The 72,089-nt window shown below is 42.2% G+C and overlaps 3 protein-coding genes across 3 annotated transcripts; 1 reads left to right on the forward strand and 2 right to left on the reverse strand.

Annotated features, from left to right (window-relative positions):
- The first annotated feature begins 4,072 nt into the window (after positions 1–4,072).
- LOC311052826 (rho-related GTP-binding protein RhoA-D) lies at positions 4,073–25,174 on the forward strand. Its single transcript, XM_084068040.1, has 5 exons — positions 4,073–4,212; positions 17,642–17,797; positions 21,520–21,640; positions 24,029–24,159; positions 24,586–25,174. Exons 2-5 carry the CDS (start codon positions 17,642–17,644, stop codon positions 24,757–24,759), a joined length of 582 nt encoding a protein of 193 aa, XP_083924166.1. The 5' UTR covers positions 4,073–4,212; the 3' UTR covers positions 24,760–25,174.
- Positions 25,175–27,113: 1,939 nt separating this feature from the next.
- LOC311052904 (putative helicase mov-10-B.2) lies at positions 27,114–42,859 on the reverse strand (the record flags this gene model as incomplete). Its single annotated transcript, XM_084068203.1, has 23 exons — positions 27,114–28,134; positions 28,372–28,484; positions 28,750–28,838; positions 28,943–29,068; positions 29,157–29,228; positions 29,445–29,636; positions 30,108–30,225; positions 30,451–30,556; positions 31,749–31,847; positions 32,369–32,466; positions 32,906–33,003; positions 34,232–34,428; positions 34,847–34,959; positions 35,358–35,534; positions 36,120–36,280; positions 36,896–37,058; positions 37,803–37,931; positions 38,627–38,879; positions 39,596–39,734; positions 39,952–40,048; positions 40,630–41,165; positions 42,308–42,422; positions 42,723–42,859. The coding sequence occupies 23 exons, from the start codon at positions 42,857–42,859 to the stop codon at positions 28,073–28,075; spliced, it is 3,390 nt and encodes a 1,129-aa protein (XP_083924329.1). The 3' UTR covers positions 27,114–28,072.
- A 1,857-nt stretch (positions 42,860–44,716) lies between these two features.
- On the reverse strand, positions 44,717–57,732 carry LOC311052905 (putative helicase mov-10-B.1). The gene is made up of 23 exons (XM_084068204.1): positions 57,508–57,732; positions 57,276–57,402; positions 55,853–56,040; positions 55,419–55,530; positions 55,150–55,291; positions 54,727–54,979; positions 54,517–54,630; positions 53,110–53,290; positions 52,592–52,734; positions 51,853–52,032; positions 51,046–51,158; positions 50,703–50,899; positions 50,414–50,511; positions 49,172–49,269; positions 48,986–49,084; positions 48,693–48,795; positions 48,028–48,145; positions 47,402–47,593; positions 47,172–47,243; positions 46,894–47,019; positions 46,712–46,800; positions 45,888–46,000; positions 44,717–45,716 (listed from the first exon to the last, which is right to left on the reverse strand). The coding sequence occupies exons 1-23, from the start codon at positions 57,651–57,653 to the stop codon at positions 45,655–45,657; spliced, it is 3,066 nt and encodes a 1,021-aa protein (XP_083924330.1). The 5' UTR covers positions 57,654–57,732; the 3' UTR covers positions 44,717–45,654.
- Positions 57,733–72,089: the final 14,357 nt, after the last annotated feature.

Below are 72,089 nucleotides of genomic sequence, written 5' to 3' on the forward strand. Positions count from 1 at the left end.
CGAAATTCCATATTTTTGGGGCGGTGTAGCCGCCCCCTATAAGTGAGTTTTGGACACCGACCAAAAAATGTGTGTACCCCCTAACCCTTCCATTGTTAATGCAAATCGATACTTTTTTCATATGAGCCAATCACATTACAGCTAGTGTCATCACCACTAACTGTAATGTGATTGGCTGACTTTGCAAATTCAGGACTGTGATTGGCTAGCGAAACACATGACACATGTGCAGCCCTATGAATAGCAGTATGGACTTTAAAAAAAGTCATTTATCCTTTTTTTAAAGTGAGTCATGTTGTGATGACCACACACCGCCCACTTCACACTGGGTGTGATTTTTTTTTTACTTAAGAAGTAATGAAGAAATCTAATACTCAAGAAAAGTACAGATCCTCAGAATATGTACAATAAGTACAGTACTCAAGTAAATTTACTCCGTTACTGTCCACCTCTGGTAGGTGGAGATCTCTGATCGTCTGGCTATGCAAGATTACTGAATCTGACCGAATCTAATTCTGTCTTATTCAACCTTACTTTTGCGTAACTATTTGCTACTGCACCCGTGTATAAAACTGCAATCCAATTTTTTGTATTAATGACACATTATATTAACTAATTCAGTATGTTAACTAAGGTATAATGAACAGTGAGCCAGGAAAATAATTGAAATAAACCCTGACATTATGACCCAATGTAAAGCCAATCTTGAACCACACTGATGAGTACTGTAAAGTGATACTAGTCTGACAAAAGTAGCCTACTGTATATCCACATTAATGCAATATTTGTCATTTCAGCAGTTATACAGTATATTTCCAAAATGTTTATGTAACCATGTTTTGACAATGGATGATGAATTACATTGTTGGAATGTTAATCTGGGGGGAAAAAAACACTGCACAATTTTGTGTGTGTTAAGGCCCATGGGTCAGGGTGGATTTCCTGTGTTAAATGGCAGTATAGAGTGTCAGGATAGATTTGTGTGGTACACACACCCCCATGTCTGAGTACTGTATGTGAGCTATGGCAGATGGTAAATACAGTAGCACATATATAAATAGCGTGAGAGAGAGAGACATACAGAAACAGAGAGCAGGGTCAACAGTAAAAATCCATGAGACATGTGTCCTCTGTGAATTGCTGTACTTGAGAACACATATCTCTCCCTAGCATACAGAAATAGCATCCGTACTCTACGGGTCTTTGCTTCCTTTTATCTGAAACTATGTGGGTATTACCATGGAAACGGCAGAGAACTGCCCAAAGTACTGTCAAGGAGCCAGTACACAAAAAAAAATCATACTATTCAAATTTGATGTGGCAGCACTGTGGTTATACTAGGCTACTTAAAGCTAAGCCTTGTTGTGACCAACCTTTTTCCCCTGAGAAGCATGACTTTAGATATGCTGCTGTCAAGACATTTTCAACAAGACTTTATTCTAGGGGATTGCTAAAAAAAATAGCAAAAAAAAAAGTTTTGTGCCAGAAGATTTTAGTTAAAAATGTTCGCTTTAAAATATAGATGTATTCAAAGATATGCACACGTTTTCACGATTTTCCAAAAATAGCAGATCTACAAGCTCATAGCACTATGAGCGTGTATATCTACTATTTTTTAATAGCCAAAGCTAACTGGTTAAAATTATTGTGGCGCTATGTTAACTAATTTAGCTGGGGACCCCCTGGTACCCCCCCCCCCCCCCCCCCCCCCCAAGTGCCACTGGTGGTCCCCGGACCACTGGTTGAGAACCACTGCTCTACACCAATAATCGATCTACAAGCTCATACCGCGTCACGCTGCAATGCGTTGTGAGCTTATAGATCTGCTATTTCTGCTGCATGTTCGCCTGCCCCAGAATAGGGAAGCTCTAAGGTTCATTTGGTTAACCTTAATGCGTTGTGAGCTTATAGATCTGCTATTTCTGCTGCATGTTCGCCTGCCCCAGAATAGGGAAGCTCAAACTCTGAGGTTCATTTGGTTGACCTTAAAGCTGCTATGCACTTGCTATTGCTCTGGTGGGTGAACTGATGACCTTGTTGAGAGATTGGAATTTTAAAAAGCACAAATCCTGGCTGTGTGATTTCCTGTGTTACATTATGAGTGTAGGAGTAAAAGTCCCCTTACTTACACAAGGAGGAATAATAATAAGCCTTAAGCACCCAACCTCTGAACTTACATAACTATGAATAACATACAAAACACTGCATATCATAAGCAGTCTCTGATACTTGGGAATAGTGGTGGAATAAAGGTGGTGATAAGTGATATTGTTTGTTAAAATAAGTGTTAGATAGCTATTTATATATTTTACTTCAGTAAAGGTATCAATACTGCAATGTAGACACTGTTACAACTGGTATCAAAATGTACTTAAAGTACCAAAAGTGGAAAGTACTAATTATGCAGAATGGCCCATTTCACAAGTTTTCAAATGTATAAATTGGATACATATCTTATTATCTTTTGAAAATAGCAGATCTACAAGCTCACAATGCTATTTTAAAATGGCTGAAATGTATATAGGGTTGAAGTGGTTAATGTGTATGTTTTGTAATAATAATCAAAATCTACAAAGTAACTATAGTAACTAAAGTTTTCAAATAATTGTAATGTACTTAGTTACTTTACACCACTGTCCAATAGTAATTATTGTTATTGTTGAGTGTTCAATAATAGGGGTTACCTGTCTCTGTCTTAATAAACAGAAAATACAATCATGGTGTTTTTTCATAACAGGGATGTCCCGTCTCAGGTCGGAATTGTATCCAATCTGGAGAGAAAAATTGTACAGGATGCAGGAGAAACAAGTGAGATGATAGATTATCTTGGTTACCGTTCACTTGTAACTTAATTGGGTTGATTGCAGCCCACAAATGAGTTAAAGTTCCTTCTCATAAATGCAGGACATGTCATGGATAATTATGTCCTATATATATTCTCCATCCTACATTTATAAGTAGCATTCTCATACTGTCCAGTAGGCCAGTGGTTCTCAACCTTTTCAGGCCGTGACCCCCCAAAATAATCATATTTGAACAGAACTGGGGACCCCCAACCCTGCACATGGAATGTAGGAGTTGAGGCATTACATTTTGTTTGACTTGGTTCCACAGAAAAATATTGTGAAAATAGCAGATCTACAAGCTCACAACGTCTTGTAGATTGGCTATTTACCTCTTTCTTATAATCATGCGGGGACCCCCTGGGGTCCCAACCCACAGGTTGAGAACCAATGCAATAGCCCTATGCCTGCATGGGAAAACTTTGACCACACACGCACGCACGCACGCACGCACGCACGCAAGCACGCACGCACGCACGCACACACACACACACACACACACACACACACACACACACACACACACACACACACACACACACACACACACACACACACACACACCAGTGAGCCCCCTCCCCTCCTTATATAATGATGTCATTATTTTCTAACCGCCGTAAAGGGGCGGGGACCTCAGTCCTTTGTAACGGTTGAAAAACGTCCCCGCAGCCAATAGCGTGCGGCCGCTCCGACGTTGTATGGGAGGTTCTTTTTTCTGTAGTGTAGGAGGAACGGAACAGAACCAGCGTTGCCAGGTTTTGCGAGAGAAACAAGCAACCAGGTCTATGAAAACGAGCCCAAAAGGCTACATGGGCCCTTTAAACCCTTATGCGTCGGACATTTCAAAATAGCCAATCTAAAAGATCGGTTATTTTCAGCTTGTAGATTGGCTATTTAAAAATACAATTAAAATGTAAACGTTTTCAACAACTGGTATGGGGGCCCCTCCCAGTCCCTGGCACAAAAATTCAGATGGGGGTCCGTGGACAAATTAAAATACATCATTTGGGGGTCCTTGACATGGAAATGTTTGAGAGCCACTGGTTTAAACAACATTAGGAAAACAAACCCAAATAAGCAACTACACTTTCGAAACAAGCCCCAAAAAAAAACGCAACTACCAATATTTACAAGCAACTTGTACAATATTTACAAGCAACAAGCAAAAACAAGCCCAAAGTCGCTTATAATAGGCGGACATGGCAACACTGAACAGAACGCCGCTGACACACACACTAGACTGAGTCCCCAAGCAAAGCCAATACATCCTGATCACTGATCAGAGCTGCAATAAGGGAAGGGCGACAGATCAGGACTGGAGAAAAGACGGGAGTTCTTTTGGATTTTGTGAAAGCACAGGCTGGGAGAGGTGAGAAAAGTTCATTAATCGTATATTCGCTGTTGATTTTGTTTGTTTTTTAAATCGTTATTCGTAATGTAAAAGCGAACCTTGATCGACTTCAGAAGTGAGTTTTGTTTCTCGCTCTGAAGGAAAAGTAGGTGGTGTCAGTTTGAAGGCGATTCTTTTCTGAAGACGAAGAAGAAGGCATGTCGCTTTAGCCTGGAATATTATTACCAACACGCTCGGCGAGTTGAGACTTGCTACTTTGTAACAAGTCTGCTCATTAGTAACAATGTTACATTGTGTTCTGGCTAAGTAACACGTCTGCTCATTATGAACAATGCTTGCATTGTGTTCTGACTACATTGTGTCTGTCGAAAATAAGTGTTGAAAAATCGGTGGACACACCTGTTTCCTTCCTCCAACCTCGGCGTGTTGGTTCGTTGCACAAATCTTTTCGGGTCATGTTTTATTTTTTATACTTTTATTGAATCAAAACAGGTTAAGACAATACCTCATTTGAACAATAGTTCATTTTTTCTCAATCTTTTCACATGTTTTATGTTCCTATTAACAGACATTTCGACATTTTTTCCCCCGGGGTCATGGTTTAGTGCAGGGGTCTTCAACGTTTTCAGGCCAAGGACCCCCTAGCTGAGAGAGAGATGAAGCAGGGACCCCCTCTATATTGTATAAAATTGTGTCAGATTTAACTTTTTTTGTGTACTTGGTCTGCTCTTTTTTCCCTCTACACCAACACCTCTTTGCCAAAAAAATAGCCGATCTATACAAGCTCACAACGCCTCGCAGCGCGAGGCGTTGTGAGCTTGTAGATCTGCTATTTTTTGGTAAAGTTCTCCTTAGAAAAAGGATGCTAGGGTTCAAGTGGTTAAGGTACAAAACAAAAATCATATCACGCAAAGATTTGGCGGACCCCCTGTAGTAACTCTGAGGGCCCCCTAGGGGTCCCGGACCCCCTGTTGAAGACCCCTGGTTTAGTGCTTAACAAATCTAATCTACAAACTCAAACGGTTGGTGGGTTTTTACAGCAAATAACTGTGATTGTATGGTGTCATGGTTTGGACTTAACACCAACGGGGACAACGTCGTCACCATCAGCCCTACCTTGTTGTTGTGAAAAGTTTCTCCTCATTCTTGCTTCGAGAGAGAGAGGAAACCTGTTTGGCCAGAGAGAGAGAGAATCGATCGGTATTCGAAGCATTTTTTCGGGGAAACCAAAGACTTAGGAATGCGAAGAAAAGAATCACGCAAACCAATTACCACTTGATGATATACGACACTTTCCCTGTCTTTTTAAATGACCCTTTTTTGTAATATAAAACCTTTTATTCTTTGCTCGCTTGTTGCTAAACTGCTGCTTTAAACATTATTGTTTCTGTCCCGAGGACATTCCTTTCTCCGAGAAGCAGTGTTGCCATATCTTGTGAGGAAATAAGCAACCAGGTCTAGGAAAACAAGCCCAAAAGAAGAAACTTACAGTAGGCCACATGAGCACTTACACCTATTATGCATCGGATACTTTAAAATAGTCGACCACGCGTTGTGAGCTTGTAGATCTGCTATTTAAAAAATGTAATGAGCAACTATGCTTAAGAAACCAGCCCAAAAAAACGCAACCCGCAACTACCAATATTTACAAGCAACTTTACAGAAAAACAAGCCCAAAGTCGCTTACAATAAGCCGACATGGCAACACTGCCGAGGAGTCACCACACCCTTTTGAATCCGCTGTAGCAACAAGACCATCATGTTCCATAAACTAACTCCTTTCCTTGCCACATGCTGCTCTCGCACAAATAAAAGACAACTAATTGGAAGAAAACCTTCGGACTTGTGGAATAAAACACGGGCTATTCCCCATTTCAGTTACTACGTCGTAATACACTGGTTATTATTAATACAATACATGGTGGTAGCAGCCTCTCTTGTCTACTGGCGAGGAGGAATGCACACAAAGATTCTCCCACATCATCCTCTTTGTGTGTGTGTGTGTGTGTGTGTGTGTGTGTGTGTGTGTGTGTGTGTGGACTATGTATGATGTCATTGTGGAGGAACAGCTGACTGCTGACCAAGCAATTCACACAGGTAGTGGACTTGGACTGGGCATGGTCATTATCTCGCATGACAACACAGTCCACGCACGCACACACACACACACACACACACACACACACACACACACACACACACACACACAGTGCACCAAAAGGAAAGGTGGAAAAAGTCCTTGATTTAAGTAGAGTTGTTCCGATACCAGTGTCGGAGAAGCTGCCGATACCACCTAAAATGCTGGTATCGATATCAGCGAGTATGCCAATCCGATACAAGCAAGTTACTATTAATGGAATTATTATTTATTCCTAGATCAGTGGTTCTCAAACCTTTTTAATTTCAAGGACCCCCATAACTCTCAGAGTTACAGACCTGTAAGGGTCCATTTGGAACCCTGTGAACGAACCTAAACCACTGTTCTCCTTGAAGTCACTTTAGATTAGAACTAAGATGACTGAGTTGCTCAGTAGGTCAGTGTGAAAGGCCCCATACTGTAGATATAGTCATTGTGGACCAGTATGCTCCAGGATAGCCAGAGGGCATTTCACCATGCTCCTGCTGCCCCCTATGCCTCTTCGAAACCGTCTCGGCCCGTTTTTGTCACTGACTGACCTGCTATGGATGCTGTGCTTTTGTTTCTGTGCTGCTGCTGGGACTATACAGTAACGTGTCCTCAGCAGTTGTTTGGAAGGTAAGACCACCCCCGGCAGCTGGATAATCTTTGGAGGGAATCTTCTCCCTTTTGGATGTTGCTGGGGATGTGTATTCAGCATTGCCATGGTTTTCAAGACCACCTTCCCTCACTAGTGGTCTATAGGTGATCAATGTCATGGTCACATTGCAACTAATGAGACTGCAATCTCACGAGTCAAAGCTGTGTGAGAAATGCCTGGCTTGTGTTAGTGTTGTTGTTTTTGATGACAAACATAAATTGTATTGCTAATGGAGTGCAGCACATAGATACTGTAGGCATACTGGCTTTTAAAATGGCTTTTTAAAACACAAGCGTCTTTGTGCTACAGGGAGGGATGGGCGGTTTTCCTTTTTGAGTATCTTAATGGCATGTCAGGCTCACTCAAAGACACTGCATCATTCAGAAAGCTTAGCCTTTGTCCAAGCTCCTATTAGTAGGAACTTCCTACACTTCCCTTGTTTCTGATAGATGGACTGCTCAAATGAGAATGTTGTCATGAATCCATCTAGCTTGGTTGTTATATTTGTGTGTGTGTTTTTTTTTTAGCTAGGGCTGGGCCATATGGACAAAATCAAATATCTCTCATTGACCATATACCTCTATCGACATTTTGGCCATAATAATATAATCACAAAATAAATAATTGAGTAAAGTCTAGATAGCAACTAAGTGGATAAAGGCTAATAGAACAGTCATGCAGTTCAGAAAATTACACCCCTTTTCTGTAATGCAGCCTTTAAGCACTTTAACCCTTGGTTCCCTATGTTGGCATGTTATTATTGGCGAAAATCTTTAAACACAAAATAATTGAGTGTGTTCAAAAATAGCATATCTAACAGCTTCAAAAGTTTGAAAATATAAAATAGGGCACCAGGAAAAGAAAACACTTAGGAGTTACTGCCATATCACGATAGTTCCAGACGATATCTAGTCTTCATAGCACACTATCGACACTGTATCGATTTATTGCCCAGATTGTAAGTTGTTATTTGTGCTGGTGTGTGTCAGCAGGAAAGGAGGAGTGTGGCATCCTAAGGATACAGAACATTAGCTCCCTGATGGTGACATCACACTGCAACACACAGAGAGAGAGAGAGAGAGGGAGAGGATGGGATTAGACAGAGACAGACGGAGAACAGTACTAGCCTGGAGGAGAGGAGGCAGAACAGAAGGAGAGAGGGAGGGTGACAATGAAGGGAACACAGAGGAAGGATGATGGAGGTGGGGGTACAATCAGGTCAGCTTTTTCAGCGACCTAGCGAGGGGAGTGTGGGGGTGATGCGTGTTTTAGGAGTCTTTGTAGAAGACTTGGGAAGAGAAATGCAGTCATAATTTCTTCCCCAAACCCTGATTAGCTAACTCCGCAAGTTCCTCCTATGACTACTTCATCCACTTATGTAGGCCTATTTCTTCATATTCTTCTGAATATTAATCAGACTTTCAGTTATGTCCTCTCCACATCTGCTGCAATTCTTCTCTTTCATTATTTTTCTACCTCTGTCCCTCCATCTCTTCCTCTCTTACATCCTGCTTCGCTCCATCTCTGTCTGTCTGTTTGAACTGCAGTGAAAGCTTGGGGGTGGATGAATGGATAAATCTCTGTGATATTTTTTCTCTCTCTGCTCTGAGCCAAGCTGAGCTCTGTGATAAATTGGGCCGGGGGAGTCTCAATGGCTCTGTCCTATTTCAAACGTCTGCTCGGGTCCGTGGCTCAGCCTGCTGCACCCATTTCATCTCCCTCCCTACACCTCTAGCATGCATCCTCCTACTACCAGCCAGCCCCAGGCTAACTGTAGAGCGTAGGCCAGAACATCTAAGCCCAACCTGCTAAACATGTTTGAAAAACCCAGAGTAATTAAAAACATATTAAGTAATAGTTTCGTTTTTGGGAGCCCACATATGTCTGCAGACTGAAAAATGGCTATTATCTAATGTAAACTGTGTGCAGCAGTATTTCTTAACAGTAGCTTTGACCCCAAATAAATGGTCCGGGTGAAAGCTCTAGTTTAAAGAGTAGGGGTTCTCGTGGGCCTGTTTTCTACATGGTTGCGAGTCAATGGGGAGAATATATTGGGTCATACATTTCTAATCTATGCAGCAAAAGTGAAGATATCTTGCCTGTAAATCATGGCAAAGCACCTAAACACACAAAAACAGATATTCTGGTAATACATGGAGAAAATTGCCCTGATTTGCTACTTTGCAAACAAAGCAGTAAAGTGCTAAAAGTGGGATTTTTCTATTTTGAGACCTGTCACCATGAATGACGGTGAATGGAATCGCTACTTTGTTTTTTTTTTGTGCTCATGGAGCATAGAAGCAACAGGTAGAAATGATTTGACTATGTTTGACTTGTATCACGCCCAACACGAGCACAACCCAAAGTTCCACCAGAGTCCAACATTGCTTTGGCAGCCTTTTCTCAGTCTGTCCCTTTTTTTTAAGCCTGAATGATGTTTGCAATAAAATATGAGAAAAAGAAACTTGGAGAGCGAGAGAGCTTGCTGGTTTACTGCACTGGTATCTATGATCGGGTCAGGTCGACCAGAGTTTAGCACTCACCTCAGGCTGCGTATAATATGCAAATGAGTTGAGATATATAAAACCCTGTGTGGTGTGAAATCAAGCGTAGTCTAGTTTTATTATAAACTTGTATTCACCCGCATACACACTGCACACTCATTTGCATGCAAATCTTTATGGTGTGTGTGGGCTGATTTAAGGCCTTCATGTATAATCTGACCACAACACTCTACTAAACCCTGTATACTACTTAGTTTACCAGGTGGGTACCCTCCTCCCCCCCCCCCCCCCCCCTCTGCCCCAAATCTCCGATCTACAAGCTCGCATCACAACGTGTTGTGAGCTTGAAGATCGGCTATTTTCGCTTTAGGAACGGTAGGGTTCATGCGGTTAACAAGCCTGTGAGTGGAAAATGTGAACGGAAGCAAGAGGACCTGGGAGAGAGAAGTGGAGATAAAGGCTGATTGGGACCAGGGGTGTTGTGTATTTAGGGGATAAGGGTGTTGGAACTTAAGTGGGTGAGACATTCCACACCGCTTACGTCCTTCCATGGTTCACCACACACACACACACACGCACACACACACAGTTAATGTTGCATGTGAACTTACAGTGACCTTTTGTTGGTCATCATCATCATTGTCTTTGCCAGGCAGACAATGAGGGCGAATACTTCTGTTTTTGTCCGTGTTTGTGTTTGTGAGCCTGTGTCTACACAGCTAATCTCAGACACCGCTGGACCGATCGGCGTCAAACTTTGCAATGCACAATCCCAGTAGACACTGACTGACCTCACATCTGCTATTTTCAAAATCTTTGCATGACACCATTGTATGGTGACGTATAACATCAGGTTTAAGTGGTTTATCAGACTGATTTAGTCAATTACAAAAAGTCAGATTTGTGTGTGTGTGTGTGTGTGTCAAGAAAATACACTTTGAGATTATTCAGTTAATTGAAAAAGTATACTGTGTTAGCATCATGGCCCATCATCGCTGCTTGTTAGTGACAAATAAGACCGTATTGATTCTTGAAATGAATCAATAGAATAATCGCTAATAAACTAATCTGTATTTGCAGTCCTCCTCACTTTCACTTAATTACTGTACATGCAACAGGATATCTGTGCTGCTAATAGTCAATTAGTTTTCCTCTTCGACAAATTTGTCAGAGAGAGGTGGGTGGGTCGGGGGGGCGGGGTAAGTAGATTATTGGTTCTTTCCTCACCACAATCACAACAGTGTATATGTACTGTAATCCCTTCTGCTAACCAGCAGACATGCCTCAAATGCCTCGAGTGAAGTAATGTAATTTATAACTTCATATGGTTGGTCAGCTGAAAAACCTCTTGAACCCTCTAGTGTCCTTATTCTGGGGTTAACAACTTGGATCGGCTATTTCCGGTGAAGACATTTAGTGTAAATCGAAAAGAGGAGGGAGCCTACGAGTATAGAACGCTGCCGCTGGGGGACTCCGGTCCACTAAGTATAGGTTTAAGTGATTGATGTCAGCTGAGTAAGCACTGTGTGGTTTTCCTGTTGGTTTGACGTTGTTGCAATCTTCCTGGTGTTTGACATTTATTTACATTTAGCACTCTGTCTACTAGACCTAAATAATGCAAGGTAATGATATCTCATCTGATGTTCTGAAGCACTATCAATTAGGGCTTTTGCTCTGTTAGACCTTTTTTTTGACTGTGAAATGCACTTTCTTACAGTACTAATTTTTGCATGACCTAGTAGGTCCCAAGACCAGTGTAAGCGAAAGCGATCGTACAATAAAAGCGTAATTTCCTGTGCTTAACATAAATCAAACGGGTCCTCAAACACATGATTTGCATGGAGACTTTGTGGTCACTGATGCATTTGAATAGAAAGTGGGTTGAGACTTTGAGAAACGGGTAGAGCGCCTTCTTTTCTTCACTAGTCTTCCTGAAACTCAATAAAGCTTTTGTGTGTTAATGTAACCACCTCTCCCTTGGTGTCCAGTGAACAAGAATGGCCCCCTGGCTAATGTGTTACTACTCCAGCACGGAGGGGAGACGCCAGACCTGCCTGGGAGAAAAGAGCACTAGTTTCTGAGAGAGGAATGAGAACTTTGCCCTTTTTGCAACCTCACTCGGGGACTAACATTATGCAAGCCAGGCCGATTTATCCCAAGACACACACACACACACACACACACACACACACACACACACACACACACACACACACACACACACACACACACACACACACACACACACACACACACACACACACACACACACACACACACACACACACACACACACACACACACACACACACATATTCTGGCGTAGTCACATGGGAAGGTCAGAGAGTGTGTGGATAAGGGAGAGAGAATCTGATGGCTCACCATTCAGCCTGCAGTCTCTCTCCATTGCTTTGTGAATGTGATGTGAGTCATAACCCTTGGGTTTGACACAGCTCAGTTGTCATGCGAATGCGATGCAGCTGGTTCGTTTACAGCGTTTCTGTCTCATACATTGTTGGAGATGTGAGCAATTTCATACCAAGCCAGCACATGTTTTTCAATCGTCGTCATATCCATTTAGTCTCTTATCTATGGTATATTGTACGTCTGTGACAGTGTCTCTTATCTATGGTATATTGTAAGTCTGTGACAGTGCATAGATAACCATTCTTTGAGGCTGATGCACCACCATGGCAAAAGAAACTCGAGGCATAGGGATAATTAATTATTGCTTGAAAATGTCACTACGTTTTTGGTATACAATTGATTTGAAAGTAACCCAATATTAAAACGTGTCTGGCTGTGAGGTTAATTGCATTGGGGAGTGGTATAGGGATTTTCAACTTTTTCATTTGATCACTTAATGAGGTTAATGTAATATTTGTTACATATATGTTTCATACGAATTTGCTCAACATTTGAGCAAAAATCTTGAGACAGGCCTGAGCACAATCCATGGCATTGTATTACTGGTAGCACTGGCCTTGGTTTCATCAAGTGTTGTGCTTTCGGTTACGCTGGTTTCTGCTCAACGTTAACGTTCACGCATCAGTGTTACTATCCTTTAGCAAACACTTGTTGGAATGAGGAGGTGAAATCTTAGACCCGTCCCTGGCCAGAAGTGTCTGACTCTGACTTCAGGGAAAGGGCATGGGGGAGGAATGGAGAAAATGTAAGACTGGTCTGATTGGACTTCCTCCTTGTGCTAGTAAAGTTTGAATTGACTGCAGGGGCAGAAACCAAAGGAGGAAGACGTAAAAGACGGAAGGAAAAATTAAATATTTAGAGATGGGGGATCCGCGGCCAAATACATATCATTTTTGGGGTCTTTGACATGAAAAAGTTGGAGAACCACTGATTATAGCAACATAAGTGTTTCCGAAAACTGTTAGGATTTAGAAGACATTTGTAGAATCGGCCTCAGGTCTTAATGGGTTAATATCCTGTAACGGAACACACACACTGGCCAGAATGGGCTCTCATCACTCCTACAAAGTACATCTATTCCTGCAGTTTTATTAGGCGGCACTCTGAGCAGCCATCAGCAACCAACCGCATTACAGTATCGTGTCAGGAGAAATAAAACACAAGCTCCATTTTGTGAAGCCATCTCTAACTGCGAATGGAAAGGGTTGTATTGTAGCTAGCAGTCACGTACGTGTGTGTGTGTGTGTGTGTGTGTGTGTGTGTGTGTGTGTGTGTGTGTGTGTGTGTGTGTGTGTGTGTGTGTGTGTGTGTGTGTGTGTGTGTGTGTGTGTGTGTGTGTGTGTGTGTGTGTGTGTGTGTGTGTGTGTGTGTGTGTGTGTGTGTGTGTGTGTGTGTGTGTGTGTGTCCTAAGGCAGTGACAGTATGATGTATGGAGTTAAGCAGCAGCCTGCTATCACAGAGAACAGGTGGCTTTCTCCAGAGACAACCCAACAACACTGGCCTGATTTGTGTGTGTGTGTGTGTGTGTGTGTGTGTGTGTGTGTGTGTGTGACTGAAGAACTCCAGCTAAAGAAATATGTGGTAGGATAAGGAATAACACAGTTGGTAAGTGTTATTACAGTGCACCAAGGCAAATGCCTATGGCTAATACAAGCTGTGTGAGCAGCATTTGTCCCACAGGATAAGATACAATATGAAACATTCATTTAGCTCTTGCACATAACGCATAATTCTCTTTGTAAACCTCAGTACTATGTATTGTATTCTGTGTAGTGTTAGTATGGAGTGGGTAGGAAAAATATACAAAACGTACATCCGTTGTATCTGGCAGTGTTCCTTATTATCCTACAGAGTAGAACCAGACACGCTGTGCAGAATGTACTAACCCTTCCAGGAGGTGTATTTTTCTTTCCTAATGCAGTTGTACCAAAACCACACCCACATGTAATGACCTTTGCTCCAAACCTCCCGGAATCGATTTCCTTTTCTTAACGTTTTACTCGGTTAAAATGTCTCTATTGAGCTGTTTTCTGTAAGTTCAAATGAAGTGGGGGGGAAAAAAAAGGAAATGCATTATTAAATAGTTATAATAACAATTATTATTAATGGCTCATATTCTTATCAAAGCCTGAGAGAGTTGTTAACATAGGCTACTACCTATATTTACCTAACACGGGCTGCACTGCAATGTTAATAGGTGGACATTTGGCAAAAATTGATAATAAATGTAGATGGGGCTATGCAGTGAAGAGATTTTGTGTAGAGGGACAAAAAGAGTGGGCCAAGGATGGTTAAGTAAATCGTAGCAGAAGGAAAAGGGTTTGAAAGTTGGGAGTAGTACCAATACTTTGACAGTCCTCCTACCACTGTTCTACTACAAAAGTGTTTGCATTGAAGCATTATAAATTCCACATTTTTCTTAGTGTTGTATAGCACTAAAACATTGCATTCTCTTGTGATTGATGTTAGATACCTTAACGAGAAACTCCGTCTTGGCACAATTCAGGGGGAAAAAGCCGTTTAGCTGAGTAATGCTTTAAAGACTTCCAAATTGGTCCAATTTCATGATCAATCTCCTTCATAAAGAAAACAAATAACACATTAATAAGCACATTGTAATAGCTGCCTTATTTTTCCATGTTCATCAGTCTGCACAGTAATCATGGGAAAATACAAACACAGTATTCACGAAGGAAATGAATGCCTGTAATACTAAAAATAATCTCAACAGGTACTACATTTCATTTATTATATTTATGTTTTTTATAATTTGCACTTTTCATACTGTCATTTGAACTGAAAGAAAACCACTTATTAGAGCAGCCAAGCTGCATTGCACGAAACGCATGACCTCAACAACAAACGTCATACCTAATGGGCGTGGTTTTTGGCACAACTGCATTAGCCCATTAAAACCGGGAACGCATCTGTGTGACCACTTTAACCATTATTTTATACTTTGGCTATTAAAAAAAAGCAGATATACAAGCTCATAGCACAGCTATGTGTGTGTGTGTGTGTGTGTGTGTGTGTGTGTGTGTGTGTGTGTGTGTGTGTGTGTGTGTGTGTGTGTGTGTGTGTGTGTGTGTGTGTGTGTGTGTGTGTGTGTGTGTGTGTGTGTGTGTGTGTGTGTGTGTGTGTGTGTGTGTGTGTGTGTGTGTGTGGATTTATAGCAACATTATAGTTTGGATTTAGAAGACATTTGTAGAATCCCCAGAAGCAAAGATTTGAGTTACAATTGTTCGCTTAAAAAAAATATATATGCAAAGATTTGCATATTTATCATGATTTGAAATTATCATGATTTAAAAAACAATTGCAGATCTACAAGCACTCGGTGGCGCGCTATGAGCTTGTATAGCTGCTATTTCTTAATGGCCAAAGTATAAGATAATTGTTAAAGTGGTTAAAATCTAAAATGACAGACGTTTTCCTGGTCTTAATGGATTTGGAAAGGAAGACACGCTTGCAGGAGATGTCATCCTGTCTGTAAAGAAATTCATTTGTTTCAGTTTCAGTGGACAAATTCATTTGTTTCAGTTTCAGTGGACAAATTCATTTGTTTCAGAGGACAAGCTTATGCTTAGTGTCAAAGGGACTCCGTGCCATTTCGGAGCACTTTCCAACTCACCAAGAAACCATTCACTGCTGCTAAGTGTGTGGAGCCTGTAAAAACTGCTATATTTCTCTGTTCCTAATCAGGGAAGGTTTGGACACTTTGGTCAACAAATGGCAGGGAACTGAAAATTCATTTTAAGTTGAAATTGGTCTCCTTTAAATTACTGACATATTTAATAATTTTATACTTTCAAATGAAAAAAATAAAAGCTTGTAGATCATCTATTTCTGCTATCTTTGGAGAATGTTTGAAAATGGATGAACGTTTTTCCACATGGAAACGATTATGACGATTTATGCAAAAATAATTGCGACTATCTCAAATAATTGCGATTTAGACGATTTATGTAATAATTGTGACAGGCCTAGCTGTGGAGGCTGAGCCTGCTGGCAGCCAGCCAAGCAGTTGTCTCATCACCTACTGCCTCCTCTCCATTATTGTCAGCTTGCGGTAGATGGCTATTGATCTGTGTGTGCGCGTGTGTGTGTGTGTGTGTGTGTGTGTGTGTGTGTGTGTGTGTCTTTTCACTTGCAAGCCAGGTTGCACTCAGACACACCTTTAAGGGATGCGAGTAAAAAGAGTCGGGGAAAGAATTGTGTGCAATACAGGCCTGTCACCAACCAAACCTGTAGGTGCTATAAATTATTAGGCCAAGGTGATGCAGCAGCAGCAGCACTTTTTTTTTTTTTTTAAGAGGTGCTGCTGCGTGCTGGTGTATGAGAGACCACGCGTGGGCTAGCTGTATGTAGAGCATTGCATCCTGTGCCTGTGTGGGGTTGCAGTGTTCCCAGGACTGTGGCGCGCCGCCTGCTATCCCCCCCAACCCCCCCCTCTTTTTCTTTCTTTCTTTTTTCTTCTTCTTTCCAGGCCAACACTGACTGAACCCTCTGCCTTGCCATGCTCTGTTTTCCACCTAGGCCCACAGGACAGGACACACACAGCCCATAGGAAAGGGAAGAGGAAGAGGGTGCGGCTCTCCGACAGACTTGGATCACCTCTTCTCTCCTTCCTTTCTCCCCTCTTTTAATGCCAGTCTCACTCGGTCTCGGTTTCGCTCTGACTCCCTTGTTGCCCCCTCCCCTCCCCCCCGTTCATGGATTTGCCATGCTACAACCGTGCTTTTCCGAGAATTGACTCGGAGCGCTTGTGTGGGAGTTTGTTCCTATTTTGCCCATTCTGCATTCTCTTTTTTTTAGAGATAAGACTCTGAAAAGACTATTCAAGGCCAACAATTGGAGTTGCTATGCACTACCATGAACGGATCAAATAAAGAATGAATGAATGACTAGGGCCGTGGTTCAGGAGGTAGAGCGGCCACTTACGGGAAATGGCAATGGAAGGTTCCCAGTTGCCAGTTCGTTCTCCTTGGCTTAATGTCAAAATGTCCCTCAGTAAAAGGCACTGACCCTCTGACTCCTCCGGGTGATAACGTTGGGTTTCCTCCACCGTCGGTGTGGGACTTTGTGTGAATTGGTGAATGTAACGCACAGTGCTTTGGAATAAAGGCGCTATTTACTCTGCTGCTGCCCCCACGCTCTGGAACAGCCAATCCCTTCCCATTAGAAGTGCTCAGAATATTGTTTTTTTATTGTTTTTTTATAACTTTATTTATAGGATTTTCACGTATAAAGACATACAACCTCACATATAACCCACCCTCCCCGGTTCCCTCACAAAAAAACGAAACAAAAATTATAGGAGGGGGGGGGGGGGGGAGGATCTTTTCTAGAAACCACAGTGAACAGGAACAAAATAAGACATTGAGACATGATAGGAAAAACTTATTTCAGCTAAAATACAGTATCACTTCCTGTAGTTGTAGAAAAAGAAAGGGTACATTCAATAAAAGGGGACCGGGCCATTATACATTTTGACTATTGGGGTTTTTAAATCTCTCCTCAAGACTCATTTCTTGTTTCATATGTTTTTATTTTTTGCATGTCCTGTCAGTGTGACTATGTTGTTGCACAGGCCTGTTCTGTTGATGCCTTCTATGTACAACACTTTGGTCAATTTCGATTGTTGTAAATGTGCTATATGAATAAGGTTTTTATTTGATACACCATTTTTATCATTTGAATAAAAGACACCTTGTTAAAGTGTTCTATTCTGCTTGGCAGATGGCAGCCATCAGGAAGAAGTTGGTGATCGTCGGTGACGGAGCATGTGGAAAGACCTGCCTGCTCATCGTCTTCAGCAAGGACCAGTTCCCTGAGGTCTACGTCCCCACTGTGTTCGAGAACTACATCGCTGACATTGAGGTGGACAGCAAGCAGGTACGGTTTTGAAGGACACACACACAGTCAGCGACACGTGTGATCTGCACTCGCGGGATTTTAAACACATGAACCGTAGCGTCCTTATTCTGGGGCAAAGAGATTTGGTGCAGGAATAAAAGTAGCATACCTATTGTAGAGCCCTGGGGGACCCCTGACAACTATGTGTTGTTTGTTTCCCCTACCATTGTATTGGAGAGGGCGCCCCGCCCTCCCAACAGGAGCCCCCACCCTGCAAATTAATGCAGTTTTACTTAATTATATTATATAGCACCAAATCTCAATAGAATTTCTCTATAGAGCACGTCTAGACCATATTCTTTGATTAAAGGTAGGGTAAGTGATATTTTTTGGTTAAAAGTATTTTGTTAAAAGGTTAAAACACTGTAGTCTGATAGTAATCATTGCTATAGAGTGTTTGTTCAGTAACAGGAGTCTCCCCGTCTCTCCAGCTCTTTAATAAACAGAAAATACATTTTCCGGTAGGTGTCAAAATCTTAGCCAATCAGGAGAAAGTACCCATTTTTAAGCTTAATTTGTATAGTGTTCCAGTTCCAATTTTGTCTGCTCATTTCTTAGTGTCATCACTTCCAATTTCACTTGTTTAATCTGTATCCTGATTGAGTTCTCTGCCCTGGTTGGATAAAATTGGAAATTAAACTGAAACGAAAATGCATTTTCTGTTTAATAAAGAGGTGCAGAGACGAGGAGACTCCTGTTACTGAACAAACACTCTATAGCAATGAGTACTATCACAATATAGAGCTATTTAACACTTATTTTAACCAAAGAAAATCACTTACCCTACCTTTAATTATATTATATAGCACCAAATCTCAATAGAATTTCTCTATAGAGCACGTCTAGACCATATTCTTTGATTAAAGCAACAAAGTAGCGTATGTTTATTCATGTTGTTTATATAATTTACTGTATGTGCACCTGTTTCAAGTAGGAGTCTCAATTGGGTTGGTCGTAAAATGTTTCTGTCCTCTTCTCTACTCTCTGGTTCACAAGAGAGCTATTTTCTAGAATATTTGTGAAAATCTTTGGGAGAAAAAATAAAAAGTGAAGATTTTTAAATCAAATCTTTGCTTCTGGGGGGTTCCTGGAACAAAATAATTTTGAGATGGGGTCTCAAAAACATTTTTTTTTAGCATATCATTTTGGCGGTCCTTGACTATGACATGAAAAGTTTTGAGCACCACTGATAAAGCAACATAGGTTTTTCAGAAAACTGTTAGGATTTAGAAGACATTTTGTAGAATCGGCCTCAGATCTTAATGGGTTAAACAGGGGAGGATGGTTTGGATGCTGAGAGGCTCCAGTGAGACACATGCACTCGCCTAAAGTCTTTTGGCTCGTGTGGAAAGTAATCGCTTCAGTACTCGCGTGTTCTGACCATGTCAACCTTCAGAGTAGAGAGGGGACAGGAAGTCTTTTTTAGTTCAAACAATGACAGAAGAGAGGACGAAATGGATGGCGGTGGTTGAGGGAGATGAGTGGGCGGGCAGGACAGACAGGAAGTCCTTATGTCTATTGAGGCTGGCAAGGAAGTGTAGACCCAACAGTCAACAACAGGAAATGGAACGTCACAGACTTCCTGCGCAGGCCTGGCTGGCACTCCCTACCCACCTTTGTACAATACATTATGACTAATGCCCCGTTTCCTGTCCCTATTTCCTGTGCTGTGAAACCTTGGATCAGCTCACTTCCTCAAATCTGAGTTTAGTTGTTTTTTTTGCAATATGGTGCAAGGCTCTACCACCGCTTTAACCACTTAAACCCTATAGTTGACCGGTGTCCGCCGCAGGGGTCTATAATACGCTACCCCCCAACCACCACCTATGTTCCCTCTACTCTGAAAGTGACAATGCAAGCTCACAACGCGACTCAAGTCCAGAATTGGGTTAATGTGGTTAATTTGTATACAGTCTGCACATGCAAGATACGGTTATATTAACCGCCGTGCCACACTTCTGAGCATTCAATTTCACCAATGTGGAATAGACTTGAATGTGAAGGTACATATATATATGCTTCAGTGCTGGCAGTCGTGGACATTGAGCAGATAAGCAGAGGGTTGCAGATGGGTTTGATGCTTCCTGAAGAGATCCTATTTGGATGAGCTGAGAAGCACAGTAAGCACAAGTAAATTATGGCTGAATTGGCTGACTCCTGGGAGACACCCAGTGGTGACCGAATGCCAGGACAGAGTTGGGAGAGTGGCACCAGGCTACCCATAGAAGTGGATTTGCCTTGCCATGCCGTGGCTACCCTCATCTTCCTAGACAGGAAATGTGGCACAGCTCAATCTGCTGCAACACATTCCCATGGGAAACGCCCCCTTCTCCCCCCCCCAGGCTTGGCTTTGCTGAGTGAAGTTCGGATTTAGATGATAGTCCAACTGAACAACGAATATGTCACTTTTTTTCCATTTTAAACCTAATAAAAAGGTGACACTAGGCAGTAGGTATGCACTCAGGGGCTACTCACTGGGGAACTTTAATTCACTGACATTATGTAAGTTTAATCAGGAAGTTCTACCTTAAACCGGATCGACCCTTAAGTAGTGCGCAACTACAGCGCAAGTAAACCCTCAAACATCATTCACAGTCAATAATGTCAAGCATTTATATGACTTACTCAACCCCTGTCACCCAGCCCCACCTACCAGCATCTGTTTTTATGTACCATTGGGGGATTATCCTGACCAAAGTCTTTGCACACCCATGCAGCAGCGAGCCATAAAAGCCGATCTAGTCTGCCAAAACCGAAACCGATTGCCATTTTTTGTCTTGACTGAAATGCTTACCACTTTTTGAAGTGGTATGGGTTAGATTACTGCCTTTGTGTGTGTGTGTGTGTGTGTGTGGGGAGGGCAACACTGTGCCATGCAGCAGCCAAGAGACAGCATTCAGTTGGCAGACTTTTACCGTCAGCCCTGAGCAGCTTACAGGCCACATGATGAAAAAAAGTGACATATCTAGGCTACTGTACATCAAGACATTCCTGCAGAGCACATTCCCAGACTTTAATGTGTGCTGCAGTCTCTTGCAGTGCAGGTTTTGTTTTGGCAAACTATCTGTTCCATCCAGATCAGGTCAGATGGAGTCCTCTCAGGAGCTGCTGACTGTTTGATTAACAACTGGAGGAGAGCCTGGGGAGCCACGTCCTGCTCAGGGGAATTAGTTTTAACCCATTAAGACCTGAGGCAGATTCTAGAAGTGTCTTCTGAATCCTAACGTTTTTTTGAAAAACCTATGTTGCTGTATCGGTGGTTCTCAAACCTTTTCATGTCAAGGATCCCCAAAATTGTATTTGGCTGCCGACCCCACCCCAAAAATATTTTGTTCCAGGGACTCCCAGACGCAAAGATTTGAGTTAAAAATGTTCGCTTAAAAAAATAGCAGATCTACAAGCTCGCAGCACGGCACGAAGTGACGCACTGTGAACTTGTACTGTATATCTGCTATTTTTGAATAGCCAACACTAAAATCTAAAATGACACAGATGCTTTCCCCGTCTTAATGGGTTAAATGACAAGGCATGAAATTGAAGTTAATTTCCCCAATATATTATCTAGCCTTTCTCTTTTAATTCTAAATTAGCGAGGCTCCCTGACTGTCTCCCCAATTTATCTAAGACTCAATCATTTCGACTCCGGTTGACCCTCCCTTCTCTGTTTTAAGTTAAATGTGTTGTCCTTTTTATCTTCTCAGGTGGAGCTGGCACTTTGGGACACAGCAGGTCAGGAGGACTATGACAGACTGAGGCCTCTCTCCTATCCCGACACAGACGTGATCCTCATGTGTTTCTCCATAGACAGCCCTGATAGTTTAGGTAAGGCTGGACATAATTCGGCATCTAACAATGTTGTGGAATAAAATAAGACGTAAAGGTTATCGTAATAAAATAAGACTTAAAGGTTATCGTAATAAAATGATCGCAAGAAGATTATAACAGACAGAAAAAGGATAAGGATTTGATGTACTAACTGATTAAGTGTGTGGCCCGTAGAGGTGCTTTAAAAAATTGTTCTGACTTGGCCAGCCTGACCACCTCTTGGCAAGGTGTTTATTTAAAAGCCTTTTGAGTCTTTTTTTTTTTACAATAAGTCTAAAAGGGCCCTCCCTCCCAGAGCAAGAAGAAAGTTGATCATTCCACAACTTGACTGGAAAGGAACATGTCAAGACCTGTACAGGTCGTGTGTACATGCAACATTTACTGGAAAGAGTTTGCTCTCCTGCATGTTTTTCAGCTCTTTTCAACACTGGGTAGTTTAATGTAGATGGCAAACTATCATGGCATTGTGCTACTGAAGATGCAAACTGCAGGAGACTACATCTGCATTATAGCCTTGTCCAGTCACTCTATGGTAGGAGCTCTACAGGAAAATCTAGATTGAACAGGGTACAACACTGGCATGAACCCATTATGCATTTTGAATGGGGCGGGGACATTCGGGTTGTTTGTGCTTCATGGAGAAACAACAACAACCACAGTTGTCCAGGGCAGTGTCAAGCACAAGGTGTGGTGACCCGGCTCCATCCACGATGTGGTGGAAGTGGAATGTCATTGTGAAAGCCACGGATGAGACGCCTTGCATAGCACTGCATTAACCACTTAAGCCCTATATACTTTACCATTTGACAAATAGCTAAACTAGCTGGTGTACAAGCTCACCTATTTTCACATTTTGTTTGGGTTTCTTTTCTTTTTTATGCCTACAATGACATGCCCAATAGGGACGACAGGGTGAAAGTTGCTAAAACATGAGGTGCAGGCAAGACTGCACTGGTTAAATTGCAACAGATACTGTACAGTAGCTATCCAAAAAATGACAAGTATGTAGCTTGCTAGCATTCACAGGATGGCATGTTCCATTGTAATTGTTAAAAGGGGTTGATGAAAGCGGTTAGCACAGAGAAGGAAGGTGAGGATTTATGACATGTCGGCGTCATAGATTTTCAGCCTAAGAGTCAACATCCGTTGAGTAAGAATAGTTTGGTGCAAATTAATCCTTAGGGCATCCCCAGGGAAATAATTACTGCAAGGGACACATAGCTCTACAGATCTCTACAGCAGAAATGGAAGATAAGAAATGGGTTTATAAGATAAAACAAATTCTGTCTGTCTGTCTGAATGATTGGAAAACCAGTCGGATTGAAAAAGGAGTGCTCGCTTTCTTCGAGTTCACCACCCGCAACCCATATGTATGTATTGTATATGGCTCAATACACAGTATGAGTGTTTACATTTGGGTGTGTGCACACATGTACAGTACAGTATAGGGGCCAATTGAATATGCATGTGCCGTGGTACTACATTAGTTAAGTTCACAGTGTGGAAAGCCTCCTATCTCCGTGCCCAAACGAGAGAAAACAGCCCGCGGCGTCTGATTGGTCTGTAGGGGGGCCGGGACCAGTGTTGTCCAATGTAAAACTCTAGTCACTTCCTGACTTGGCTACGTATTTGAGTCAAATAGAACCCCGGCCAGACTCGGTAACGAAAGTGAGAAAAAGACGAACGTAGCGAATCAAGGTTGGATTCCAGGCTACCGTGGTGCTATGCATTACTGCATAACTTGTGTAGATTGATTAGTTTGCTTTCTGTGTTATGTCATGCATGAATTGGCACTGTGCAGTGCCAATTCATTTTCTAGTTTGGTGTTCTACATTATTTCTATAAAAGAAGCTGACATTGTTTGTTTGAGTGCGAACCTTTTCTTTTCATGCAGTTGCTTCCAATCTGCATGACGATACAGACATGTCAGTGAAACTAGAGGCTCTGACGTTTCCTGTAAGCAAACGGGAGCATAATCTATCACGTATTTCTGGCTAGGCTCTCAGTATCCTCCCAAGTCTTTAAATAAGTTGTCCCTGTTGGCTGACATGATGTATAGAGCCCCCTCTGTAAAACCACCGCCATGGGGCTTTTCTCCCATACTGTTTTGATTTGGCTGTGCCACAGCTAACATTCCTACTGTACTATCTCAGTATGGCATCTCCTTCCAGGGAAAACAAGAACACTGGTCTTCACCACTGGCCTAGACCGAGAATCAGCCCGGGGTCAATGGCCTCTGAGACTGAGTGTTTATGTCTCCACTGTGACAAGGGGAAGGACTCAACCAATTCTCCTTGTAGGGCAAAATGGTGGAATGTGAGTGAAGTGGATAACAACAGCAGGATTGGACTTCAATGGAACCATGTGTCTCTCTGTTTCTTGTAGAGAACATTCCAGAGAAATGGACGCCTGAAGTGAAGCATTTCTGTCCCAATGTCCCCATCATCCTGGTGGGGAATAAGAAGGACCTGAGGAATGACGAACACACACGCAGAGAGCTGGCCAAGATGAAACAGGTGTGTGTTTATCTTGGTACTACTACTTTATCAGTAGAACCCAGTAAGACATCTGTCTCCTGTATAACCAGTGCCTTATGAACTCTGTATGTACAGTATGTATGTATGTATGTATGTATGCATGCAGGCCAGGCCAGGGGTTTCAAACTTTTTCATGTCATGGACCTCCAAATACATTTTCTTTAGGCCACAGATTCCAGTTTCAAATTATTCTGTATTAGGAACCCTGTTATGAAAAGACCATTTTGTCCACATGTGATGTAATGATATGTACTGTATCGTAAGGTCTTAATGACTCGTCGGTGAAATAGTGATATCGTGAATCTAAACTACTCGTTTGGCTGGGGACCCGCTGGAAGGACCCCCAGAGGTCCCCTGCTGACCCCACTTTGAAAACCACTGATGCACTGTGCATTCATTCTGTAGGAGCCGGTGAAGCCAGAGGAAGGCAGAGACATGGCCAACCGCATTAGTGCCTTCGGCTACCTGGAGTGCTCGGCCAAGACGAAGGATGGCGTGCGGGAGGTATTTGAAATGGCCACCAGGGCGGCGCTGCAGGTTCGCAAGCGCAAGAAGAGGGGCGGCTGCCTGCTGCTGTGAAGGGGGGAACGGGCCAAACCACCAATCAGCAACTGAGGGAAGACCTCCCCGCAGCGCGACCTTAGGAGAAAAACCTTTTAAACCAACCAATGGCTTTCTTGGACTATATTTACATCACAAACACAGATCTGCCACAGGCAAATACGAAAGACTGACACACCTGTTTAAAAGCAAAACAAATCAGCCTTTTTTTGTACTTTTCTGTTTTCTTCTACTACTCACACGTTGTTCCTGCTTTGTCCTTCCATTTGCTGCTGGTTTTTGTTTGTCTGTTTCTTTGTTTCTTCACCAGCATACCAGCCTATTTGTGTGAGGAGCCTGTCTCCCTCAGTTCCCCCTCCTGTATGTATGTATGAATGTATGTTTGTATTTATATGTGCATATATATATATATACTTTACATATATATCAGTCATCCTGCCACTGCCTCTGTGATGATTGTTTACAGAGAAGGACCAAGAAGCTCACACACCCTTAAAAAAAAAAAAAAAAGGTCTATCTCCCAGCCTATAGCCACCCTTAAAAGGCACACCGTTTCTCATGAAGTGTTCTTTTAGATTTGGCTTGTTGGGACTCAAAACAAATGTCATAATGGAACCCCCACCTGTCCACGTTATCTCCACACTATGCATTATCTTCAGTCCTCATGCGCCGGTCATTTGCCGCACCCATTTAATTTTTACGCCCCGAAATGTACAGTGTGCTGACTCAGCAGAGCTCCAAGTGTCTTTTTTTTCTTTCTCCACCGACATCAAAGACTGTACATCTAGGTTCTAATCAAATTAGATTCATTCATTCATTCACTGAAACCTACATGAGCTCAGACAGTAACTAAGGGCTGTTTACGGAATGCACCTTGCTCTGTCTCTGTCTGCTATGGCGAAAGGATAGGCTGGCACCGCACACAGTGGCCTATTGTCAGAAACAATACTCGCAGTCACACACACACACACTGGGCTCAGACAGACATGCCACGAACCAGGCCACACCAGCGCCTCCCCCATAACATGCCCACTCTGAATTCTGTAAGGCTCGTTCAGACCGATTATGCAGTTATGCGATATTACTTTGAGATTTTTCATTCATTGAAAGGGAGTGCATATCATGTGGTTTGCATGTGGACTTAACCCATTAAGACCTGCGTCCGATTCTACAAAATGTCTTCTAAATCCTAAGTGTTTTTTTGAAAAAACTTGACATACGATTCCAGGTCTTAATGGGTTAATCGTCACTGCGTTCACCAACATTGCCACTCAGGCAGACAGTTTGAGGCGGCGGCTTATACATTGTCCAGCTGTATATATACTGTACAAGATCTACACAGCTTGATTGACGAACACACACGCTATCAATGTGCCAACTCTAAACCATGGATCACCATGATCAGTAGTAGATACCTTGGCTGTTTGAACTGCCATGTTGGTTTTTACACCAGCCAATCAGCTGTATTATAAACATGTGAAACGTGAAACTTGTAGACAGTGAAATGTAATGGGAGGGGCGGGGGATAATGCCTACCAAGACCAAGTTTCTTATTGAGAAGTCCTCTAAAAGTTTGAGATGGATCCGACTACCAACACTAAAAGCTCCCCTTTTAAGTTTCACAATCAGTTCACCAATACAAAATCAGTGATTGATGAGCTGTGAGTCTTAACGGCTACTTCCCCACGTCAGGGTTGATGTAAAGATCACATCAACCCTGGTTCAGTATCCTCCCTACTAACACTCTACACTTAAGAGCTCTGCAGATCACTGGGCAAGTGTGTGTAGATTGTCTCAATGTTAAGCTCCAAGGATGGCAATCTTGCATCCACTTTGTCCAGCTCAGACACCTTGAGATCAGAGGGGCTAAGGCAAATTCCAAGCCAATATCCCCCCCCACTCCTTTTTACAGGAATGTTCCAGAACATGAAGTGAAGTCAGGAGAAAAAGTTGATTGTGATGATGCTTTACAAACAGGACAGGGGTGTGGTGTTTAATGTCTAAGTAAGACGAACATGTTAATAAAATATTTTTGAAATGCTACATAACACGTATTTGCTCGTTTATTTACAATTTTGGCATTAAGATTAATCCAGAGCGATTAACAGTAAGCAAGGAAAACATGAGGTAATACATCAAATGCTTAGAAATAGTAATCTAGGCTCAATAGGTAAACCAAGAAATCAGTCTAAACGGTATCAAAAAATCTGTATTAAGACAAGATGCCAGGTCTACAAATGACCTGGCATCTATCTACATAACATATCTAAATGACATTTTAGCCTTTGCATAAGCCTGCAAGGTCGTTTATCCACTGCCCTAGTTTGAGTGAAAATTAGTTTGTGAGAATGCACAGAAAATGAGTCCCAAGAAATGCTGTATCGTTTATTTAAATGCATTTTTACTGTAGTCAGTTGACAAAGCCCAGAGCTGTCATTACCTATGCTAAGGCACAGATGAGAGGAGCTGCCTGAACGGAACAGCGAGTACTGCACTGTGTGCTTTTAACAAACCTATAAAAAGATGAGTACGAACACCATTTCCTGAGTACGAGGACAGAATCCTTCACTCATACGTACATAAAGCATACCGTACAATAGACCGGAAGCGTTGGCCTTGGTTTCACACAACCTTATGACATAAGTGAACAATAACACTACATACATAGTATACATGGTCGGTTAAAAATAAAATCAAAGTCACGCTCTTTGTTTTCCACAAGGCAGTTGAGGACAATTTCTATTAGACAGAGATGGTCTTAGATGTCGATTGAAACGTGCAGGAATGTTTAGCGAAAGTATTTCCTATTCAAGGGGTATTCAGGGTCTTAAGAGATGCCTTCAGTTGTGCGGTAGTGTGATTTCCCAGGTCACATTATTTACTGGTATAATAGTTGTGAATCGTCATGGTTGGAGGAGGTCGGCCTCTGGCCTGAAGCACATTAATAAATTACATATTTAAATATAATATTTAGTGTTTATAAATATTTGTCATTTCATCCTAGAATCCTTTTAATTAATCAATAAGTTATGTTGCAATTTCTAAATCTATTAAGTCTATAAATATCAATGCATTCAATGACACACACATGATGTAATAAAAACTATGCAATTGGCCCTTACATCAAAATAATTCCTTATAGAAAAAGCTGCCGTTTTATATTCATAAGAAAATACATAGGCCTAGTTTATGCTTCAAGGAACCTTTTACAAGGAGTCTTGTTTAAACAAGACGTGCATGGAAAATGTCTCGTTTCTAAATATGGATCAATCCAGCCTAGCAACTGTGTAGAAGATCTTTATATTGGAACAGGTCCTAAGTGTAGTCTCTTTCAATGTTCATTCCTCCACTCTGGGTCCTGCTGCAGCTGAACAACACTCTCCCCAGTCGCCACTGGAGGGCACCAGTCACAATAAGAGGACATGGGGAAGGAAGGTAGGCATTAACAATGGATCAAAAATAAACAGATATTAGTGACCAAATTTGACTGGGAGACAGTCATCTAGCATTTTTCATTTTCATTTTTTCATGTCCTATGAAAGCAGAAATCATTGCAAAATAATGATATATTGGTTAATAAAATTGAGTGACTAGATTAAGTAAAATTGTGGTTGTGTGTCTGTCTCTAACCTTTAGGCTGCATCTGGATGTAAAGGTCAGCTAATCTGGTCACCACCTCCTCCTCGTCCTCGGTGTGTGGGAAACCAGCATAGCCTCCCTCATCACTGCAATACTGAATAAACCTAGAACAGAGAAAAGAGTGTGACAGAACGAAAAAGAACCAAGACGGAAAGAAAAGAAACAGACTTAACGAACCCTGACGTCCCTATACTCTGGGTGTAAACAGGCTATTTTCGAGAGATTTAGAGGAGGAGAAAAAAAGGGAGGGGACCAATTATAGTGCTCTGGGGGACTATGAACGGTCTACGAATTACATAGGGTTTAAGTGGTTAATGAACATTTGTCGAATTACACAATTCTATAGTTACATTTAGAGGCAATACCCACCTGGCCCAGGTAGGATCCGTTTTAAGCACTCTGGGGTTTCCCACCACAATCAGAAGGGCTTTGGCTCGAGTGACCGTCACGTTGAACCTCTGTTCAAGTACAAGAAGAAGGCATCGCAGGGGCTCATAAACATAAGACCGGACCATAAGAGTTGAGTTATATATATAAATATATAGTGTGTTTTATGCCATACCTTTACATTCTTCATAAAGCCCAGGGTGAACTGTTGATCAAGCTCAACATACTTGGGGCTGCTGCGAACTGTGGACACCAGAATCACCTTTCTCTCTTGGCCTTGGAACTCCTCTACTGAACCAACCTAATACACATATAGTCAAAAGGAGTCATTTCTGAAACGTCAACAATGTTTTTAATAATACAGCTTCATACAGCGGATGCCTCCATACCTTCAGGTCCTTCATGTTCATTATTTTCAGGGAGTTCTCCACCGACTTGAGGGCCTTGCGAATTTTCTCCACCTTTATAAATACACAACATTGTGTTTCTTTAATTTACTAATAACTTCTCTACCGGCAGTATAATGTAAAGGGATATTCCGTCCTACACATTAAAATCCTTAGGGTTAAACTCCCAAGAGTGTACAAATGGAACCTTCTGGGTACATTTGTACACTCTTTGGTGTCAAATCAACACTGAGGATTTTACTGTGTGCTCGGATATAGTGTGCCTCAAACCTGTTTTCTGTAAGGGGCAACTATGCCAATGTCCCTTGGTTCAATTTTAGACAGGCCATTCTTGCCCTGCGTCTCAAAGATTTTCTTCAGGTAGTCCATCAACATCTGCACCTCTGCTACGTTGAAGAACGAGGGACTGTTGGCCTCGCGCTCATCGATACCCGTCACACCATGGAAGATCATGGGAAAGTCCTGAAACAGAGGGAAGGAAGAAGGAATATACATTAAGACAGTGGTTCTTTTTTTTAATTATTTTTGCCTCTAATGAATGGATTTATTTTTTTATGAACAAGTTTGGGGGATTTTTTGGAAAATCTTTTGAAATAATTAAAATCAAAATGTAGGAAACAAAAAATAAGGGGGTACCGTATTTACTCGCGACCCATAAACATTGGTCCGTGACCCACTGTTTGGGGAACGGTGCATTAAGAGACATGTCATCGATCTATCAATTTACAATTTAGGCATTTAGCTCTTAATCCAGAGCAATAAGCAAGGACAACACAAGGTAATACATCAAATGTATCTATAAGATCTATAAATCTATCTATCTATGTGTGTGTGTGTGTGTGTGTGTGTGTGTGTGTGTGTGTGTGTGTGTGTGTGTGTGTGTGTGTGTGTGTGTGTGTGTGTGTGTGTTCAGGGAGGACAGAAAGAAATAACCATCTTTGGCAGGTGTTCCCATCTACAGTAGGAGTTGCGGATCATCTCATTTGCAAAAACCTGGAGCTCTCCATCGTAGAAGAGTTCATTGGGAATGTTCAGAATGGCAGGGTGGGACCTGGAAAACAGTGTACACACAGAGAATGAAGACTGAGAATATACAGAAGAGGACGGAGAAATAAAAAGTGGGCATGCGGTAGGCCTAACAGGCTACAAGACCAAACCAGGGCCTACTACGCAAGGTTGGAATCAGCCATGACTTTTAGAGCTGCAGGCCTAGAAAATCTCTTCGTAAGTTAATACAATCTGTCTTTTCTTTTTAAAGGAAGGGAAATTAACATGCCTGTAGTTTCTTAGCAGTTTGGTGACAAATTGTTTGGCGAACTCTCCTCTCTCGTCCTTGAGGTACAGATCCACATGCTTCATCAGACGTTCCAACAGCGACAGGGCTGCAAGGATACCATAACATAAGGTCTGCAAATGGTCCCTGATGTTCTACATCCACCGTCCACTGTATGCATTCAAATCCATTACGACATGCTTCATGACTGCATATATTTATCACTTTGTTTCAAAGGTAATGCAGCTACAGGATCAGGCTGCATTGCCATTATATCAACCAAAGCTTGACCTGAAACTGCACTGTCGGCTAATGACTCCTGCACTCTTACATGGACTTTGTTCATGTCATTACTGCTGCTCATACATACTGTCAATTACTGAGTGCTACTGCTATGATGTGCATAGCCAAACATTGGCATATTATGCTTGTTGAGGGTAACTGTACATTCATATTCATTGTCGATACTGTGCAATACATAATTACATCAGATACTCAGTGTGAACATACTATATAGTGCATTTAATATATTAAGATACATTACATATATTGTCATACATATTCATAATTGATAGGCTATGCATAAATTGCTATGCAGCAATATAAATGAATTTATATTGCTGAATGACCATACATATATTCATTCATAGTCAATGTTGATAAGACTGTACAAATATAAATCCACATACCAATTGTTGATAGATTAGATTGTATTCATTCATATATCAATTGTGGATAGATCTTAAGCTTACCGCATTTAAACCGGGAAAGCATCCGTGTCATTTTAGATTTTTGCGTTGGCTATTCAAAAATAGCATATAAGCTCACAGCACGCACAGCGAGCTTGTACATCTGCTATTTTTGAACATTTTTTTAAAATCTTGAAAGTGTGAGAACTACTGATTTAGAAGGCATTTGTAGAATCGACCTAAGGTCTTAATGGGTTTTATCCTGTTCAGTTTTTGACTTTTACGCTGTGCCTCTCCTGTGTTTCAGCCTGGCTGCTATGAATGACTTAGAACGACTTGAATTTCTCTTTGGGGATCAATAAAGGTTTATCTCCTCTTATTTATACCCCTAGCCTCTAGAATAATTGTACCCCGACAACATGAGACTCACGGTGTGTGTGTGTGTGTGTGTGTGTGTGTGTGTGTGTGTGTGTGTGTGTGTGTGTGTGTGTGTGTGTGTGTGTGTGTGTGTGTGTGTGTGTGTGTGTGTGTGTGTGTGTGTGTGTGTGTGTGTGTGTGTGTGTGTGTGTGTGTGTGTGTGTGTGTGTGTGTGTGTGTGTGTGTGTTATTTACTCATGCCATGCTTCATTGCCAGGGGGGATCTGACAATAGGCCCCAGCTGGTTTGGGTCTCCAGCCAGTACCAACTGAGTAGATGTTGTCTGGAGCAGACCTACACACATGGAAAAACACACCATCACTGTGAATACACCTACAACGTGCGTGCGTGCGTGCGTGCGTGCGTGCGTGCGTGCGTGCAATTATATTAGAATCTGAGATATAGATATTGTGAGAAAGCTTTCCTGGTCTTCACAAAAATTGTTGTTTTATGGTTAAAAGCATTTAGACTGTTTACCTTACAATTAAGAAAACAATCAAGTTGGTTTTAGGATTAGGCATTTAGAGGTTAAGTTTAAGGTTTGGGGATAGAGTTATGTCTGCTTTATTCTTAATCACACACACCGGTGTCATCACTGTCATGCACCAAAACATTGCAGATCCAACAGCTCACAATGCATTGCAGAGCGGCACAGCTTCTATATTATCAGCTATTTTCGGTGCATGGCACCGGCGTGCAACTAAGTATAACTCAAACTTTAAGGTTGTGAGAAATTGCCTTTCTCACAATAGTAATACGAACACGTGCGTGCGTGCGTGCGTGCGTGCGTGCGTGCGTGCGTGCGTGTGTCTAACCTGCCAGAGGGAGAATGCACTCCGTCTCCATAGCTTGTCCTGCCTCATCCACAAATATGTGAGTGAAATGTCCTGGGGGGACGCCTCCCGTCACCAGTCTAGAGAGACAGAATTAGCATTAAAGGACAGTGAATATTACACTTCTCAAATCATTGCCAACTAGAAAAAGTGCTCCTCGGAGCACAGGTCTCCGCCAGGTCAGGTAGGTTATTGGGCCACCAATATTCACCAATCAGGATGGAATATGAAAAATCGGACGGATCCGATATAGAGATAATGTGTACCGATTTGCGTGATGTTTGGACTAAATTTGCCTTCGGCCTGGCGGAGACAATGAGTGCAATGAATTTGTTGTGGTTTCACGGCACAGGGACATGTTGGCTTTTGAAAAACAAAACACAGTGATAGCTCAGTATAGTAGTAACAGAAATGTCTTGCGTTTTCCACAAACTGAATTTGGGGAGATTGATGGTTCTGGTTTCATGTAGAGTGACTAAGGAGGAAGATGCACTGCAAATATAATTTAGCATAATGTACCGTCCAGCAGTCAGCAATGTGGTCACCACGATCTTATACTGCATCAGATCATCTGTATTGGGAAACACAAAGCTGTCCCCCTCTAGGTTACAGCACCCCTGTACAAATAAAAAGCATATGATTAACCACTTAAACCCTATACACTTCATTGACCGGTGTCCCCCAGAGGTCTATGCTTTTTCCCTTTACACCAAATATAGCTGATCTACAAGCGCGTCATGTTGTGAACTTCTTTTTTTTGCTGAATGTTTGCCTACCAACCGCCCTCCTCCATGCCAATTCTAACAGCTTAGTAAAACACGTAGGTTTCTTCTTTGACACAGCCCTTAATTTTAACAAACAAATTAGTGGTGTTGTAAATGGCAGTTCTCATCAGCTTAGAGAAACACACACAGACCTGGTCACAGTAACCCACAGTAACGTTATATGCCTTTATTTGTCTTTGTGTATAGACTAAGGTCTATTTTTTGCTCTCGTTTTGGAAAGCACTTTGGGTTTTTAAATGTGCTACATAAATACATTTTACTTGACTTGACTGTTAAAACGTGGCCAGAATAGGGATGCTAGGGTTTAGTGTGGTTATTGAACATCTACTGTCCAATGGTTGAGTTCAAATGTCAAGAACAGGGGCACAGAATATGTTTACAGTTCCTATGTGGAGTGACATTGCCCTCTACTGGCAACACTTATTAATTCTGCTACAATGTCTTAGGAGCTGAACAAAAAATAAAAATAAAATCTTATTTACCTGTTCACAAGATGTAACGATATTCCAATCTGCTAGTTTTGCAAGATTTTGATTTTTTTTAAACTTTTGCAAAACTAGTGAAATGGAACATTCTGCATGGTACTTTGAAGTATACTTTGATGCCATTAGTTTTGTTCTTTCACTCAAGCAAAAATAAACACCGGACTTTAACTTGTGTAAATTGTGTCACAATAATGTGGTATTGCTACTTTTACTCAAGTAAAATATTGTTCTACTTCTTCCACCACTGGTTAAATCCTACTACAGCAGCTGAAGTAGAGAGTCAAGATTCTTGTACTGACCAGGAGTTGTGTAGGTACTGACCAAGAGTTAGGCACTGACCAGGAGCTGTGTAGGTACAGCCCAGGAGCTGTGTATAGGTACTGACCAGGACCTGTGTATAGGTACTGACCAGGACCTGTGTATAGGTACTGACCAGGACCTGTGTATAGGTACTGACCAGGACCTGTGTATAGGTACTGACCAGGACCTGTGTATAGGTACTGACCAGGACCTGTGTATAGGTACTGACCAGGAGCTGTGTAGGCACTGACCAGGAGTTGTGTATAGGTACTGACCAGTAGTTGTGTAGGTACGTCTCTGGGGTCCCGGCTGCTGGCGTACATGCGGAACACCTTGTGCTTGTCCACATGCTCCACGATCTTCTTACAGAGGAGGTCGGTGGCGCTGTTGGACGGAGCACAGGCCAGGATGTGGCAGGAACCCTGCTCCTTCTCTATCTGCTTGATGGCCTCAACCACAGTCACCGTTTTGCCTGACAAACACACAGATACATTCTGTAGATTCATGCACAGATCAACACAGGTTAATTATAGTGAACTCAAACAAAAAAAAAAGGGACACAATTATTTGTTAACTGAAACAAAAACCAAAGGAAAAATACAGAAACTAGATAAAGACAAATTAACAACACAAAACTAACTACAACTAACTAAAACAGAATTGCATTCTGCAGAAATTAAAATAACACTAAAACAAAATGAAGCTAAAACTAGTCAATTGCTAAAACTAAACTACTTATTCACTTGCAAATGAATGAATATTTCAAAACTATAATAACTTTCACACACACACACACACACACACACACACACACACACACACACACACACACACACACACACACACACACACACACACACACACACACACACACACACAACATGAAGTACCTGTGCCAGGTGGTCCAAACACCAGGTAGGGAGCAGGTTTAGAAGACCCTGCTACAATGTGTTGTACAGCTGCATACTGCTCTGGGTTGTCTTCCAGCTGTCTGTCAAACAGACTACAGAGGCAAAGGGAAGTCAATTCCTTTCAACCAGAATTCAAAAGAGAATCTTTTATCAATGTTCTTATGCTAAAGTTTTACATTTTCTTTTTCTCTTTAAGTTAGTTTTAATTTCCTTCTTTTTTACAAAAACTGAGTTATATCTGTGGGTATATTTAATGTGTTTACATTTCAGTTTATTTTATTCATCCACACACAATCAATCATACATAACTCACACTCTGCACACACACATACATCTCATTTTAATTTTAAAGAACCACATGGGAAGGAAAAGGCATATAGCTTTCTTGCGTTTTATCCTTTTGACTGTGGTGTGCAACCATGTTTTGTTTTTCATACATGTAGGAAAATCTGTCAGTAAAGAACATCTAAAATCAAAAGGTGCAGCAGACCTGAGTGTGGGCAGTTGTAGTTGCTGGTCAGAGGGAGTATCTGCAGTAGGAAACAGCACTTCCAGCAGGCTGTGTTGAGACACCAGGTCCACGGCTCTGTGCTGGAGGCGCATGGTCATACGGTTGACCGTAAACTCAACACTGAACATCATGCCGTCCGCGAGGGTGGCGAGCAGCCTGGGGGGGGGGGGGCGACAAGAAGCCAGACCTGCATGTGAATTAGGGTTGCAACTATCGATTATTTTCTTGACGATTATTCTATGAATAATAATGAAAAGCAAGTTTTTGATATATGATTTTCTTAACAACCATTTCTAATAGATTGTGTCTGCTTAACCGCTAAAGCTCTACCTTATACTTTTTCAACTTGAATGAAATCGATTAGTTTGATTAACTGTTGCACCCCCAATGTAAAAAAACAAACCCATACACAAAAATAACAAAAGAATTGCTCCACCTGGCGTTTGGAATAACTTGGAAATTCAGCCCTAACCTGAACATTTTAAATCAAATCGACCGTCAGTTAGAATGCATTTATTAGGAATTGAACTGACATCAAAAAGGTTCAAGTTTGACTGTCAGTTAGAAGGCATTTCATATTAGGAGTTGAACTGACATCAAAAAGGTTCAAGTTTGACCGTCAGTTAGAAGGCATTTCATTAGGAGTTGAACTGATTCGAAAGGTTCAAGTTTGACCCTCAGTTAGAAGGCATTTCATATTAGGAGTTGAACTGACATCAAAAGGTTCCTCTTGGTTCTTACTTGGCGCTGAAGCCCAGTTTCACATGTTCCTGCTCCACGCGGTGGATGTAGCCTCGGTACTTCAACACTTCCCCAACAGCTCCTCCTGCATAACTGGAAGGCCTCACCAGCAGATGGTCCCCACGCAGCAGAGAGGGCCGGTTCTCAGACACCCCTGGAACCTGAAGGGACACAGGTCGTACACAGTGGTGTAAAGCAGTGGTTCTAAAACGGTTTCAAGTCAAGGACCCCCAAAATCATATGCATTTGGGCAGCGCAGCGGACCGCCATCTCAAAAATACTTTGTGCCAGGGACCTCCAGAAGCAAAGATATGATTTAAAAATGTTTGCTTTAAAAAATAATACATTCAAAGATTTGGAAACATTTTCACGATTTTTCAAAAATAACAGATCTGCAAGCTCTACGAACTTGTATATCTGCTATTTTCTAATAGCCAAAGTATAAAATATGGTTAAAAGGATTGTGACCCTATATTAACTACTTTTGCTGGGGACCCCTTGGTATTTTCACTATTTTGAAAGGTTTAGGCATAAGACAGGGCTATTAATAATACATTTAAAATACATTACATGAAATAAGCTGATCTACAAGCTCACAGATGCAACACATTGTGAGCTTGCATATTGTGGAAGTAGAAGAGCAGTGTGTAGAAGTATAAAATAGAAGGAGTTCTACTGTACTTCCTCCACTTCTACAAAATGGATAAACTACAGTGCATATGTATGGCTTTAAACTAAATTGCACTCGGTACATAATATTATGCATGAATACACACAGCAAGAGCGATGAGTTTCTTGTCGTGCTCGTCTCTGATCATGGGAGTTGCCACCATGTTGAATTTCTTCATGTCCACTGTCATTTGAAGCTCTTCCAGGTATAGAAGCAACTGTAACCTCTCGGTGTAGTTCTGTCTGCTCAGGGGACTCTCCAGCATGGCCCTAAGGAGGGAGAGAAAAGGATTTCTAAACGATTAACAAGCACAGTGGCTCACATTCCACCAGGGGGCCAAAGCATATTGAACATGAATGAGATTAATTACTTTATTGACCCTAAAATAAATTCCAGGTGCATTAGACATGGAAAAGCTGACTGCTAAAGGTCCAATGTACACCGAGTCTCAGGTGCACATTCCTCACCTCACCTGCATATTATGATGACCACACATTCTGGCAGTGTGTGTCACTACCTAAATATTGAGCAGTGCGTTATTGAAACGCTGTCTAGATCAGTGTACTGTCTGAACGGATGTCCCACATCATACTGGATGCAATGGTGGAAGAAATACTAAGATTCCTTTTTTTCCTTGGTAAATGTAGCAATTCCACAATATACAAATAGTCTGTTACAAGTCCTGTATGTTTTGTAATAATATTCTAAATATGCATAGTAACAATAACCAAAGCTGTCAAATAATGTGTGCTATAGAAGTATGGTATTGAGAAATGGACAGGTGTTTTCGATTAATCTATCATGGGTTTGTATAGGAAGCAGGCGTGTCTGATAAAAGGAATATCAAATATGTAAATACTGAATCAAGCAACTTAAAAACTGTCCGAGGTGCTCACAAAAGCCTGAGTAGACGCGTGTTCTAGTGTGTAGTGTACAAGCCAAAGCACTGTCCGTGTAAGTACAGTAAGCCACTCAGCAAAAAAGTTGTTTTCCGATTCCGGTTCTAAACTTACCGAGCATCCAGAACTTGCTGCCTGTGAGAGGTGAAGCTGGGGTGTTTGTCCATGAGTGTCAGATCTCTCACATATTGTGGCATATTGTAGTTAGTCAGAGCAATCACCTGTTGAAGATTCCCTGAAGGACTGGGAAACAGAAGGAAAAGACAGCGGTGAGAAACAAGAAAACCTTTCTAGGTGTAAATGGTAGGTTCTGTGCAATCATCAAGACTAGGGCCATTATTTGACTTTTTAGGACAACATCGGTAACTGTGCAGCCGATGTATCCCGATTTTTTATCACTTTCAACCTGGCATAACTAATTTGGGCATGTTATTATAGGCCATTACTACATCGTGTCATGAGCCTGTAGATCTGCAGTTAAAAAATAAATAAAAATACACTTATTTCTATAAGTGTATAAAGTAAATATAATGTCAGTTTATTATGTTTATCTTTTATCTTTCCAAGTTATTTGTATGTTTTATGTTACATTTTCTCAATAGAAGCTTTAATCAAGATGTAGCACTTTTTGACAAAATAGTCAAAATATTGGTCAAAACATGGGTAATCGGTGGGCTAGGATCCTCCAAACATCGGGATCGGACCCAACAATCTGGCATCGGCCAGGTTCTATTCAAGACAGTGTTCATTTTGTTGACTAAGACTAAAAGACTAAGATTTTGATATTTAGTCGACTAAGACTAGACTAAACAATTCCAGATGACTAAAATAGGACTAAAATTAAATGTGTGTGTGTTATTCAAAAGACTAAATCATAATTTGCTGTCAAAATGAATTAACACAGATTCAGGATCAATTATGACAGAAGTCCCTTTTACCATTCAGGACGCTGGCCATCCTCAATGGGACAACGAGGCTCTGCAGTCAGGCCAGCCATGGAGCGTGGCTTATAGGGGGCTGTTGGTGCCAGCTCTCTGGCTAGAGAGGTCAAGTGCTGGGCCTCTATGAAGCGCACGATGTGGAAGGACGTGGAGGAGGGCAGCAGGTCCAGTTTGAACTCAAAGGCCAGGGTGGCTGGATAGAAGCCCACCTGGCTGGAGTGGAAAAGGACCTGGATCTCATAGCTAGTGCCTGAGGGCAACACAGAAGAGGAAGGCAGGTGAGTTGTAGAGCTGATGAAAATACACGTCATCTCATCAATAGGGGGCACTAATGCAGTTATGCAAGACAAAAGAAAACGCATTCTAATCTGGACACGTTTATCTCAAATTTGGCAAATATAAAACAACAAAATCTGTTTCATAATGATGTATATCAGTCTAACAGTCAATGTTCGAAGTGATATATACATACACATACACACACATTAATTGACCAAAATCCCTGTGTTCTGCTGGGCGTAAATCTGAAAGCATCCCACAGAACGGTCTCATCAAAGATGCTTCATTTAGGAAGATAGCCCAACCGTCGCTTCACCACAAGAGGCGAAATGGTACACAATGCTCTCCTAAGTGGGCGGCAGATGTCGCGGACGTCCTATGTTTACTGGTGCTAGATCTCTAGAGTGTGTGTTGCTGGGACAGAGAAAGGTCGATAACAAAGTTGATTTTCTCCTGATTTGTCTCTCTGAAAAAAGCTACTTTAGTATCAGAATGTTGGGAAGATTGTGTATCTTGTGACGTTTGGGTCCAATACTTTACGTTCAGTGAACATCGGGCTAAAGAATCGGTGTGTGTGTGTGTGTGTGTGTGTGTGTGTGTGTGTGTGTGTGTGTGTGTGTGTGTGTGTGTGTGTGTGTGTGTGTGTGTGTGTGTGTGTGTGTGTGTGTGTGTGTGTGTGTCTCTTGCCTGGTCCAAGCTCAAGTGGATTGCTTCGGGATACATTCTGTTCATCTTTGAGAATAAAGTAGCTGCGATGCAGTGCAGAATAGTAGGTGAAGTACACAGGGCTGGAGCCCGAGTTCTCGATGTAGAGTCTGGCCACATACTGTTAAGAGATGTAGCAAAGTAATCATTGTTAATCACCCCAACAATGCATCTGTATTGATAAATCGTTGATTATAGCTTCTTTCTGGTAAAAATCTGAATATTCCAAGGGAAGACAAAATGTTAAGTAATGGGGACTAAAAGTCACAACTTTTCAATGTAGGCCTACTGTATGATACAAGTCACTTCAAAGGCTTAGTACTTTTGCCAGACTTTACCTCATGCACGCCCTCAACATGGAAGCGAACTGTTCCATCCTTTAGCTCATGATCTGATTTGATGCTGACGCCGCAACGATCAGAGATGAACTGAGCCCTGCAGGGTTGGAAGATCAGAGATAGGGCAGGGCTGAGCAATATATCATACAGTAGATATCTGGGATTTTGGATATTATAATATCGTCATATGGTTCCATTTGTACACTCAAGAGTTACAGACCTGTAAGGGTCCATTTGGAACCCCCTCAGGTAACCCAGAGGGTCCCTGTACCTCACTCTGAGAACCACCACCATAAATTCAATACTGTATGTATGATCGAATTTGTGTTTATCAAAAATCATAATGAAGGCCAACATTATATAGATTTTTCAAAATATAGGAATCATTAAAGGGAACCATTAAGGAATCTGACCGTATAAGAGGGAATCGTTGAGGTACCGGAACCGTTAAAATCCTAAAGGGTCTCAACCCTATTCTTTTTCTTTTATTTATTTATTATTTATTTGCACATTTAAAACACATTTTTAGCAACAGCATAATATTGTGTTGGATGTGCAGGTGAGATTTAGAAAACCCTTTCGGGTTTATAAGGTTAATCTCACCTCACAAATTATGAAAAATTATTGAAAAATGAAAAATATTCACACTGTGCCGTACAGTTTGTATAATGGTCTCACTTGTCAGTGGCGAGTCTGTCCATGAGGAGTCTGGCCAGCTTCCTGCGGGCTAGAACGCCCGCCTCTGCATCACCAGGGGAGGCTGAGGTTTCCAGCAGCTCAGCAGGGGCCACCTGGGCAGGGCTGCAGTTCACTGGTGCTGGACTCAGGGTGGACACCTGGGCAGGGCTGCAGTTCACTGGTCCTGGACTCAGGGTGGACACCCGAGCAGGGCTGCAGTTCACTGGTGCTGGACTCAGGGTGGACACCTGAGCAGGGCTGCAGTTCACTGATCCTGGACTCAGGGTGGACACCCGAGCAGGGCTGCAGTTCACTGGTGCTGGACTCACGGTGGTCACCGGAGTACTAGGACTGTTGTGCACTGGTCCTGGACTCACGGTGGTCACCGGAGTACTAGGACTGTTGTGCCATGGTCCTGGACTCAGGGTGGACACCTGGGCAGGGCTGCAGTTCACCGGTCCTCCTGCACTCATTGCGGACGTGACCATGTGCGCTAATCCCGGCATGTGCCATTGATCCTGATGCAACATTCTCCTCTGAAGCAAAAACACATCACATCAATCTTTATTATTATTAGAACCAAGCATGATGCATGCCTGATGGGGTACAGTACATCATGGGAACTCCATTCTTATGGAGTATCTTCTCATCTGTAATATAATTTTTAACCTGTATAGACTATATCCCCAGAACACATCTTATTTTCCGAGTTATTCAGCTCAGAAACCTAAGAGTTGGTCTAAAAGTCTGTAGGACAATTTTGGCCATATGTAATATAATATTTATATTAACACAACACTGAGCCAAAATCCACAAAAACAACTTTTGAAGAATGTAGATTGCTTGATTTCCTCATTTACACAAATATTCTAGGTGGAACTGCATAGCAGGGTCAAAGATGGATCTGGTGTTGGGCCTACACAATACTTACTTACCTTGACAAAAAAGGATTCCTACCTATCAACACTGACTAAGAATCATCAGACTGGTTAAAAAGGTGCTGAATTGAAAGCCATGAAAGAGTGAAACGGCTTATGTGATTACAACTGCTAGGATGTGCTTTGAATGCTTTGTACTAAAAATGTAAATATTTTGTCAAATGCAAATGCATTAAATCAAGAAGAGACAACCTCTCACCCGGCTTAAAGATTCTAGTAAGCTGCTGGACAATAAATCTTTTAACACAGGGAGAGGATATCCACACGCTTTCACCAGGTGCTATGCCCCCACTTTATTTTCAGTCCTTCATCTGAGCACTCAAACCAGACAGGTAGGATAAATAACTTCCCATCCCCTTCCCCTCATCAGCTGTATGCAGCACACCTGTGCACATCCCTATGTGGAGCACCTCCTCCTGGGAATTGTAGTTTTACAAATAGAAAACATTTCATTCCAATACAATAGACTAAACAAGGGGAAAGTGTGAACATACAGTACAAAGACATGCAGTCATGAAGCACTATTTTCATAAAGACAATCAGAGATGTTACGAGAAGGGAATCAGGAAGAGGCTATCATGCGGTTTATGATTGCATGTCTTTGTATATTGTTTGTTTATCCAGTGTCCTGACCTATGCCACGTTGACAACTATGCATAATATTGTGCGTGCGCTGTCTTCTCTGTGTGTGTGTGTGTGTGTGTGTGTGTGTGTGTGTGTGTGTGTGTGTGTGTGTGTACCTTGGGATTTAACATTACAGTCTTCCCGCATATCAAGACTTGCTTGGACCTAGGACCATGCTTGGATAGAGCAAAGAGGATTTTGCTGAGGTTAGGGTCCTTGGCCCCACAGTCCCTTCAAGGGGAGAGAGAGAGAGAGAGACAATGATATCCAATCCAATTTAATACACTTTATTCATAGTGTACATTTAAAACCACAGCGTTAACTTGAACTAAAGTGCTGTACAGTCAGTAAAAAATAGAATAAAACTGACGAATACAAAAACACAAGAAAAATACATAAATAAAAGACACCAGTTGATAATTCACCATAGAATTCCCTTTGATCAGACAATTGTATATCCCAGTCGTCATATCAAAAATATATACTATGTAACATTATATACTGTAGGTGAATAAAGTGTGTTACATTTACCTGCTTCTAAATTCATTGTTGTAGATGTCAGTCAGCTGCTTTCTGTCAGCAATGTGTCCACGTCCAGTTTCCTCCAAGTGCTCGATGAAGTCGTGCCCAACACTCAGCCGCTGTCTCACTGTCATTCTTCTTGCCATCTTTTGATGGAAGTTAGTATTGTGATAAAAAAAATAAGGATATAAAGGATAAATATTTAATAAGGAGCCCTATCTGTCATAAACCTTTAAGTAGTACTGGACTAAAGAGGGGCAGAGCTGTCTTTTATTAGTGTGAGCCAAGTAACGCCTGTGTCACAGTCTGATAGCGAATGATTAAATGCTTCCTGTACTGTAGGTTATTGTCTGGAAAATGAAACTGACAAGACCAAAGAAATTCTTTGGTCTTGTCAGTTTCATTTTCCAGACAATAATAATTCTTTGAAAGAATCACACTGGTTCTACCTGGTCCCTTACCCAGTGATGGAAGAAGTACTCACACTTTTTACTTTTTTTTTAACTTTTTAAGTAAAAGTATCAATACTGCAGAAATACTCTGTACAAGTCTGGTATTCATTTGAAGCCAAAATTATTGGCTTCAAAATGTACTTATAGTACCAAAAGTAGAAGTACTCATTATGCAGAAATCTTCCAGTTTTCAAAATGTTACAACGCGTCGCATCGCATCGCAATTTTCCAATTTTCAATACTTTTACTACTCCACTACATCTCAGAAGCAAATATTGTACTTTTACTCCACTATAATTATTTGACAACTTTAGTTACTTGGAAGATTTGCCAACCACTTCAACCCTATATAATACTGTACTTTGGCTATTTGAAAATAGCCGATCAACGCGTTGCAAGGAGACATGTTGTGAGCTTGTAGACCTGCTATTTTCAAAAGATTTTTTTATACATATTGAACTTGTGAAATGGGACAGTCGGTGCCACGTCTCAGTTATTATCCACTAGTTGCCAAGAATTCTTTCTGCAGCTGTTAGCCTATAAAATAAGCCTGTAATAATGTCTGTATTTGACTATGGGGATATACTGTATATGCATGCTTCACTTTGCACACTGAAGCCTCTGGAAGCAGTCTACCACAGTGCTTTGCGTTTTATTACTGGCAACGATTATCTCACCCATCACTGCATTTTATATGATTAAGTGGCATGGCCATCGCTCACAGTTCGTAGAGAGCACCATTGTATTTTATTTATTCTTAAGGCCTTGTGTGGTAAACTTCCTATCCTCGCTTTTGGAACCAAAGGTTAGGCCTACTGGACATTCAACACGTTCACAGACACACATTATATATACCAGTCCACGTAAGAGCAGTGAACAAGGAAAGATTGTTTCATGTATTATGCTCCACACAAATGGAACAAACTTCAGGACTCTCTGAAACTGGTGCGATGAGACATTCAGGCTGCTTCTTGAGGACACTATAGTGACTGCATCTGTTTCATGTAAAACTATGTGTAACACAATCTTTATTTGCATCTGTGACATTGTAATGTGATTCAAATGTTTGTTATTGTTTCTCATTATGTATGTATTTTATATGTTGTTATCAGGGCGTCCTTGAAAAAGAGAGCTTGCTCTCAATGGGCTTCCCTGAATAAATAAAGGAAAAAGAAAAGAAAAGATAGATAACAGATGATCTGATGAAATAAACAAAACACTGACCAAAAACTTTGGTTCTGATTTGATGGGTTACATCTACATTGCCTGTCCAGCGTCCACACATCTGACGAGGTGCCAGAGTGACGTTCTTTACCTCGTTCACTTTCGTTTCTGGTGTAACTGCCATAACCTGTTGGACCTGTGACCTACTGTAATAAATACCATTGACTTCCTATGAACCTGCATGTATGTGATGACGAGCAGTACACCTGTCAAGAAATGTTCAAGTCATTAAAATAAACGATACCACAACCTAACCCTAACCCTAACCCTAACCCTAACACATAATAAATCAGGACTCTGAAGAACAAAGTCAACAACGAGTTAATTGGAAACTCAACTTCCATTTATTCATAATCACTTTCAGAGAACCACTGAACTCCAGAAGTAAAATATATCAGGAATAAAAATACATTTTAAATGTATAAAGATTGTATAAACAGTTTCCTAGGGACACATGATACGCCTAGGAATATGGTGTTTTTAGCTGATGAGAATTTTAATGAATTACAGTACTTATTGCATTTGATGCTCCAATTTGAGGGCAGTGGCAGTCAAATAATCTGGTCTACACTGAACCTGAATCTGTTCACATAAATCTGTATCTGTATAAATTCTGTAATTGTAAACGTGTCAATTAATTCGAACACCTTATTGGGTCAGCTGTTGCCCTCTTCTCCTTTCCATTAAACAGGATATAATAACCAGAACATTGTACAACCCATCTCCCCATCCATCAGGCTCACAGAGGCAAACACTATGAGCAACAAAGACATTAAGAAGGGAAAAAAAGAGGGCATTTGGAAAACAAATATATAGGTATTCTCCACCAAAACGTATCATTATCAATAATCAGGATTATGATATTAAAGGGGTATTTCACTTTTGGGTTCATTTTTGTGTCTACTCAGACTTCTGCGTGCACCTCAGACAGTTTTTAAGTTGCTTGATTCGATATTGTGATATTTGATACTGATTTGATAAGACATGCCAACCTCCTTTAGTATAAGCCCATTCAACATCAAACTCCACGTTCATTTTAGCCATAATTTGAAGCCATATGTTCCATTATGGTTCAACGTCTTTGGTTCTGCTGAAACATTTCAAATGTGTCCATTCTGACATAAAAAAGTGTACAATTCTTTTGCTCACCAGGTACCTCAATGAGGACTTGTAAACTATTTTTTTTAAAGCCTGAAGGACTGTCTTTTTTGTGTCTTTCTTAAGAGAGGCAACCAAATGGAATCCAGAATCCATCCTCTGCCAGCTCACAGGTCATTCCTCCACTCTGGTTCCAGCTGCTGCTGAACTACACTCTCTGCAGTCTCCACTAGGGGGCGACAACAGAAGGGAAGGGAGGGGAAGATTATGGTAACATTATTTTTAAAAATGACCATTTTATTGATTCACATGAAGATTATTGCGCGCGTGTGTGTGTGTGTGTGTGTGTGTGTGTGTGTGTGTGTGTGTGTGTGTGGGTGGGGTCGTGTGTGTTTCTCACCTGTAATTTCCAGCTGGGCGAAGAATTGGACCAATCTGGACTCTACCTGCTCATCGTCCTCTGTGTCACAGACACCAGTGTAGCCTCCTTCATCCCTACAGTACTGGAGAAACCTGAGGTGTGTGTGCGTGTGCGTGTGTGGGTGTATGAACACCGATACGCGAGCACGTGTGCGTATAGAGGAAGGGGGGAGACAAAGAGTTTAGTTAGTATTAAATTAAGGTTAAATAGTAAGACACTGCAAGTTTTCCATATATATCCATTCCCCCCATTGCCCTGTGCCATGTCATATACAGTACTGTACAACACCAAAACATTTCATTACCTACATGTTATATTATCCCAAGTGCCAACATGAGCCTATCTCCTGTATCGTGAAGCGGTTTGATGTACAAGTACACCCCCCAGAATGTCACAGGGACTTACCCCCAATACAACCCTCGATACCGAGTGCCAAGCATTGAGGCATTTTTATAGTCTTTGATATGACCTGGCTGGGGAATCGAACAGTTTAGTATGATATTTATACATGATGTATTTTGGGTCTCTTTTTAAATATTAGGCATTTCTGCTTTATCATGACAGTACAGTGAAGATAAACAGGAAAGTGAGGACAATATGAGCTTGTAGATCTGCCTAGTTTTCAAAAACCCTTGAAGAAATAGCAACATTTTGGAACAACCCAGATCGTGTATGGGAGTGGGAGTTAATAATCTTTACAGAAGGGGGTCCGCAGCCAAATACATATTCATTTGGGAGTCCATGATATTAAAAAGTTTGAGAATCAGTGATATATATATAACTGGTGACATTGTGGTACCCACCTCTCCCATGTAGGGTCTGATCTCAGCACTATTGGGTTTCCCACCACTATCAGCAGGGCCTTGGCTCGAGTTATCGCCACATTGAACCTCTGACCAAGGAAGAGAAAACTGTGTATGAAGATACTGGACCAGTCTGCATGCACAGCACACATGCACTTGTGTTTGATATACTTGTACCTTACCTTCTTATTCTTCACAAAGCCCAGGGAGAACTTTTGATCAAACTCAGCGTATTTGCGGCTGCTGCGAACTGCAGACACCAGAATCACCTTTCTCTCCTGACCTTGGAACTCCTCCACTGAACCAACCTGACACACACACACACACACACACACACACACACACACACACACACACACACACACACACACACACACACACACACACACACAGTTTATGCAATGCAATCACTGATAATGTATATTTCTCATTACCTGTAAATAGTGAACATGCTGTGTACCTTTAGGTGATGCATGTTCCTCACTTTAAGGTCCTTCTCCACCTTCTGGAGGCCCTTTCGGATTTTCTGCACCTACATGAACAGTATTCCCAGAAATCAATACATCACCTCATTTCATTATAGATTTGAATACATTTCCATTATATCCACACATAATATAATGAATGAACCAAGTAGAACAAACTGAATTGTGGTATTCGGCCTGCATGGCAACCGAAGTGTATTCCCACCTGTTTCCTGTAGGGGGCAATGATACCTATCTCGTGGGGTGAGATCATAGATAGGCCCTTCTTGCCCTGTGTCTGAAGGAGTTTCTTCAGGTAGTCCATCAGCACCTCCACCTCTGCTACGTTGAAGAATGAAGGACTGCTCTTCTCGCGCTCATCAATACCCGTCACCCCGTGGAAGATCACTGGGAAGTTCTGAGAGACAATGAAGCCTACTTTATAGTTTGTTGTAGGACTGTCCTCACTGATGCATTGCGTTTTTCACTTTACAATAAATTAATTTCTGCAAGAGACGAAGTCATAAGTATGAATAACACTTAAGTGTGGGGGGGGGGGGTGTTGCTGCACACTTCCTCTGACAGGCGTATTTTAAAGTTGCTAGAGACAGTATGGACTTTAAACCGCTCTAAAAGAGCACTTTCAGGTGGCTGCAATTCGGAACTGGCCCCTGTAAAAAGTCCAAGCCTGGGATTAACGTTAACTCTTCTCTCTAACTCTCTGCTCTTTCTCTCTCTTTACTGTAAAGGAGGATAACATTTTTACGCTGTGGCTCTGCAGGAGCTAACCTCACAAACCCCTGGACTGACCAGTGCCACCTTGTGCTCACTGCCAGTAAGTGAATAGATTACCATTTTGGGCAGGTATTCCCACCGGCAGTAGGAGCTGCGTAGAATCTCATCAGCACACGCTTGGAGCTCTCCATCGTAGAACATCTCATTGGGAATCTCCAGGATGGCAGGATGGGACCTGCCACAGCAAACCATAAAACATATCGTTGTTGTCGGATGGAAACCTCATACATTACGTTACGTTCAAAAATATATCAAATAGCATCGGCTGTTTTTGCTACTTTTGTGTGACACTGTAGCAAGGGCGCCGATACTGTGGGTGCCTCGGGGCTAAAGCACCCAGGAGAAATGACGAGCACCCATCACAAACTCATCACAAAAAAAAGAAAAAACCTCCCGACATCTGCACTTCATTTTTTGTAATTTTTTTGTACAAAATGAACCGAATTAACTGCATTAAAGCAAAAAAAAAAAAAAAAAGCTAACAAACCCGCATTGCGCACCCAATAGCACGGACATAAATCGGCGCCCCTGCACTGTAGAATGACAAAGTAGGACATTCATTTACAAAAAAAAAAAAAAAAAGTAAAAAATATGGAGATAAGAGGTTTCTGTCCCACAGCAACAATATGACAAAGCTAAGAGTAAAACTAATTATTTTAAAAATATACTTATTTTCTGTGATTTCATGATTGTGTTAAAATAACCCAATAAACCCAATATACCTGTAGTTTTTCAGCAGTTTGGTGACAAAACGATTGTTGAACCTCTCTTGATCCTTCTGGTACAGAGGGAAATCCCTCATCAGACGCTCCAACAAGGAGACATCTGCAAATGAGAACACCTTTTATCTCGCAGGTCAAACATCAGCACTTTGAGCAGTGTGTGTGTGTGTGTGTGTGTGTGTGTGTGTGTGTGTGTGTGTGTGTGTGTGTGTGTGTGTGTGTGTGTGTGTGTGTGTGTGTGTGTGTGTGTATGTGTATGCTCGTGTGAGTGAGTGAGAAGGGGCAGCACCTACCCATGCCATATTTGATTGCCAGTGGAGATCTGAGGATGGGTCCAAGTTGCTTGTGGTCTCCAGCCAGCACTACCTGACCAGACTCAGCTTGGAGTAGTCCTGAGTTCCATGGAAATTATAAATGAGTGGATACAGCATAAACACAACTTAAACACATTTGTCATGATAATTATATTTATCTTTTACCTGCCAACGGGATTAAGCATTCGGTCTCCACAGCGTGCCCTGCCTCATCCACAAACACATGTGTGTAGTGGCCTGGGGGGATCCCTCCTGTAACCAGCCTATACACATGAGAGAGAGGGACCACAGAATGTCATACAAATACATTATAAAGTAACTTACCTGCTTAATAATGCAGCGGTTAGCGTGTCCGCCCTGAGTTTGGGAGGTTGGGGTTCGATTCCCCAGCCAGTTCATATCAAAGACTATAAAAATGCCTCAATGCTTGGCACTCAGTATCAAGGGTTGTATTGGGGGTAAGTCCCTGTGACATACTAGGGGGTGTACTTGTACATCAAACCGCTTCACGATACAGGAGATAGGCTCATGTTGGCACTTGAGATAATATAACATGTAGGTAATGAAATGTTTTGGTGTTGTGTATGTACAGCATATGAGATGGCACGGGGCAATGGGGGGAAGGGATACAATAAAGGACTGTGATTAGATCATTATGGTTCAATCAGAGCAGACCAGTCATCACTACGATAAAACTGAAGTGACAATGTTCTATCCTAATGCATTGCAATTTGTGTGTGTGTGTGAGACCCTACCAGCTCCAATGTCAGTGAGATCCTGCCGTAATTCAACTTTCTGTGTAATATGCAAAGTGTGATTGTTAATTCCTTGTGACAATCATCATGTGTATCTCCAGTAAATCAAAGGTTGCAATTATAAATATATGTGTCAGGGTGTTCACTCTCCATTCCGACATCTCACCACTCCGACTAGTGGCTTCCGCGTGCGGTTAGGGTTAGGGTTAGGGTTAGGTATAGGGTTCGTCAACGTCGGAAAGGCGACATGTCGGAAAGGAGAAATGCACCCATGTGTCAGGTTTTTCCTTCCCTACAGTCGCTTTGCGAGTCCTTTGTGTGAGGAAGTAAGCGCATTACGGCTGCTCAAGCTGGCAGTCAATTGTACATGACACTGAAAAATAATGGCATGTAGGATGAGACCTACACAGCTGTATCTGAACACGTGGTAAAGCAGGGAGATAGGGCAGGGCATGAATCCTGGTGTAAATTTTCCTTCAACTGAGCACACATTTCTAGTTAGTTTTTAGCATAGTGGTAGGTTATATGTGTGGGGTTAAGGATGAAAACAGGGTGTCAATAGCAGCAAATAGAGGTTTGCTACGTACGACTTAACTGTCTCCAGAGGAAATAGTTTAATACACTGTAAACGTTAGCATCTAGCATTAGCTACCTTCCAGCAGTGATCAGAGTGGTGACTATGATCTTGTACTTCATCAGCTCTTCTTTTAGGGGAAACACATATGTGTCTCCTTCCAGGTTACAGCAATCCTATGAAAACACATGCACAGGAAAGCACATGCACACATAATACAAGCGTGAGTAATGGCTCACAAGGTTACAAACGTGACGTGGTTAAGTGCTGTGTTTAGTGCTTCACTGAACAGAAAGAGAAGGAGAAGGAAACATGAACTTACATTAAGAAACTAAGAAGAAAACAGGTGTTAGTGTTAGGTACTGACCCGTAGACCTTCGGGAACAAGTCTAGGTTCCCGGCTGCTGGCGTACATGCGGAACACCTTGTGCTTGTCCACATGCTCCACTATCTTCTTACAGAGGAGGTCGGTGGCGCTGTTGGACGGAGCACAGGCCAGGATGTGGCAGGAACCCTGGGTCTTCTCTATCTGCTTGATGGCCTCAACCACAGTCACTGTTTTGCCTGACCAACACAAACAGCAGCTATAGGTATTAGGTAAGAAGGAGATTTGATGGGGGAAGACGAGGGATGCCACCCCCCTTCCCCCTTAATAGCAAAATTACTCAAAATGAGGATTTATGTGTTAAATAAAAATATATCAAATATACCTGTGCCAGGTGGTCCAAACAGCAGATAAGGGGCAGGTTTAGAAGACCCAGCTACAATGTGTTGTACGGCTGCGTACTGCTCAGGATTATTTTCCAGCTGTCTGTCAAAAAGTCTAGAGAGAGAAAGATCAGAACCATCAGTTGATCTGGTACGGCTTCAGCACTGGTGGTCACAATACGTACAAATGATCTTTTATAAATCTGCATTGTGATCTAGTGAACCCACAGATGCACACAGTTCCTAGAGTAGCACCCATGGAAAGCTACTGCACCACCATGAGTACAAGTTGAGCATAAAGTGGCAGCTTTCCACAGTGTTGTAGCGTGTTGCATTGCGACACGTTGTGAGCTTGTAGCACGGCTATTTTCGCCAAATGTTTGAACCAGAATAGAGACAATAGGCAGTGGTGTGTTCTACCGTCAGACGCTGTATACGCCGTACACAGTCCAGATTATTTTGGGAAGAAGCGTATACAGTCTAATAACCATTTCATCCATTGAAAACGCGAGAGCGTATACCCACGGCCACGCGCATCGTATCGTAGCGTATACCCTCCAAAAAAACCTAGAACACAACACTGACAATAGGGTTCATGTGGTTATTAATCTGGGAACCCATCGCTTTGTTTTAGCCTCCTCTTTTGTTTAGAAACAGGAACTCAGATTGGCTCCTCCCCTTTCTTAGTCCATTTCACTACATGTTTAGGGCATTGGTGCTGACAGATTCCGCTGTTAGCAGAATCTGTCTTATGTGGTTAATGACTCATCTCAATGTGGATAGAATGACTGGATGGATGACTGACTAACCTCAGTGAGGGTAGCTGTAGTTGTTGTTGGTCTAAGGAGGTGGCAGCGTTGGGAAACAGCACCTTTCCCAGTCTGTGTTTAGCCACAAATTCCAATGCTCTGTGCTGGAGGCGCATCATCAGACGGTTGACTGTGAACTCCACACTGAACTTCATGTCATCTATGAAGCGATCCAGCAACCTGCAGTCCAATTCACAACAAACTGTATGAGCTGCTGATAGACCTTTATTGATCCCGTGGGGGAAATTCAGTTTCCGTCATGCCATTACAGCAGTTATGAAACACAGGACAGATGCAGAAACATTTATAAAGCTAGGAGTAACAAGTTATACTTATGAAAGAAAGTAAAAAGATTCAGCACATAGTAATGCATGGCTATTAAGAAAAGAGTACCAAAACCAGGTATACTGATGTTAATGGAGTATAAAATATATTGCAGAAGAGATCAACGCTGGAGCAACACGGGCATTTTAAGCCTTTTTTATTTAGGTGCAAGCATACAGGGTCTTTCGACCTTCCTCAGAGTCACTCTGAGGAAGGTCGAAAGACCGAAACGTCACGGCTTAAAATGTCTGTGTTGCTCAAGCGTTGATCTCTTCTGCATTTGTTGTCCCTGCCCCTGTGACGCACCGGAATGGCCGTTTAAGGCTGAGGCGCAACGGTAGAATCCCTTTGTTATAAAATATATTGCATTGTACTCCGTATTGTTAAATTCATTATATTACTACACTGGGCTTACTTTGTGCTGAAGCCCAGTTTGACTTGGTCCAGCTCCACACTGTGGACATAGCCTTTGTATTTCACTCCTTCTTCCCCTTTTGGTGTGAGAAGCAGCTGGTCCCCACGAAGCACAGATGGACGGTTCTCAGACACACCTTCAACCTAACAGGAGAGGATGAATGAGAGTACCAAAAGTAGAAAGTACTCGTTCTGCAGAATGTCCCATTTCACAAGTTTTCAAATGTATACAAATGTTTTGAAAATAGCACATCTGCTATTTTTTTAAATGTATATAGGGTGGTTAATGTATGTTTTGTAATAATTATCAAAATCTACAAAGTAACTAAGTTTTCAAATAATTGTAGTGGAGTGAAAGTATAATATTTGCCTCTGAGATGTAGTGGAGTGGAAGTAAAAGTACTGAAAATTGGAAATACAGTGAAGTTAAAATACCTAAAAATCTTACTTAAGTACAGTACTTGCGTAAATGTACTTAGTTACTTTATGCCACTGTGTGTGTGTGTGACTCAAACTAACCTCCAAAACGAGAAGTCTCTTGTTGACTCTGTCTCTGACCATGGAGGCGTGTTCTCTGTCATTATTGGGGATGTTGTATCTCCTGATGTCCAGTGTCATCTGAATATCCTCCAGAAACAGCATCAACTCGAACTTCTTACAATAGTTCTCCTCGCTCAATGGACTCTCAAGCAAGGACTTTCTACAAAGATTAAAGAATGCATCGCAGTGTGTTATATAATCCAGAATACAAGCCATGTTATTTCATATTCAGAGACAGTTCAACCAAACTTCTGGGCATAGAACCTAAAGGGTTGTTTATAGTCTGGTAATTAGTGTCTTGCACATATATATTCACAGCTGGGAATACAGTTCATATACAATACTGTACTCAATACAAAAACAGTTCAGATAAACCAAGCCTGCCACAAAAGCGTTATATTCTCTACATAACATATCAAAGGAGATCATGTGAGGTCACATTTCTGTGATCTCGTGTCCTAAGTGTAGTGTATCTAATCTTCTTGAGTGCCAGTATTTCATCATCTCCTCAACACACTGAAAAAAGTTCGGTGGTGTTTCACATTTCCAATTAGAGAGATGAGACATCGGACTTTAAGTGAGGCAATCGGAATGTTGGCTACATTGTAGCAGACAGATCGCTGGACTATATAACCAGCCTTTAAAAATTACCATAGCTTACATACATATTTAGAGGCTGTGTTCACAGAGGCCTTTTTTTTTTAACTGTCTATTGGCTAGCGTTTTTTGGTGGTGCTCTGGGCAGCTTGAGTAGAAAATAGTTCAACATTCGTAGTCAGGAGCGCCGCCCACTCATCAATGTCACTTTTTTTTAACAACCAATCACAATCGAGGAAGAGGCGGCCGAGATCAACAAACATGGCAGAAGAGAGGCTGATTGCGACTATGCACCCACACTCCTGATGGAGGGATCTTTATCGAGACCCGCCACTAGAGCAAACACAAGGATTCAGTTTCTGCTATTCATATTATTGGTAAGCTATTTTGGTTAGGCTATTTGTACTAAGATAATGCAAATGACATGATGATTGCACCTAGCAACAGTAAACAAAATGTTCTCTATGGACACTGGACCTTTATAGATTATCTGAATGCTCTTTCTTACACAGCACAAGCAAGCTTTTATGGCAAATGTTACTGGTCAATGATTTACTACCAAGATGTGGCAGGGCAAAAAGCAAACCTCAGTGCTGGGATAGCACTGTCTATGGTCAATAAAGACAATCATGAGAAGCATAACATGTTGATGTTGCAATTAGGGAAAGGTGGATATGCAATAAGATGGCTGTATACAAGATTTAAATGTAAATAAATGATTCCCCTTATTGCTTATTTAAAAGTGGTATTCGTCATCTGTGCTGTTAATCCAAATGATGTTACATTTACCTTGCATCACGGACAGAATTCGGGTTCTTCAGTGACATCACCAGCTGTGTCATGTATGCTGGAACCAAATATGGTTTCAGACCAACTTCCATTTTGAGGCGCACCACTGACAAACTGTACAGGAGACAATTAAAAGAAAACAGATGCATCACTATTAGTGAAGATTTACATTCCACTTCTAGTCATCAACAGAAGGAGTGTTTGGCGTACCTCTCAGGTGGCAAGCCATCCACAATAATGCTCTTCAGATCTTCAGTTGTCACAGGAGCAATGATGTGAGGTCTGTAAGGGGCTTCGGGGCCCAGCTCCTTTCCAAAAGAGGTAACACATGTGGCCTCAATAATGCGCACAATGTGGAAGGCAGTGGAGGATGGCAGGTCTGGTTTGAACTCAAAGGCCAAAGTGGCTGGATAGTAACCTACTAAACTGGTACGGAAGAGCACTTTGATTTCATATCTATCACCTGGGGACAGAAATACATAAAACATAATGAAATGATGAACACATTTCATGCATATAACCCATATCAAGGTAAAAATGTGTAAATATATATTACAATCCAATCTATTATGTTTAGATTGTAACAGTGGTCCTTGTTTTTCAGTGGAGCTATGAATAGTTGAGTAAATTCACCTGGTTCCAGTTTAAGCGGGTTGGCTGGGGTCACCCTATGTTCATCCTTCAGAGCAAAATATTTCAGCCGGGATAGAGGACTGTAGTAGGTGAAATAGACTTGTTCTGTTCCTGTGTTCTCCACATACAGATGTACCACATGCTGTTAGAGTGAGAAGAACAGAGTCACTCAATGGAACTCTATATACTGTATATCGCAATCTTGCCTATTTTAATTCTTCTAGCAGATACTGTACTGTCCAGCAAGTGTTTGTGTTATCGACACGCACCTCGTACACGCCTCCAACATCTACTACACCTTCAACACCAAGAACCTTGCCGTTCTCAAACTCATGATCTGAGGTGATGCAGACACCATGTTTGTCTGAGATGAACTCAGCCCTGTGGATACAACATGACAAGATCATTATACTGGCATGTCACTAAAGCCAAGCAATAGCACATTAGCGTCCATGTAAATAATACATTCATGATTATATGTAACAAACAAAATGTATGAGCGTCACTTTGAAAAAAGAACTAGCAAATCTTATACAAGATTTCAAAAAACAGAAACACTCATTTCTGGAACGAACATTTCACACAGGATCCCTGTAGTCACAAAAAATAAGTAAGAACATAATTAACATCATCATAGAGCAGCTTACTGCATACATACATACTGTGTGACTATTGTATAAGCAATTTTCCTTTGTCCTCTTACATGTTTGCATTGAGTTTGTCCATAAGACGACTAGCAAATCTCTTTCGGGCTCGAACTCCAGTCTTCTGTTCGAATCTCCAGTCTTCACCAACGTAAGTACTCTGTGTTTGCCCAGGTGATCCATTCTGGGCAGCCAAACGCTGCTGACTCCTGCGTGAATGCCACTGGTCCTCATATATGGCTTTCACCTGTAGTATTTCAATAACATCAATGGTATAATGTTGAATCCCAGTGCAATTTCCATAAACATTTCAATGTCCGGACTTTACGGGCGGATGTCCAGTGACACTTGGGGGTAAAAAGCCCAAGACGATCATAGATATGCAAATGTCAAAATCGATCAAATACATCTATAGTCTTGATCCAAGGCTACATGAATGCCATAAGTAGGCTACCTGGCATGCATGGCTCAGGACTGGATGGTGGAGGATGAGGAGGTACAAGATCTCCACACCACCTCGGTCCTGATCCTCCAGGCCAGGGAATGAACCAGATTCTCTACCCGCATACACAAGTATGTAATAACTGTACTATGATGCAGTTGCACCGTGACCTATCCTTGGATCAAGACTAGACCAAGACAATCATAGATGTATTTTGTATTGAGTCTGACATTTTTGCTTAGATACGTAAGCAAATGTCAGACTAGATTAGTTACATCTATGATAGTCTTGATGATCCAAGGCTACAGTTGTAACTTGAGTGTCCCCGCTACACGAGTGGGAGTCAGTCAACCATGGATCACATGACGGTCATCTGTCATGGATGAATAGAGTTTGCTCTTTCTCCTTTTTTGGTCCGTACATCTACATAAACGTTCAGATCTCAAATATAAAGTGCTTACCCCATGGCCACGGATGTTACAATTATGTACGGTCCCTCAGAAGTACGCTTACGTTCCGTATTGTTCAATAAAAAGCATTTTAATCTGATCAGTGGCCATTTTCTCATAGTTATAATGTATCCGAGTGCAATACACCTCCCAACCGATAGGGTCGCGTAGTTGAAAGCATACGGAGAAAATACGGAGAAAATGGCCACCAACCGGATTAAAATGCTTTTTATTGAACAAAACGGAAGATACGGACCACTTCTGAGGGCCCGTACATAACTGTAACATCCGTGGCCATGAGATAAGCACTTTATATTTGAACGTCTATATAGATGTACGAGGGAGAAAGTGTAAACACTATTTTGAAGATCATCCATTCATGTATCGGCTAGAGTGGGAGTAACATTTCAGCGCAACAGCTGTTTATATGGTGCTGCTGTTGTTGTTATCAAGACAAGACGACGGATTCGGAATCACATGATGAGACCAGCATGATATATATATGACGTCCTCTCTTTTATAAGCAATTAAAGTTAGCCATCATAATTTTATTTTCTAAAATGAAAAGTTGCGCTGAGAAAAGATGCTCACCTCAGGGGTGAAACGAACTTCGGGTCTCCCTCTCCGTTTCTTTGAGTAGGAGATCTCGACTTTGTGGGACACTTCCAGAGCATAGATAACGTTATGAAAGGTTGGATCTCTGCGTACTTCCCCATTTCTGAAATATTATAGTAGCCTACATAGTTAACGGTGACTGTTGACATCACGAAAAATTATAGGTTTCACTTTCACCGCTTATCTGAATTCTAAAACAAAAACTCACCTGTTCCTGAACTCAAGATTATAGATGTCTTTTAGTTGACTCCTGTATATGATTCCTGCTCGATCAGTCTCTCTCAAAAACGCAAAGAAATCTAATCCAATTGTGCAGGTCTCGTATACATTCATTTTCCTCTTGGATTGTAACATTGTTTAGCTGAAGGATGCCCTAAGGTACTCCAGTTGGGTGGTTAGACTGTCGTGTCGGTCTGTTATGGTCGCAAGTACACTGCCTGAGACAGTTCAATGGTTGCACCACAGCTGTACGCCTCCCACACACTAGAGTGTAACCAAGTGCACCATGTGGTTGTTCATAGGAAACGAAACCTAAGAATAAACAAGACTTAGAACTGGTAACCTATGTCAGTGGGTCCCGGTCAAACCAACATACAGTATACGTGTATAGTATACGGGTATCTGCATATTTCTAAAGTGACAATTTAATGACTTAAGACCTTTTTAATACCAAATTGGCCAAATTGTCAAATATTTATTACATAAGAAACTTAAAGAAAGAGGCAAACATTGTGAAAATAGCCGATCTACAAGCTTGCCTTGTAGATCAGCTGTTTTCACAATATTTATTTTGTGTGGGGCACGACCTGAAAAGTTAGGGAACCCTTGACCTACAGTATGTAGCTCTGCTATCACCTTGATCAGTGTGGTTCTCATGTGGTACTTGGGGGGGAGGTGATAGGCCTTCTTTGGACTTCTTCTACACACCTGTTGCTTTGTAGGTGTGCAAAAGTCTTGCTTTTTTATTGTACTAAACTAGATCAGGGGTGGGCAGCATTTATTTCCAGAGGGCCATACTGACTTCGATAAAATGAGTGAAGGGCCACACAATGTACAATTGAATTGAAACTTGAAACACATAGAGCTGAATGATGTTAAAACTGCATGAATTTGGTAGACAACAAAATGTTGATCTTTCTTTTTCTTTTTGTATCACTCTGGTGTACTCTGTATGAGATTACAATGAAAAGATTACATAAAACAATCCATGTCAATGCCGTATCTCATCTTATCTGATATGCACCACTCCATAGGTCACTGATAAAACACATTGCATTCACATCGCATTCATTATATATGGACTCACGGCAGACTGTTTCACTGTTACATTATAAACATAAAACATTTGAGTACATACGGATGGAGGAATGCAGGTATGTACTCAAATGGCAAATATGAATTAATATTAACTAGACCATACCCGGTCGACGCATCCGTGGGGGGATATGCGCACATGATCTGGCAACCCGGGAGGCGACATTGTTTGACACATAAACGCTAATAAGAAGCTGAGATTTGATGAAATTGAAAAACGGGCTTCACAGTTAAGTTCAGATGGTAATGGTCAATGGCTGTGTGCAAAATCAGAGCAATTGGTCCAGCCACTGAGGAGAACCGGGTAGCTTCACCTACCACTACAGAGGTTACTAGAATTATAGTAGGATTGGAGTTTAAATTAATTTGTCTCTAACCCGTAACATATGGCAGCCTTTTGAAATGCAGTTTTCTTTTTTTCTCTTTTTTTACTTGGCGGGCCGGATTGAGATGGTCAAAGGGCCGGCCCCCGGGCCGTATGTTGCCCATGTGTGAACTAGATCCATAGCCTACACTGTGAAGAGCAGACAAAACACAATACAGTAGCAGAAGAAAAAGAAGGCAGACCCTGCTACAAGGTCATCCTGACCTGAAGTCATGACAACTCACTATTAGGTTTATTTATGGTTAAGATATGAAAATAGATTGTGGCCGACTGATTTTCTGTCTCACTGCTGCACAGACTTTGGTCAGGAGGAAACACCCCAATAATAAATAAAGGAGCAAGATTGTCATGAATGAAAACAGGAAAATAGTCTGTTTAAGTAGCTACCATTTACTGCATGGCTCAACCTGTGAATAGACAATGACATGTTGAGTACATTTTTTCCATTTGTTAAAAAAAAGCACCTCCTTCAGCAGCAACTATATATAGAGTCTCTGTTCTGGGGGCGAACGTTTGACAAAAATAGCGGATCTACAAGCTCACAACGTGCGCAATCTGCTATTTTTGGCAAAGACATTTTCTGGTGTAGAATAGATGGGAACAATTTTGGGGTCCAAGGACAGATGCCTGGGAGACCTCGGCCAACTAAAGCCCTGCTCACACTAAGATAATTGGGGAGATTTGGGGTCAGGAACGCCCCTCAGGGGTGTTTTTCACAGGTAGTTAAGCAAAACACGTGTTGCTTGTATATATTTATCAAACTATTTTTTTGTATAATAAAACCTATCTCCCAAATATTTTCAAATAAAAATTGCATTCTGTTCAGTCAAAAGGCATTTGTGCATCCAGTGACATAATGGCAGTGCAAGTGTTTTTACTATTAGAATCAATATTTGTCACTGCACATACTTCTACTGCTGGGGTGGCACCTGAAGGGAGTGTTGGGCGGGAGGAGTAGTAGGATGGAGGCTCTACGTCCTTCCGGTGGGGGTTCCTCACTGGCAGATGAGCCAGTGGGATAGAACAGTGACAACACAAATGTGTGAGGGAGGAATCAAGTGGCATGACGACTACATTTGGGAGAAAAAACTGGAGAAAATGGATCCATAAGTCCATATTCTGGTTTTGATCGTATACAGTATTGCAAATTTAGCCTGCTCCCCTTTCAGCTGCAAGGATTTTTTGGGGCTTCTCACGCAAAATTCCACAAGGGTGAATTAGAATCTGATGATTTAAACTGTATTGGAAGGAACTATATCATTGAATTCTACGAAAATACAGTTTATTTATAGTTGTCGATAATAAACCTTATCTTTATAGGAACACATGGCACTCTCTTATGCCAATGCCAGGCTAAGAGGTTGCCCGAGTCTACCCTAGCTTAGCTCTGCTTTACATCATGACAGCAGTTTCGATATTTCTCAGAACCCCACAGCATCATACTGTACGTCAATAATTTCAACTGAACAACCACCAGAGAAGTTAAATATTAGGAATATTAATATACAATTCAAATGAATACACTTATCTCAAACCATCAAGTCAATATTTGATCTTTTCCCTCACATTTATTAATGTAAGGGACATAACACATGCTTTTTAAATCATTATTGAATTGTCAAGCTACTTCCAATCAAAATTTGTGTCCTTGAATTATCCCAGAGGTTTTCTTTACTTTGAGAGATAAATGGAATTAGGAACCTCACTGGTAGCAAATGCACGTCCAGACATGCCCACTTCTACACTGGCAGGGCTGACCTAGGACCACAATGGAAACAAGTACCCATGATTTGTTTGTGTTATCCTTTAAGCCTTAATGTCTGACTGTACCTTGCGCTGTTTACATTTCTAACTAAAGTATTCAATCAATCAAAACCTGGTCTGACATTGCTGCCATGCATGTTAATTCAACTCTCTGAGTACACTAATGGAACCACGGGGCCATTTTGTTCCATTTGTACACTCTCAGATCAACAAATGGATACATTTACTTTTAAATAAACTTTGTTTTACTGTGCTGACCACTCCATATAATGCATGTACGGCCTCAAACTGAACAATAAAGAGTTTTGTTTGTTCATTATCTGGTTCATGACTGGCATATCCACCCATCCCATAAGAGTTATATTTGTATACAGTATATACTTATAAATATAGTTTTATTTATAGGAGTATGTTGTAAAATGTTTGTCCGTATTTTGGGGGAAAATCACATATTTATGTTTGTGAAAGGGATAGGATACAGGCTGTAATTTATGTAACTTAACTTTAATGTGGAAACATTTGCAGTTTTAATAGAGTTTAAAAAAAAGTATACAAACACTTATAGAACAACAAAAAACAAGCCTGAATTAGGCTACCTAAAGATCCCTTTGTTTGTATGGCAGATCTTTGTATATCATCTGATGTTTTGGTTTATCTGTGTGACTGTCTGCATCAGAACGCTCCAGATAACAATCCACGATATGGCAACAACATTGCAGGGTGTCAGAGAGAAGGAAGAACATTAGTGAGAGTCACACTCACAAACCAAACATCTTATCTCCATCCTGAACCACAGGGTAAAGAGCAAGTCTCAGTGAGCAATCTGGGAACCCATAAGCAAAAGAAATATCCCCCCCTCCAGCTCAGAAACTGTTTTAAGAGATTACTCAGTGAGAGACTTGTTCTTTACTAGGTTGGCATTCAGGATGGGAAGAAGATGTTGGTTTGTGACAAACATAATTAAATATGAGGATTATTTCCTTTGGTGAATTGGCAGCCTGACAAAACATCCACTAGAAAATACATTTGAAAATACAGACTGAGACACTGTGATATACTGTATTTCGACAGCAGACTGTCTGACTTGCCCGCTACTAGTGGGCAATGCTGAATCATATTTGGATATTTTAATGAGACAATGTTGGGGGGGACCTGTTGCCTTTGTCTCATACCATGTTCATTTTTAAATTATAATGTTATGAAATGTATGGCCTCTGAAGACTAAAGTTACCAAGCTGCTCAGCTGTAGCCTAGTATAGAGTACATGCAGTGATAGAAAAGGTTTTTTAAAAAAAGTTTTACTTAAGTAAAAGTATCAATACTGCAATGTAGAAATACTCTGGTACAAGTAGAAGTCCCGTATTCAAAATGCACTTGAGTAAAAGTACAAAAGTATCGGCATGAAAATATACTCAATTCAAAGTACCAAAAGTAAAAGTATAAAAAGTTCAAAGTGAATAAAATGCTTTTGAAAATAGCCGATCTACATGAAGCTCTGAGGATCTGCTATTTTTAAATGGCCGAAATATTTACACGCTGAAGTGGTTGCTGTATGTATTATAATAATATATATGTGTTATAATAATCAAAATCTACAAAGTAACTATAGTAACTAAAGTTTTCAAATAATTGTTGTGGAGTAAACGTATAATATTTGCCTCTGAAATGTAGTGGAGTAGAAGTAAAAGTAATTTGTAAATACTGAAGAAAGTAAAAAATACCCCAAAATGTACTTAAGTACAGTACCCCAAACTCAATAATCTCTGTTGCATTAGGTCAGCTGAACACTAGAGGGCACTGTGACTCTAAAAAGAACTTTGGAGAGACGCTGAATTCCACTGCGAGGCACACGTGTCTGTTTGTGTACACGAGAGCGTGCGTGCGTGTGTGTGCATATACAAGTTTGTGTAGCGCGAGTGTGTGTTTGTGTGTTTGTGGTTGGGCTGGGGATGACTCAGACAAAGGCTTGGACGTGACCACAGGAGGTAAGAGGGATGGGGGGGGTCAGGTTTGTTTGATGGCAAAGCTTCAGGACAGCCTGAGGTGTTTGTTTATCCTGTTCAAAGTGTAGTGTGTGTGTGTGTGTGTGTGTGTGTGTGTGTGTGTGTGTGTGTGTGTGTGTGTGCGTGGCTGGCTGGCTGGCTGGCTGTGTTAACCACAAACTGTCTATCTATGTTTGTGTTATTGGGTGTGTAAGGCTGAATAAAGCCAGAAAGTCTTACCAGAGCATCACTTCACACCATGGCCTCAGGGGAACATGACAGTGACCAGTGAGTGACTCAGTAACTGGCTCACCGTCCTGGCGGCCATGACCCATGCAGACGGAACAAGACACAGTGTGCGTGTGTGTGTGTGTGTGTGTGTGTGTGTGTGTGTGTGTGTGTGTGTGTGTGTGTGTGTGCGTGTGCGCGTGTGCATACTTTACATGTGTGTGAGCATGAGGCACCGCTTATGAGTCCAAATGACCACTTATCTTCCCACCCCCCCAACACCACTGCACTGAAGTGCCCTTGAGCAAGGCACTGACTGGACCCCCAACTGCTCCAGTGGAGCTGCTGCTCAGTGGCCAGCAGTATGTAAGACTGCGGTTGTACTGGTACACTCCCAGGTTTTAATGTGTGTGTCTATGTGAAGCAGGGCGTTGCTGAAACATGAAAATGTGTTCTCAGTGAAACCTCTCCAAGTTAAATGATAATAAGGGTAATAATAATTAAAAAACAAATTGAACCCAAAACATCCATAATGGCTGCACATGCGAGCAGTGGCGTGCACAGACATTTTGAGGGGCAGGTGCTCAAGTAAATTATACTTTTTTTTGTTGACTTGTTCTGCTCTTTTTTCCCTCTACACCTATACCTCTTTGCCAAAAATAGCCGATCTACAAGCCCACAACGCCTCCCAGCGCGAGGCGTTGTGGGCTTGTAGATCTGCTATTTTTGGCTAAAGTTCTCCTCAGAAAAGGGATGCTAGGTTTCGAGTGGTTATGGTAAAAAGAAAAATCATATCACATAAAGAATTGGCGGACCCCCTGTAGTAACTCTGAGGACCCCCTGTTGAAGACCCCTGCTGTAAACTGAAAAAGGGCAAAAAAAAAGGGCACTTCTGGTCAAGAGGGCACCACCTAGAGTCTATCTGTGCACGTCCCTGCATGCAAGGTACTGTATTCATTATTGTTCAGTCATTTAGTCAGAAACGGCACCTCGTCTGACTCTGCGTCTGTGTGACTGCAGCGGCGAGCTTGCACTCATCTCCAAACAAAGTTCCTGGGAGAATGACGAGTGCGCTCGCGTGCGCGTGTGTGTGTGTGTGTGTGTGCCAGTGACCCAGAGGGGCAGCCTTTGCCAAGAAACGAGTTAAACGGCCGCAGCTGCATCTCCATGGCAACAGGGAGGGCTTCTAATGGAGGAGACATTATGGGCTGGAGCGCAGGGTAATGACCGCTCTCTGGCTGTCGGAATGCCTTGATCTTATCACCATGGCGAGAGAGAGAGGGGACGCTCCAGCGTTCTGATGGCCTAATAGCCCCCTGCTCTAATAGACACGCAGGCTGGGACTGCTGAGGTCATCTGGGAGGAAAAGGAAGCGCAGACCCCAAATGCCACCCCCGCATCTCCCCCTCTTCCAGAGCCTTGCTTTATACAGTACCACCAGAGCTGACGTCGACCCGTCCTCAAGTTTCTGCACTGTGAAATCGTGAGGGTTAACTGCTGTGTGTCTCAGCTGGTGAGGCATTATGTCTGTGCGTGCATACACATACATATGTACGTGCGTACGTACATACAGACGCACAGTACGTCCGTTTCGTTGGTCCCGTCTTTCTCGTGAATGTGATATCTCAGGGACGCCTGGAGGGGATTTGATTACGTCTGACACAAACGTCCGCTTTGGACTCAAGGATGAACACGAGCTGATTAGACTTTACTGGTCAGTGGTCAGAGGTCAAGGTCACTGTCTGACCTCACAAAACACGTTCATTAAATTCCTTCAAAGTCACTCTTCACTACAGCTATTATATGGGTCTGGACAGTCGGTCACGGATGTAAACTGCCCGTGGCTGGCGGAGGCATATAACCGCAATGCGGTAATGATAGTCTTAAGTTTGGTTCCATTTGTACACACTCAAGAGTTACACTCAGTTAAATTGACACTCGGTGATCTCTATCCAAGGAACGAAGAGGTTACAGTGTCTTCCCAGGTCTAGCTCTGTATGTCTGGTGAATCTGCCATGCCAATCAGCCGCGTGTTGCAAGTGAAGAAGACCGCTGCAGTGGACTGAACACTAGAATTCAGAGGAGGGGGCGAGGTGACAGAGGAGGAGAAAGGGGAACTTGGGGGAATGAAGCGAGGACGAGAGGAGGAATGGAGAGAAAGGACTGGAGGAGAGGAGAAGATAAGAGCTATCTGAAAAACCTGTTTGCAGAAGAATGGCCTGTCACTGCCTTGGCAATCCTCGCACAACTCTCATACTCTCGTACCCTCACAAATCTCACACACCCTGGCGCACTGTATACACCTACAAATCCTATAAGTCCATCTGAATACTACAACAGTCTCCTTCTAATCTGTTTGTTTGAAATTTGTGATGAATCGGCAATTTTCTGCAGACCTTATCCACACCTATTTGTCCATGTTAAGGGCTCAGTTATTTCTCCACACAAGTTGGTTGGATGCCAGTGCAAAAATGTATGTGTGTGCGTGTGTGCGTGTGTGCGTGTGTGTGTATATATGCATGCGTGCATGTCTCTGTGTGTTTGTTTATGTGTGTGTGTGTGTGTTTCTCTATCTCACTCTGTGAGCGAGTGGAGGTTTGCTAGTAGGCTATCTGTCCCTCTCAGACACCCAATCTGTCTTTGTCACAGCGCTGGCAACCCGTGTGTGTGTGTGTGTGTGTGTGTGTGTGTGTGTGTGTGTGTGTGTGTGTGTGTGTGTGTGTGTGTGTGTGTGTATACACTAGACACACAGGAGTATGCTTGTGTGCTTATTGCACACACACACACACACACACACACACACACACACACACACACACACACACACACACACACACACACACACACACACACACACACACACACACACACACACACACACACACACACACACACACACACACACACACACACACATATAGTGAGTAATCTGTGCTTTTCCAGGTTGCCCCCGTCCATGGCATCATTGCCTTCTCTCAGGGTGAGATGGAAGATGGATGCCTCCGCCACGCTTGGCTGTACTGTGTGCTGGGATGTCAGGTGAGGTGCCAGCCAGACCCACAATGACAATAATGGCTTTCTAAATTGAGTTGGCTTTCGGGCTGATGAATGGTAATCAAAGAGAGAGATTGAGTCTAACTTTCCCCCCTCTATGGATTTCTTCTCTCCCTCATTCACACGGCCTCTCATTCATTCTCTCTCTCTCTCTCTCTCTCTCTCTCTCTCTCTCTCTCTCTCTCTCTCTCTCTCTCTCTCTCTCTCTCTCTCTCTCTCTCCCTCCTCTGTGCTCCCCTCTTCTCTCTCTCTCTCGCTCCGACGGCCGTTGATAAGACAGACAGACAGTGCTCAGGGTGAGTGCTGTGTCTGTATTGAAGGGTCTCATTGAGTCTGCTAAAGTGGACTTATCTCCTGCCATCCCTTCTCCCATCTCTCTCTCTCCTGGATCCAGACAGGGCTGAGAGTCCCACTCATGCTGCCCTCCTTACCCCAGAGAGGCCTCTCTCATCTGGGCTCAGTCCCTCTGTCAAACCCCCTCAACCACACGCCCTCTGTGTACTGGTGGTAATGGAATGCCTGCATAATGGGACTGGTGATCATGCTTGTAAGGAGGATAATAATGATGACGATGAGGATTCTAACAAGGGTCATAATCATGTTGATGGTGAGGATCACAGCCTACAGTGGCAAAATATCAGCGCTTTTGCTGAAGATGAAAATAGTCGTGTTCAACTATTTTCGGTGTTACAGTTTTTTTTCTTTTTCTTTTTTTCTTTTCTTTTGCCTACACAGCTAAATCCACATCGATTTACCACTTGAAAGGATGTGTAAAAAGCAGCCAGGAAGTGCCCTTTGAAGTGGCACCATGTGTGATGCCCAGCGTTGTTAGTGCCAGCGTGTGTCCTCCCCTCCCCAGCACACATTTACGACCGCCTAGCCCCCCATCCATTTCCTTTATGAGCCACTCACAGTTTCTCTGCCACAGACTGGCTATGGAGGGGAAGTATGCGCAGTGCAAGGGTGTGTGTGTGTGCGTGTGTGTGTGTGTGTGTGGGCGGGGGGGGCTTTCTAACAGTGATTCTCAAACTGTTTCATTTCAAGGACCCCCTACTTTTCTATGCATTATAGGCCATGGACCCCCTTAACTCTTAGAGGGTGCGGATGGAACCAAATGGACCTGTAAGTCTCCATTTTGTTCCATTTGTACGCTTTCAGAGTTACCAATCATTTAGCTGGGCACCCCCTGGACCCTCCGGACCCCACTTTGAGAACCACAGCTTTATAACAATAATCATAACAAATATAACATTTTATAACGACTTCTAAGGTCAAATACCAATGCATTTCAATCTGCTTAACTGTATATCTACAGGTTTTACACATTTTATAATAGTTGTAGATTTTGGCCCTTCACTCACACACACACGCACGCACACACACGTACACGCACACACGTGCACGCACACCTCCCTGTCCTTCATCAATCATTCGCTGCGCTCGCAACCCTCCTGTCACTGGCTTGTAAAATCGAGGCAAAAGGACACACACTTAGCAGTGAGAAGGAACAGATAAATGACACCGAAACACTCACTCCCAGCTGAACTATTAGGACTCTAGAGCCATTAGAGGCTAAATATGAGCCACTCAATGTCTCCATAAAGTAGGCCTTAACCTCAGCCCACGCTCAGCTGCCACCCAGGCCAACAGCACATCATGCAGATTGATGTGAAGAGCAGAGGAGAGGAGCAGAGAGGAGCAGAAAGGAGCAGAGAGGAGGACACAGCAGCAGTAGGAAGCAAAGAGAAGAAGAGGGGAAAAGGAAAACACACTTACTGAGATCTGAGGTGTTGAAATGCAAGTGAGATGGAGTGGCGTTTTTCTCCTGATAACGTCAATGAGACGTTGTGTTCAGTGTAATGGACTGTATAGTTATCTTCTCCACCCTTAGTTACCGTTTGGGACCCCCCAAGGGATCGCTATGGAGCAGTTGTTCTCAATCCTTTTAATTTCAAGGACGCCGGTAACTCTCAGAGAGTTACTGACCTGTAAGGGTTCATTTGGAACCCCCGCAAGGAACCCTGAGGGTTCCCTGGACCCCATTTTGAGAACCACTGCTATGGAGAACACTCCGATATTATTGACGTACTCACGTCCACATTCTGGTGTGTGTCCGTCCGTGTCTAATCTTGCGAACCACTACACCGATCAGCGCCAAAAGACATATTGATGACGTGAGATTCTCTGGTGATATGTACTCCACTAAGCACCTAGTAACTTACTATCTATAGATACAGATTACACAGGGAAAGCCACGGTGTCTTGTATAAACCATGCTGTCTTAGGCCACCCTAAACCCCTTCAATATTTAATATCATTAGATCTGACTGTAACGATATCTTATTTATATGATTGCCTTAACCATGGTGTCACAGACTCATCTTTAAAACTCTCTGAAGGCTCTGACAATGCTCTATAACTTCTGACTATGTTATTTTATATATTTCATCTGTGACTGGTCGACCATTATGGTCAATTGCAAGGTCATGATGCTTGGTTGAGTAGAAGAGTGTGTGTGTGTGTGTGTGTGTGTGTGTGTGTGTGTGTGTGTGTGTGTGTGTGTGTGTGTGTGTGTGTGTGTGTGTGTGTGTGTGTGTGTGTGTGTGTGTGTGTGTGTGTGTGTGTGTGTGTGTGTGTGTGTGTGTGTGCGTGCGTGCGTGCGTGCGTGCGTGCGTGCGTGCGTGCGTGCGCGTGCGTGCGCGTGCGTGTGTCTATCCATGTCCCTGTCCCTGTCTGTGTGTCTGTATGCATACATTCATGTATGTTCCACCATGTGAATGCCTGCATGTTTTGTAGTCAGGCCTGGCTTATAGTGTATTTATGCCTGTGAAGTGGAATTGTGTTTATTGATATGCTTACTAAGAGTGGGAGGCTTTTTAAACATACACTGCTCTCTCCCCCCCTCTCTCTCCCTTTCTCTCCCTCTCTCTCTCTCTCTCATTCTCTCCCTCTCTCTCTCTCTCTCTCTCTCTCTCTCTCTCTCTTCTCTCTCTGTCTCTCCCTGTCTGTTGAAACTATAGGATGAGCGAGCATGTTTCTGCAGCTGGATATTCAAGTGCAGGGAGGGCTTCCATGTTCTCAGGATCCTCCCGGCCATCACGGACGGCCATCCTTGCTATCCCGGTTCCTTACGGCATGCACGTACGTCTCAGATATCAGATTATCGTGTTTTTCTCTCGCTGTTGTTTTTGTGCGCTGCTTTGCTTGGCTGTCCGTGTGGTAAACAGCTGTTGGTGTGCATGGTCTAGTGTCTGATAAACACATTAGACTGTTGTTTACTCTCCCCCCTAAACTAACCCCGTTCAAACACTTGAAAGGGATACGAGTCCGGGCCAATAAACGAAGACGTGTGTGTGATAGAGGCTGCAGCGGTTATGGACGCAAGGGAGAGATCTCTTTCTCTGTATTCCCAACTCACGTGCACGCTCGTGCACACGAACGTTAAGTACCGCAAGTGTTGCAGTCACGCACATCACTGAAATGTATGAATACTCGGTGCTCAGTGTGATAGCCATTTGACCCCATTCTTCCTTGCGTCATCTTCCCCACCATCTTTCTGCCCTGCCTTCCATCCATCCGTACTTTACTGTACCTCCATACCTTTACTGTGAAGTATTAATCTCATAGAGCATCTTTGACAAGCATGCGACGTCATTACTACTCCACTTAAGTATCTATATTGTGTGTTTTGTACCACTGAACCAGCAGCGTATGGTGAATTTTATCATTGACCGGGCCAGGGGGTGGTTCGCGCAACAACGGCTGATAAGTCTATTGAGATTTAACGAGCCATTCCGGGTGGAAAACAGAACGCTCGTCCCAAAACACACTGCCCCATTTTTTTCGAGGACCGAGGCCGCCGGTTTAGACGCGGGGCAGGGTGTTTCAGGACGACGGTTCTTCTTCTATTACATTTCTGAATGGAGAGGTGCTTGTCTCTGCGCAATGGAGAACCAGTTTGACGGCGAAACTGGTTTCCTAATGACCACTCATTAACAATTCGGCCGAATGGAAATGAGCCCCATTTGAAAACAAAGGCGACTTAAAGGGTGAGGGGCTGCTAATGTTGTTATGTTGATTTTTTGTTGTTTCCCCTTGGCGGATCTGGGTTTACACAGACCGGGCCATGGCCTCGTTGGCCCCAATGACCGTACGCCCTTGCACTGAACTCACTCCTCGCTGCCTATAGGGGGATTTTTTTGCTACGATGCCCCCTCAACATGCAACAATGATTTATGCTTTCCAACTCTTGTGTGGCGTGTGCTTGTACGTATGTACTGTACATGGCGTGGGTGTGTGCGTGTGTGAGCGCACGTACATGTGTGATGTATGGTGTACACAGTGCTGCTGTGGAGTCAGTTGCTGCCGTTCTGCCCCCACAGTACTCCGCACGAGAGAGGAGCCCCGTTCTCCTCCCTGAACTGGATCAAAACACTGTTGGCTGAGGGACTAGTTAAGAACAGTGCTTCTCAAATGTTTTCGTGCCAAGGAAGTGTGTAAATTGTACACACTTTTCAAGATTTTTTTTTTGTTAAAAAATAGCAGCTGTGAGCTTCTGCTATTTTTGAATAGTCAACGTATCACAATCACAATCATTTTAACCATTTTGTCCATTTATACTATAAATGGACAAAATGGTTAAAATGATTGTGATTGTGATCGTGTTCCCTAGGGTAGATACCCTCACAAAACATGCAGTAATCCTGGTCACTATACTGCCACCCCCTGGCCAGCCGGGGCGCCTGATGGAGGGGAAAGCTGGTTGGAATAACGTGTTCCTTCCACGCGCTACCAGGGAAACTCTCCCCTGTCAGGTGACAAGAAGGTCAGTTGGCTCTCATGCATTGAAGGAGGCATGAGCTCGGCCCTGGCCTCCCTAGGTTGGCAGAGGGAAGGTAGTGCCCAGGATTGCATAGACAATTGGCACCGGGTGTAAAAAATAGGGTTACAAAATCGTGGGATAAAAAATAAAAATAAAAGATTGTGATGCTATGTTAACTGCAAACTTTAGATGCCTAAACCTTAGCCAATCAGGATGGATTATGACAAATAGGACAGATCCATGTTGATCACATGACTATAGAGATAATGTGTACCGATTTGCGTGATGCTTGGACAAAATCTGTAGGAGTAATATAAAAACATATGTATTGCAAAAATCGGCCTCCTATTGCAGGCCGATAATGTAGGGCAGACGTTCTGCTCTGGCATCCAGGAAGGCTGTGTGCACAGTTTCACATCGATCGGGCCAACGGTGCCGGAGATGAGCTGTTCACGGACGGACGGACGGACAGGGGGAGAAACATAGTCTCGGCCACGTCTTCGGCCTGGAGGAGACAGAATCAGATTTTAACCACTTGGACTAACTATGTGGTTTGAAATGCGATTCAAATTTGATTCAAATTTGATTTCTAAAGATGTGTCCCAGCTAAATGTGTTAATACAGCATCACAATCATTTTAACCACATTTCCCAAATTATTTGCTGGCTATTCAAAAATATCAGATATACAAGCTCACAGCGCGTCACTTGATGCATATCAATTTGGGGGTCCTCGACTTGAAAACGTTTGAGAGCCACTGGTATGGATAGCTACAGGGTCAATCCTCTGTGAAAGCTCTATTATGTTTGATGGAATTATCTCCTTACAGAGAGCAGTGAGCATAAACAGTTCTCTCCAGAGGAGGAGAGGGGGGACACATGAGTTTCCTCCCGTTGTGTTTGTTGCACCAGCACTTTATTGTAAAACTGAAATGATATTGTTGCCCTGGCAGGTCTGTGTAAATGTTTTTGCGCGCAGTTATTCCTCCATGCCGTGCTGAGCGATCGTTCTGTTTACCACTGTTTACCGGGCAACTGAGGCTACTGTACTGTACTATGTCCTTGAGCTTGAGATCGGCCATCTCAGAGCTGTATGTAGAAATATGGGCTTATGTAAGGAAGCCATGTATTATACTGAATTGAAGGCAGACTAGTCATCAGCATTGTAGCAGGGGTCCACATGGGGATATAACACCAACCCCCAGGCTTGTATAATAATAATAATGTGGAAATATATTGAAC

This window comes from Gymnoscopelus microlampas (genome assembly GCF_963454915.1).
Source record: "Gymnoscopelus microlampas genome assembly, chromosome: 10".
Taxonomy (NCBI): domain Eukaryota; kingdom Metazoa; phylum Chordata; class Actinopteri; order Myctophiformes; family Myctophidae; genus Gymnoscopelus; species Gymnoscopelus microlampas.

Excerpts from the sequence above, each read along its gene's own strand:
- LOC311052826 (XM_084068040.1), top strand. The coding sequence starts at position 17,642 with ATGGCAGCCATCAGGAAGAAGTTGGTGATCGTCGGTGACGGAGCATGT. Across the intron at positions 17,798-21,519 it reads TTGAGGTGGACAGCAAGCAG|GTGGAGCTGGCACTTTGGGA; the intron begins GTACGGTTTTGA and ends TTATCTTCTCAG. Across the intron at positions 24,160-24,585 it reads AGCTGGCCAAGATGAAACAG|GAGCCGGTGAAGCCAGAGGA; the intron begins GTGTGTGTTTAT and ends TTCATTCTGTAG.
- LOC311052905 (XM_084068204.1), bottom strand. The coding sequence starts at position 57,653 with ATGTTACAATCCAAGAGGAAAATGAATGTATACGAGACCTGCACAATT. Across the intron at positions 56,041-57,275 it reads AAGTTCGTTTCACCCCTGAG|GTGAAAGCCATATATGAGGA; the intron begins GTGAGCATCTTT and ends GAAATACTACAG. Across the intron at positions 48,796-48,985 it reads GGCAATCAAATATGGCATGG|ATGTCTCCTTGTTGGAGCGT; the intron begins GTAGGTGCTGCC and ends TCTCATTTGCAG.